The sequence below is a fragment of the Brachycentrus maculatus genome, unplaced genomic scaffold (genome assembly GCF_059751285.1).
Source record: "Brachycentrus maculatus isolate JH-2025_06_01 unplaced genomic scaffold, ASM5975128v1 h1tg000028l, whole genome shotgun sequence".
NCBI classification, from domain to species: Eukaryota; Metazoa; Arthropoda; class Insecta; order Trichoptera; family Brachycentridae; genus Brachycentrus; species Brachycentrus maculatus.
The window spans coordinates 803,797-858,461 of NW_028280782.1; the positions used below are offsets into that span (position 1 = coordinate 803,797).

Genomic DNA, 54,665 nt, shown 5'->3' on the forward strand with positions numbered 1-54,665 from the left:
TCTCTGCCTACCCCTGCGGGGAAGCGGCGTGATGGTTAGTTAGTTAGTTAGTTGGTTTATTTACTTATCGTCAAAGGCTTCAACTTTATAAGTTTCATAGCCTATGCTTACTAGTGTTTGGATTTACTCTTCATGTTTAAAGTTACTATAATTTCATGTAATTCATGAGTGAAAATTCTAGGCAAAAACACTCGCTGCATTGAAATAATAAGTTTTTCTTCGAAATAATTACATGATTTTGCAAAGAAGAATTATTAGGAAATACAAAATATTTTTTATGTATGTATTCCAAAAAATAAAAAAGTATCTAATATAAATTCTTGAAAAAAAATCGAGAGTAAGGACACGTCGAGCCCTGAGCACGGCTGATTTGAACGCTTGAAATCTGGGCTCTAACTAAGCATAGGTTAGGCGATCATCATCATGGTCGTAATGCCTTTAAATCCTTAAACTTCTATATTCTTCTTCATCTATATTGAGATGTCTAAAATATTAATTACGTATCTTAGGCAATGGATATAATTTACACTATATACAATTATGGATAGGCTTATGGTATGTTGGTGTATTTATAACTTACAACACCATAGCATCTCACATTGGATAATATTACGTTTTATAATTAAAATTCCGAAAGTCTAATATCTCGAAAGCAATTACTGACGTTTTCAAACGAATAATGATCTCTTATGATGGCTCTTAAGAGACGCCTCTTATGGAAATTAAGATGTAAAGACTTCCTTGAAATGATACATTTAAAAATATTGAGCTTACAGTAGTAGATAAAAGTGGGAGAAATAGAAAAAATAAAGAATAAGAGTATTATTTTGAGAAATAAAAAGACTTTGTTTTTTTATCCTTGTGAGTGGATCAAAATACAAAGTCTTTTTATTTCTCAAAATATTTTTATATCAATATGATCCACAAAGTTAATGCTTTCAATATTCAAAACAAAGAATAAGAGATTTACATTTTGAGTGCGTCCAAATACTTGATCACAAATCTGGATTGTTTCCAATTATAGGACTTATTTTTCATATTACTTTTAGACATCTCAAAAAAGATGCTTCCCCCATCGCACTGTTCAGCCAACCCCATGGTAGACGACACCCAGGCAGATAATCAAAGAGATGAAACGATAGCTGAGAATCGACATCGTAGGAGTCTATTCCCTCTTAAAAACAGGCCACAACACCTACACCAAGAATAAGAAGAAAATAGATGAAGAAGAATATGATGGTTTGGGCATTTACAGGGGCTTACTACCGGCATAGCCTGGTTAAGTGATCACTTTACACACGTGGAACATTTACCCATGATTGACAATCACACTTCTCTTTTTTTAACTCTTAGATATATTGATCAATCTCATGACACAGTACATATGAGTTCACAACAAACAGGTATAGGCGTAAGCCCTGTTAACAGCTATATTTTCATATACTTCTTCATCTATGTTAAGATGTCAAAAATGTAAAAATGGAGAAAATCCAGATTTGTGAATAAGTATTTGGACGCGCTCAAAATTTTGCAAATAAATAAAATTATAATTATAAAACGTGAATGAAATCGTTGATAGTTCGAATATTTGCAAAAACTTTAAGTACTTGCTTTAAACCATTATTATTTTTTGTATTGTTAGGTCAGGGGTCAAAAAAATTATCGTCTTTATAATCCAATATACAGATTACTGACCCGTAATAACTGGAAAAAAATCTAGATTCGAATGTTTTATGTTTATGTGAATTTTATGTGAAAATTCCTACAAAATACACAATCCACGATAACTATGCTTGTAATTTTATATAATAAATAAAACCCCTTTTCCGCACCCCAATGGTGCATAGGGCACTGCGTCATATAAATGCAGTGTTATCTTGATCGTTTACATATGAAGGAAAGGTGATCAGCCCTCCGCTTCAGGTACCAGTCCAGGGTAATATTGAATAAATATGACAGTGAAAAAATCACTTTTATTTATTTTACCCCCCTTAGAAATCGAACCCGGGACCTCCAGAACGGTAGCCGAGCGTGCTGACTATTACACTACGGAGGCGGACAAAGGCTTGTGATTTTACTCGAATATAATCTGAAAACGTTTACCTTTAAATATACGCAACAAAATAATATCAAAGTCTTAAATATCTGTGAAAACAATTTGTAAACCAGCTAGTTACTTGAAGTGTAAAAATATATTCATTTTACTAATATAACTTACGTTTTTGTAAAAAAAACTAATACTACTCAAAGTGGTTATATACTTATATTATTGATATTTAAAATGAAACTTATATTTACAACATTTTGAGTGTGTCCAAATACTTGTTCACAAAATCTGGATTATCTCCAATTACAGGAGTTATTTTTATATTATTTTTTGACATCTCATCAAAGATGAAGAAGAATATGGAAGTCTGGGCATTTACGGGGCTTACGACCGTCATAGGCTGGTTTAAGTGATCACTTTACACACGTGTAACATTCACCAATTCTACCCATTATTGACAACCACACTACTCAAATTCTTGGAAGTTCTATGTATATGAAAAATCTCCTGTAATTGGAGATAATCCAGATTTTGTGAACAAGTATTTGGACACACTTAAAATGTTGTAAATAAATTATCTGGTCAAATTATAAGCTTAATAATAAAAATGAAAATGGTATTTTCTGGCGTTTCTCGTGTGTGATTATAATCCAGGATTCGAATCTCACATACTAATATAAGAGTTTCTGCTTAGTAAAAAGCTTCTTTACATCTCACCAATAGATGTCTCTAGTGAAGTTCTAGTGATTCATGAACAAGGTTTCTAAATTGGTTCATATATATAGAATTTCCAAGAATTTGAGTAGTGTGGTTGTCAATAATGGGTAGAATTGGTGAATGTTACACGTGTGTAAAGTGATCACTTAAACCAGCCTATGACGGTCGTAAGCCCCGTAAATGCCCAGACTTCCATATTCTTCTTCATCTTTGATGAGATGTCAAAAAATAATATGAAACTTATATTACGAATAGTAGTTATATAGTAATATTACTAACATTTTTGTAAAAATAATAATTTTACTGATAGTGGTTTTATATTTTCATTAAAATTACTTTGTTTTTAATCACTTTTTAAATTGGTATTTTTTTTCAACTGGTTTTTACAAGAATCTTGTTATCATATTAATTTAATATTCAATTAATTTATTAAAAAAAGGGTTACATGCAATTTTGTTTTATTTTACAAAGTGACCACTTAAAAAAAACTAACTAACTAACCATCACGCCGCTTCCCCGCAGGGATAGGTAGAGAGAATAGAGCGCCACACCACTCTGTCCTTGCAAACATTCTTCGCCTCTTCCACGTTCATGCATCTCCTCATACATACCCGCCGATTGTTACGACTCCTAACCTGACCACTTTCAAGTATTTGGCATACCTGATCGTGCCATGTTTTTCTCGGTCTTCCTCTGCTTCTTTTCCCGCTAACATTCGCCTCATAAATTTGTTTTACCGTTCTTTCCTCACTCATTCGTTCTACATGTCCAAACCATCTCAACACACTTTTCTTAATTTTATCGATAATGCTTATCTCAGCTTTGCATTCCTTCCTTATTTCACTATTCGCACATCTATCATACATCGTTTTGTTACACATTCTTCTGAGAGATCGCATTTCAACTGCATTCAGTCTACTTTCATCCTTCTTTTGCCAACTCCATGTTTCACTTCCATACATTAGAGTTGGAACCAGGACTCCGTTGTGCACTGCCAGCGTGACCACTTAAAGCAGCATATAACAGATTATAAACTCTGTAAATACCCAGAACTCCATATTCTATTTCATCTATATTGAGATATCAATATAAAAAACCCTAAGTGGTAAAACCAAGTCAAAATATTATAAATAAAAATTGTATGTAAACAAAGAACACCTTTAAAAACTATGATTATTACATGTTGTTGGTTTTTGATTTATGAATAATAATTATTTAGAGAAAATGAGATGTTATTATGTTTTATATTCTTATTACATACGACTCCAGGATATCTGTACCAATTTGCATAAATAATTCAACCGCCAAGAATCTTTAAATATTTCATATTTACATCGAATAGTGTGCATAAACAATACAGCTGTCCAAACTTAAAACACAGTAAGGTACATTTTTTTTAAAAGGTTTTTTTTGTAATTTTTGGACTAAGTAGACGTACCCCCATAACTTGCTGAAGAAAATTCTTTAAAATACAAGTAAATCCTAAGATAACAATTCTAAAAAACGTAGTAAGTACACTTTGGTAATCAAAAGTCTACATAAATACTAAAGTTTTGAATATTGAAAGCATTCACTTTGTAGATCATATTGATATATTATTTTGAGAAATAAAAAGACTTTGTTTTTTGATCCACTCACATTTTTAGTATCCAACTAGTTTCGGCAATAACCTGTTGCCCTTTTCAGGGTTTTCAGTCATAAATTAAACCCTGAAGAGGGCAACAGGCTGTTGCCGAAACTAGTTGGTTAATAAAAAGGTGAGTGGATCAAAAAACAAAGTCTTTTTATTTTTCAAAATAATATACTTAAATACTATTTAAAAACCAAGTAAGTCACATCGCCAAAATTGAAACGCAGTAAGTGTCTGTCCTTTGCTGTATTTCAAAATTATGTGATCACTTTACACACGTGTAACATTCACCAATTCTACTCATTATTGACAACCACACACTCAAATTCTTGGAAGTTCTATATATATGAACCAATTTAGAAACCTTGTTCTTGAATCACTAGAACTTCACTAGAGACATCTATTGGTGAGATGTAAAGAAGCTTTTTACTAAGCAGAAACTCTATTATTTTTATTAAAGAATAGGTTTATATAAAATATTAAATCAGATGATATACCGCATCTTTTGAGCCAACTTTCATTTAGCTGACTCGAATAGCTTCCTTAGGGCACGCTCTAAAAGTGATGAACACGTTTTTTTGGCTCTCCTGTACAATTTGTCTCGTGTCCCTTACTGTGTTTTGATTTTGGACAGCCGAATATGACCCGGGTTTTTTATGCTCGGGATTTTTTCATGTGATATAGTAATCGAGTAATATAATTTACAAATCGTGTAGTTATATCGAGTCTCTCGAGGGAGACGTGTCATCGCCGGCATTGAATTCACAATAAAATCATTCTAATAGGTCAATTATGTTCCTTAAAAGAACCTAATATATTTCCTGAGAGAATGCACAAATGTCACGAATTTGTTGAGAGCGAATAGTCAGGTGCCATTTCGTCTGCCGTAGGGTACGTACTATGTGAGAAGTTTAATAATTTCAAGCGTTGCTAACTCCATTTAAAAAAATAAAGAAATGAAATCAATTTCTGCCTCCGTAGTGAAATGGTCAGCACGCTCGGCTGGTTCGATTCCCAGGGGGGGTCAAATAAATATAAGTGATTTTTCACTGTAATATTTATTTAATATCACCCTGGACTGGTACCTGAAGTGAAGGGCTGATCACCTTTCCTTCGTGTGTAAACGATCAAGTTAACACTGCGTTTATATGAAGCAGTGCCCTATGCACCATTGAGGTGCGGATAAGGGTTTTACTATATTATTATTATAAATATATAATATTACCGAAGCGCAGGAGTGATCGCCTTTATGTCAGTAACGCTCGAGATAACACTGCGTCAATACGATGTAGTGCCCTGTGTACCATTGGGTGCGGATACGGGTTAGAAAAAAAAATTGGAACTCTTAGATATATGATCAGATATGGGATCTTGCTTACAAGTAAAGGAATATGAACTTCTGGGTATTTATAGGGCTTAAGACCTTTATTTCTCAAAGTTGAGATGCCAAAGTGCCTTTTTTACCAATTATTTTAAAAATTTGATACAAAGTTGCATTCTAATATGTGCGTTTTATATAAATAAAAATGTAAATAAAAGTTCGTTCGAAGTCTTATATCATGTATCTATCTATTTATATAAATAAAAATGTAAATAAAAGTTCGTTCGAAGTCTTATATCATGTATCTATCTATTTATATAAATAAAAATGTAAATAAAAGTTCGTTCGAAGTCTTATATCATGTATCTATCTATTTATATAAATAAAAATGTAAATAAAAGTTCGTTCGAAGTCTTATGATGATACATTTCACGGATTGTTTCGAAATTCAGATACGTTTCATCAAAATACGGGTTTGTTTTTATTCTTCATTTTTTTATTATAAATCAAGGGAAATGGAGTTATCAACCGTTGATCTTAAAGCCCTCAAACACAATATGTCTGCGTGTAATATATTATCTCAGAAGGTCAGTTTCCAGCCCAGACGAGGAATCCATGGTATGTTGGATCGCATGGACCGCCTGTAAGATGCGCAATACGAGTTCTAGCCTTCTGACATCTGCCATTCTATTTCGTCTACAATTTAATTTGACATATAAAAATGTTACATTTACTATCAACACGAAAAGTCGTAAATTTACGTCTTAATACTAGGCTCGTAAAGATATGAGGTGCTAAAATACAGAGATATACATACATATGTATGTACTTATGTACAATCTGCGTCAGATATATCGATGGTCACTTTTAAGGCAAGATAATCAATTCTTCTTTATTAACAACGATGTTTCATATCAAGCTTAGACACATATAATATTGATATATCATCCGTAGGGTGAACAATTCACTGTCTAATAAATAATACTTATTTTATTCAAACCCTTACCCGCATCATTTAAAAACAGTGTTTTCTTAATCGTTAACACATGAAGGACGGGTAATCCAGGGTAATATTGAATAAATATTACTTTATATACTATACTATATTATATAGAGGGTCCCATAATCCAACATATTTCTTTTAAAGGATGCTAGGCCAGCCTATGACAGCCTATGAGTGCCTTAGTTTTCAAGATATTTTCACTTTTATGAATTTTCCGAAAAAAATCTTTTAAATCAGCTTTTTGAGTGCCATTTCTTCAATTTTTTTTTTAGAATTCTAATTTGTGTTTCACAATACTGAATAACCATATTATTTTTAATCCAGATTTTGTGAACAAGTATTTGGACACACTCAAAATGTTCTGAATAACCATTATGTTGATTACAGTTCAAAATATTTCTAATACTGGCTTGCCTTGGCAGAAAAAAAATATTAATGCCCGTTCAATGATTTTAAAATGAATCTTTAGGTAACTAGGTAACTCTTCACCCTGAAAAATAATATATGACGCTAACCTGGCAAGTTATTTTAAATAGTGGTCCTATTTATATGATTTTCAAAACTGTATAACGCTTACTTTGTTTTACTTAAGGAAAAAAGATATTGCTTTTTGAATGCAAAATGAGCAGATATTATAATTATTTCATTTATTAGGAATTACAATTTAAACAATTGCTTTGGTTTAGCAACGTAAATAATAATTATGTTAAATTAAATAATTTTTGTGTTCTAATGTGAAACATAAATTAGAATCCAAAAATATGAAAATTTTAAGAAGTGGTAGTCAAAAAACTGATCTAAGGGGTAGATTTTCGGAAAATTCATAAAAGTGAAAATATCTCGAAATTTATAAATATATATATATATATATATATATGTATATATGTATATTTAAATACATATATATATATATATATATATAATATATATATATAATATATATATATATATATATATATATATATATATATATATATATATATATATATATATATATATATATATATATATATATATATATATATATATATAGTTCTAAAACTATAGTTATTTTTTCAATATCTTGTCACATTATCGTAATTCATTATGATAATAATATTATACAGGTATTGCATTTTCCTTGTGACATTTTCTCGAATTAGTATAAATTGCATGTATATGCTAGGTATAATTTTTTTTTTTATTTTTTTTTTTTATTTTATTTATTTCTTAAGTTAGCTTATATTAAAACTAATATAAACTATTATATACATTTACATCATCTTTATATATTTACATTTCCTTACAGTAACTTAGATATTTATTTTTAAATTCTTTCAGACATTTTTCATTCTTCATACATTCAGGCATCTCATCATACATTTTTAAACCCTTATACATCAAGCAATTTTGCGACTCAGCTCTTTTCAATAATGGTAGTCTTATTTTATCCTTTTGTCTAGTAGCATATTCATGACAATTTTTGTTTAAGACAACTTTATCCTTAAAATATTTTGGTAATTTATCGTGAAAAAATTTATGTATAAATATCAACATATTAAATTTGAGTCTTCTTCTTACAGATAACCATTTTAGTTCATCTCTCATTTATTTAACATTGCTATATTTATTTTTCTTAAGAATTATTTCTCATCGCTTTATTTTATAGGCGCATTTTATATTATTATATTAGCAAGAGTAGTTATATATTATTAGTAATCCTACAAATATTTCCCAAGCCACTCCTATTGATGATATCCTGCTAATGTAGCATTGAATTAATAGTAAATCAAGCGAGCTTTTGAGGATTAACATAATGTAATCAAAATATATAATAAATGCTGTGTTTGTGTTTCTTAATATACTGACAAACAGTGGCAATGATTTATACGTGTCCATGTTTTTTTTCTGACTAATCCTCTTTGAAAAGTAATCTGTAATTTAAAAATTGTAAGTTAAAATTAATACGCAAAATACATGCTTTGGAAATGTGTACTTTATTTGGGAAGGTTACTTGTTTCGTAATATCTACACCTACATCTTCATGTAACCACGATAATTATTTTATTTATTTTTATTATTTATTTTGGTTACAAAAGTTTTATTTTTTATTTTTTAGACATTTCTTCTTTTATAATCTTAAAATAATAAAGCAGTTCTCTCTAATAAAGAGACTAAGCTCTTTTGCTTGGAGAGGGACTCACGCTTATTATTTATATTATTTTTGGACATCTCATCAAAGATTAAGAAGAATATGGAAGTCTGGGCATTTACGGGGCTGACGACTGTCATAAGCTGGTTTAAGTGATCACTTTACACACGTGTAACATTCACCAATTCTACCCATTATTGACAATCACACTACTCAAGTTCTTGGAAGTTCTATATATATGAACCAATTTAGAAACCTTGTTCTTGAATCACTAGAACTTCACTAGAGACATCTATTGGTGAGATGTAAAGAAGCTTTTTACTAAGCAGAAACTCTTATATTAGTATGTGAGATCCGAAACCTGGATTATAATCACACACATGAGAAACGCCAGAAAATACCATTTTCATTTTTATTATTAAGCTTATAATATGACCAGATAATTTATTTACAACATTTTGAGTTGTGTCCAAATACTTGTTCACAAAATCTGGATTATCTTATTATTTATTGTTTATGTTTATTGGTAATATAATAATTAAAAAAAAATTGACATCTCATCCAAGATGAAGAAGAATATGGAAGTCTGGGCATTTACGGGGCTGAAGACCGTCATAGGCTGATTTTTCTTCATCTTAGATGAGATGTCAAAAAATAATATGTAAATTAACTCCTTTAATTGGAGATAATCCAGATTTGTGAACAAGTAATTGGACACACTCAAAATGTTGTAATTAAAAAAAATATATAATTATTTCATTGTTTTTTTTTCTATCTTAGATTAACGCGTATATAATTCATTTGATTTATTTGTTAGCACTTCAATGTCTCGAATTTTTTATATGTACATATATGAAGGTTAAAAGTACTTGGTTCCCAAATATTTAAAGTTGAAATTGTTTGGTATTGTAAAGTCATGTTGGTATCTCGAAAATGAACTTTTCTTTACATTTAAGTATTTTTCACCCTTAAATAGTTGGAGAATTGCTATTTTTTTTTTAATGTGGCACTTATGTTTGAGGATAGCTGGACGAAGAAGGTGCGCGACTGGAGGCCTAGAACAGGGCGCAAAAGCGTGGGTAGGCCGCAGACAAGATGGTCCGATGACATTGAGAAAATGGCGGGCCTGCACTGGAAGAGAGTCGCGTCCAACAGATAACTGTGGAAGTCCAATATTTTTTTTCAAAACATATTACCTACGTTAGTCATATATACAATATTCTCCATGAGTAGTTTCTATTTCTCATTTTGGGACATGGGATTAAGGTTAATAATACTGGCACACAAATAATAAAGTTACAAAAAAGGTTTTTTTAAATAACCTAAACTAATACATGGCAAAATATAAAAACAATACGGAGGCCTTTGTTCAATACTGAACTCAAGAATAAGGTGGCGTTGAAGAGAATGAGAATACTTCGCCAACCTCTGTGGGGAAGCGGAATGATGATTATTTGGGTAATTGAATTGGTTGAAGTAAGTTGATATATCCACCAAAATAACTCTGTAAATCGAATATCCATGACAAATTTTAAATTAAAATGAAATAATTAGCATACTTAAATGATGTAATAAACTTGGACTGACACCAAAATCGCAATTTCGATGCCCACGATCAAATTCTTTATGCAGAAACCACTCATCTTATATATCTACACCAGTGGTTCTTAACTGGTGCTCCACGAGCTTGCGGATCATTGTCAGACGGGAGGAATCTAATATTATTTAACATACTCAACCTATAAAAGAATGTAATAGTCTCGTTATGTGTTTATAACAGCCGGTATAATCAATATTTTTATTCTTAATTTTCTTTTGGAAAAGTCGCCTTCGTAAATACGTTGTTTTCGTTAGTTGGTAATGAATGACGTCACAGAACCGATGGACTTATTTTAATAATGGTGACATTTCTAAAGTATTGGCGGCTCTATTTGTTATGTATTTAGTCCATAATGTATATTTTGGAGAGGCTCAGCGCAACTAAAATTATAAGATTGTTTTAATTAGAAACGTATAATTAGTAATTGTATAAAAAAAGTAACTTTATTAAGTAAAATAAAAATTTATTTTAAAAAATCTGTTTTAATACAAATAAAATACAGTTAGTTAAAAAACTTGTTTACAAATCTGGATTATCTCCAATTAGGAGTTATTTTTTATTTTTTTGTGACATTTTTTTTATTTTTTACATTGTTTTTTGTCACACAAAATAACTCCACATTGGAGAAAATCTAGATTTGTGAACACGTATTTGGACACTCAAAATGTTGTAAAAAAAATTAACAGGTATTAATAAATTAATTATGAGCATAAATAAAAAATGAAAATTATATTTTCTAGCGTTTCTCAAGTATGTGAATATAAACAAGAATTCCGACTTCACATACAAAAGAAAGACTCTGTACGTAATAAAAAATTCCTCATCTCACCATAGTATAGTGAACTCGCGCATATTGTGTTTCGTAACTTGTGTTTGATCATTATATCTAGGAGTTTCAAGAATTTGAATAGTGTGGTTGTCAAGGCTAAACAACCTTGACAACCACACTATTCAAATTCTTGATATCATGGGTAAAATTGGTGAATGTTAAACGTGTGTAAAGTGTCACTCAAACCAGCCTATGACGGTCGAAAGCCCCGTAAATGCCCAGACTTCCATATTCTTCTTCACCTTTGTAAACATGTCAAAAATATTATAAAATGTTTAATAAATTTTATGGTTTTATTACGTGCGGCATCGAAAATGGATTCGTATCTAATTTTAGTTTAACGCTCGCCACAATAAATGTTTGTACGAACACATAAAACATCAATTCACACCCTGAAATGTTATCTTTTATTAAAATTTAAAAAAAATATTCACATTTCCATATATTACCAATAACTTACTGTTAAAAAATACCACTTTACACATTTAAATGTATTTTATATTGTACTCTTCACGGATATATAAATTTAATACATATTTAAATTTTATACCTACCAATATTTGATTATTTACCAATATAACATATAAAAGTATGGTTTTTATAAGCGGAGTGAATCTCAGTATCCCATTACAATAAAAAAATAACAACATAAAAAACACAAGTTGGGGTTTTCTATTTGTCAAGTGATATCCTGTCCCAATACTTTTATTTATTGATTTATTTACTTTATTTTAAAATTATTGTATATAAATTCATTTATTAATTAATAAGTTTTATTTATTAACTAATTAATTTATTCATTGTTTATTTATTTATTAATTTTGTATTTAGCAAATATTACGAAAAATACATTTAACATATTGCAGTTTTATTTAACATATTTCAGTATTAGTTTCGATGCATTCCGCATCATTTTCAAACACCGTATGGGCGATTGTCCACTACCTACTGTCCGGCAGTCTGGTTTTGAAAAATGAAAGCGACTACGACAGTTTAGCGTGATCGAATTTACGCGCAACCTGTTCACGCACCGATCAAGAGCACCGATCCGAAGAAAGATGGACAAAAGCACATGCCAATCCAAGCCAATCGTCATTTGAAAACGCTAACTGAAGTGCCGGACGGTAACATTCCGTATAGTGGACAAACGCCCTATGGAATGGAAAGATTTAGCACATAGCGACTGCCGAATCAATTATTAAAAAAATAAACACAGTTAGAAGACATACTGGCAGTACACACGGAGTCCTGGTTCCAACCCTAATGTATGGAAGTGAAGCATGGAGTTGACTTATGGATTCTAACTTAACATCTAGCTGCTTCCCACGGGGGTAGGCAGAGAGAATATTTACAACAATGTTCCCATCTTCCACAATCATGCATCTCCTCATACATACCTTGACCTCATGCCCAGATCTCGCCCAAGTGTTTGATCATGACAAGTTTTCCATAGTCTTCCTCTGCTTCTATTTTCAGCTATATTCGCCTCGTAAATTTGTTTTACAGCAACACGCGCAGCACTAAACATTGCTAATGGAGGACAGAGTGCTTTTTAACAGCTGCTGTCACTTTTCAATTGCGTTGTTAATGTTTTTTTTTTTATTTTTTTATTTTTTTAAATTAGAACATTTTTTGCAGAGACCCACCAAGCCACCTTGTGTGTCTTGTCGGTGGAGTACTTTTTTAATACATTTTTAATGTTTTTAACGATTTTTACCTAATATACACAAAAAAATGTATTTTTAATATTGTTATTGCTTCACAAGCGTTATCAAATTATAAGTATATATATTAAAAATGTGTCCCTTTTATATTCTTTCTTTTCCTTTCAGTCAGCCACAGCAACGCGTGGCCAGATACAGATAATGAAAAATAAATGTATAGCAGAAAACTAATTTATTGATAGCGTAATTAAGATTTTTTTATGAATGAAGCTATAAAAATTGTTTTAAGTATAGTAATCACCTATTGTAATATAACGACCTTTACACAAATAGTCCGTTTTTATGAAATTAATGGGTTGTTGAATCCTGACAGAGAAAAAACTATTTAACACATTATCTACTTCAATTTTAGGATATATATATATACATATATATATATATATATATATATATATATATATATATATATATATATATATATATATATATATATATATATATATATATATATATATATATATATATATATATATATATATATATATATATATATATATATATATATATATATATATATATATATATATATATATATATATATATATATATATATATATATATATATATATCGTAGTCATACAAGAGAAAGTGACCAAGTGCATTGTTTTACAAAAACGTAATCATTGACTATTTGATATCTTACTAGCTTAATATTGCCCTGAAAAAATCCCAAAAGATTTTAAACTTGTTAGTATAATATATTGACTTGTTAAAAACGACTAACTGCATTGGTGTTTATTTTCTTGCTTTTCTTTCTATATATATATATATATATATATATGTAATAAAATACCTAGGTACCTACCTATACATTTTATTAAGTACTTACAAATAGTACCTACATAAAATAGTTCTACCACCAGATGTCGCATGCGTCGCACAGAATTAAACAAAAGAGATCCGATAGAAAAAATATAATATGATTAACTGTCAGAATCAGATAGATATAAAAATTATTGTAAAGATTAATTAAGAAAAAACTTTTATTGTCGTTTCTTTAATTACAAAGCAACACATTGTTTATTTTATTATTATACACCCACTTTACATATTATTTACACCCAATTTACAAAAGAAAAATATTACCACGTTATAAAACGACAATTTCGTTAATTACCACGTTACATATTACCACGTTATATATATATATATATATATATATATATATATATATATATATATATATATATATATGGCCTTAACCAAATGTATCAGACACCCCCTACAGAATTGTTTTATTTCATATAATATATGGATTTGAGACCGCTCAATTTCACTCGAATCACAATTTTTTGCATTTTAATATAAAATAATGAAATCTTAAATGAACAGTTAAAAAATGATGCACTTTTTCACTGATTAAAATAACTAAAGAACGTTGTTTCACGTACAAAACTAACCCTTGAAATTAGTAAAAAGAGTATTTTTAAATAAACCACGCCCCTAACTGTCGTAGGTCGGGATAGCAGGTAATAAGTAGTACAAGTAAATGTGAAAAAAAAACCCTGAAATACTAAACTATCGTAAAAATTACGACGGCAAAATGACGATTACTGGAAAAAATTATATTGGCGTTATCCTTCGCTCCCTGCTTCACAGCACCTTCCTAATATACCTTTTTTATTATTATTAGGTGATCTCTTGAAATCACAGAATGTTAAAATTAAGAAATAAAATAATAAAAGCTTTTGATTATCTTATTCATTCCCGTTTTATTTCTATTTCAACGTCACATAGGGTAGTTTAGTAATCTTGTGTTAAAATACAAAATTCTTAATTGACGTGGAATAAGTCGACAAAACATAATTTTGAAATAATAATTATTGCTTAATACTATGCGTAAAATATTTACTGTTGCATATGAATTGATGCAATAATTGCAAACAACTCGCTCACAGCAAACAGAGATTCCGTTTGTACTGTATTACCACGCGTATCATTAGAAAATGAGAGAATTACCTTTGCTTCTATGTAATAATAAGTTTGACAGCGCTTTGGCAACAAGAACCGCTTTATCTGGGGTTTTAACATAGTTATGGACATGACAGATAAAGATCAGAGTTCAGCAAACAAACCAGAAAACAAACATACTTACAAACACACATTCCGCCCATACATTATGTTGATAGTCCGCATCTTTGTAGTTCAAGCGATTAAGATATCAACCTCAATTGTTTTTAGCTCTTTTGATGTATTTAATTGATTTTCCATTCCCTATTTAATTGATTTTCTTTATTTGAATTATTCAATTATTATGTATTTAGTGTGCTTAAATAATACTTGATCATATTTTATAATCGATAGAATTGACTGCTGGAAATTTTGGTTTCGCAGAATTCTTTAATCCCATGGACGGAGCCGCCCGTATGATGGAGCTGTTTCGATGGGAGCGCGAGCTGCCGTCAACCAGCATTTCCTACTAGCAGAATACGTTATTTAAAAAAAAACGGGTTTTGTACAAAAAATGTTTTATTTTTTTATGTGAATTTACTTATAGTATCCATAAAAAAATTGTATGTACAGTAACACACGCCATGATTAGTAATATTACGATAACCCCCTACAACCGCTCTTCTTCGACCGCCGGCCGTCTGTGCATTGGTAACATAAACCAAGCTAGGACGCAAAATGCCGAACCCTCTTCTAGTGGAACGGAAGGTCTGCTGAAGACAGTCAACAGTCCGCCTTCTCCTGAGGAGTGCAACGTGGTTTCCTCCCAGCAATGGGCAAATGCTGAGAAGTTCCTGATTGGCCCACACTAGATTATCCCTCCTGTTCCCAACACAGATTCAAATAAAAACATAATGAATTAGCTAGAAGAAGAAAAAATCCACCAAATGTTCTATAAACCGTGTATGTACATAATAAGCAAGTTAAATAATAAATGCAAACCCATCTAAAAAAAGCCCTTTTCATTTTTGGCAGAAGTGTTTTGTAGATCCCTACAAGTGTCCCTTCAAACGTCCCCTACCACCCTCTCCCCAAATATCTCCTTGTCAAAAAAATAGCAAAAATAATCACGATCATTTTCCCATAAAAATACATTTATAAAATAAAATGTTGACGACTGAGGTTAGAGGTCAAAATGAAATATGGAACAAAGGCAAAATAAAAGAATGGGTAATGGGGAATGATCAAGAATTAATTATATGAATATTGTAAAACAGATTGTATTTTTTATTTTTTTTAATCTTTTTTGTACATATGTATATTAGATTTAAATGAATGAAAACTATATGAAAAATGTATGTTAAAAGAACTCCACCGACAAGACACACAAGGTGGCTTTGTGGGTCTCTGCAAAAAAAATATATTTTGAATATGTTTATAATTGTTATTTCAAATAAATGTACACAATTCATGTAAATAAAATAAAAATCTTAAAATATGGTTTATGTTTTGTACTGACATTTCGTATATTTATATATACATATGTTCATATATAAGAGTTAAAGAATCGATATTATCAATTCGAATTTGTCTAGTTTTCACACCATAAAACAGGCAATGAGCCATTATGTCGATAATGATTCACCTCTTCCAAGGTTAGATTGAATTGCAGAGTGCTAAGGTTACCGGATTGGATCTCAGAGAAAGTAATTATTTAATACATGTAATAATTTATTACAAAATCGATCGTCTGACAGCCAAATTATCTTGAACGCCATCGTTTAAATTTCAAAGGAAATAAAAAGTCAACATTACATTTGTATATATATATATATATATATATATATATATATATATATAAATATATATATATATATATATATATATATATAAATATATATATATATATATATATATATATATATATATATATATATATATATATATATATATATATATATATATATATATATATAAATATATACATATATATATATATATATATATATATATATATATATATATATATATATATATATATATATATATATATATATATATATATATATATATATATATATATATATATATATATATATATATATATATATATATATATATATATATATATATATATATATATATATATATATATATATATATATATATATATATATATATATTATATATATACATATATATGAAAGATAAAAATAAAGATAAAGTCTGCGTAATCGGAGGGCAAGTATGGCTGGATCTTTGGAAGTGTAGAAAGCTAGGAGTGTATGTCAGGACAGAATAGTGTGGGGTTCCATCCTCTCTGCCTACCCCTGCTGTAAAACTGTGTGAATGCACGCCATCACTTTGGATTTGAGTCTTCCAGGTGGTCTTCTTCCGTCTGGGTTCACTTGAAGAGCGATTCGGGCCGATCTATTGTCTTCCATTCTATTGACATGGGCATTCCAGAATCGTCTTCGCTGTCTTCCTCATCTGACTATATCCTCCGTACTACACATTTTCCCAATTTCCGTGTTCCTTATTCGGTCTCTTAACGTGTTTCCAGTTAAGCATCTCAATGTGCTCATTTCTGAAGTTCTTAGAAGAGATTTGGTTCTCGCTGTGTCTGCTCTGGTCTCTATCCCATATCGCTCACTCCTTTCAATAACGTCATAAATAAAAAATCGTCAATTTTCAGTTATGCATGTTTTCGGAATGCCCAAAAAATTTACTATATCCCAGCAAAAGCGGCATATTTTTAACATAATATTTACCCGCTACAGGGCAGAAAGTGTTGTTTTTGCATTTTGAAGAAAAGGTATTGTTTAATTATTTTTTTAAATATACTAAATATTTTTCAAATGGAGAAAAAACCTTCAGGTTTTACCTAAAAAGATCTGTTGCACAGTAAAAAGTTCAATAAGTGGCTTGATATTTATTTTTGATACATTATATTAATTTTAAAACTTTAAAAACGTTCTCCTGAAAAATGACGTTTTTTGATTTATGACGTTCTTGAAAGGAGTGAGCGATATGTGGCAATCGGTCTTACACACGCCTTGTATATTTTTACTTTACTCAATGATAACTCAAATATAAAATCATAGAATTAAATTTATCCACCTTAGTAACTTAATTGCTATCTTAGAATCATTATATTGTATGAACTCATGCTTTACTAATTATTTATATAACAACAAAAAAAATATAAGAGAAACATTTGTGTTTTTATTATTTACAAAAATACTTCAATTTCGTACTATTTCTGTGAACCTAGGCGGCTCATTATTAGAAATAGGTATCAAATTGTTGTAAATTGGGCTCGAACCGAGAAACTCAACTAAGTCAAGAGTCCGCGACAATAACCACGGGACCACAACCCGAGACAAATTAATATTAATATTTTTTTAAAGAAACATCCAGCAAAACGGCTTCTCTGCAGGTATGATAGTAAAGATAGGGAAGGTAAATGTGAAAAATACCTCACAAATACCCAGAACAATTGAAAATAAATCTTTCTTGAATTCATATTGCAATTGGCTGGAATCGAACCCGCGACGTCAGTTTCGCAGTCGAGCGTCTACCCAACTACACCACGGCGCCTGTCTATATCAGACACTACATTTTTCACCCTACGGATGATATGTCAGTATTTTAGGTGTCGCAACTAGATTGAAAAATATATCGTTCTTGTTATAACAAAGAAAATCTGGGATTCGCAGACATCCACCTTCTTTCATATAAAACGAATAATAGATGTTTCATATCAAGTGAGACACCTATGAAATAGCGAATGTATTTGACTAGTATTTTCACTCATGAATTACATGAAATTATAGTAACTTTAAACATAAAGAGTAAACCCACTCACGAGTAGGTATTACAGGCTATAAAACTTGGAATAAAGTTGGAACCTAAGTAGGAACATGATAAGCGGTGTTGCATAATCCGTGGCTAGATTTCAGGGTCACTTGGACGTTTGGTAGTTCCAAAAAAGTGATAAATACAAAATTCATTTATAGATTTGGCGTTTAAATTGTAGAACTTTAATTTAATTTATATATTAAATGTTAAAATCTAACACTCATTTTTTGAGTCTACTAAAATGGATTTTATTGTTAAAAAAATTTAAATATAAAATAAAACACATAAACATAAATCCAGACGTATTTTTACGAGTAACACGTAACTTATAATCGGGCACGATTATTTCATTTTATACTTGAGAAAAAAATATTTACTTCCACTGAAAAGTGATGTTTGTAGTGGTTTAGACATTTGGCTACCATGCAGGATGGCGCGGATTTGAATAATATAACTTAATATTAAGTCACTCTCATATGTATTTTATGTTACCCTTGACTGGTATCTGAAGCGCAGGACTGTTTGCAATGCCTCCATAAAATGAACGATCATATTAACATTGTATCAATTTAACGCAGTACCTTGTGCACCATCGTTAGGTTTAATAGAATAGTCAGCAAAGACGAATAAAAAAACTACATATTTTGTTTTATTAGTATCCAAAACGTTGTCACAGTGTACAAAATAAACACTGATTTAAATTCTACGAAATGGCCCTATGCACCATTGTTCGTTAATTAAAATATCATTAAAGAATATTAAAAAATTCATTTCTCAATTCGGCAGTCACTTTGTGGTAATATCTGTCCAATATAAGTTTTACTTGGTAAATACCACCATTTATTAAAATCTCATCAAAATTATGAGAAATGCATCGAAACACGTGTCACAATAGATTTTCAGAAATAGTGGTATTTACCAAGTAAAACTGAAATTTAAAAAAGGGAGATGATAAAAATAACAAATTTAGTTCGGTTGTATCCTAATCTAAAGATATTTTAAACGTTTTTATACTATACGGAATAAACACTGATTTGAACGTCGCAATATATATATATATATATATATATATACATATATATATATATATATATATATATATATATATATATATATATATATATATATATATATATATATATATATATATATATATATATATATATATATATATAGATATATATATAGATATATATATATATATATATATATATATATATATATATATATATATATATATATATATATATATAGATATATATATATAGATATATATATATATATATATATATATATATATATATATATATATAAATATATATATATATATATATATTTATTTATATATACATATATATATATATATATATATATATATATATATATATATATATATATATATATATATATATATATATATATATATATATAAATATATATTTATTTATTTAAAAAGGAAATCCTCACCCCTTTCACATACAATCAATACATTAAAACTGCGTCCAAAAGAAGGTTAAAAAAAATAATGTGTGATGGAAAATTCAAATGGTTTTCGTGTATTCTAAGTGCAAACCAAATTAAGTAATTGCTTTTCAATCCATCAATTCATGAAGAATTTGTTCATAAGATTACTTCATGGAATCAAATGTTGTTTAAAGTCTTAATGCCAACCCGAAATCTAACCGCAGACTGAACGACGAATCTTGGGTTTTCTCGCCATACCCGTTCATCGACAATTTCAGTAATACGATTATACTCCTGCCACGCGATTTGAGAACTCATGATAGCATGCATAGAGCCGAGTTTGGCTCGCCTCATCCGCTGTGGGCAGTTCTTTGATTGGAAAAGATCTCTAAGTTATTATCCGACGATCCTTTCCTATACTAATTCACGCATATAAAAAGATGGTAACGCGAACTAAAAATCATTCCAAAGGCAATTGTCGCCAAGTACAGTTCAACATTGTTCTCTCTTGACAAGGATAAACATTTCGCCATGATTTCGGTAAGAGTTTTGCAATATGCTACTAACCTCTCCACACATTAAAATATATATATATAGAATTTTTTTTTTTTAAATTATTTTCCAAAATTGTACCTCATTCATTTTAAAACATTTAAATATGTACATATTGTATATGATCAGGAGCTAAAATTGTAAAATTTATAAAACAGTTTATTTTGTTTTTTTTTTTTTTATTGTGTTCATTATGTAAAAATTAATAAAAAATAATGTAAAATAACTACACCGATAAGACACATAAAGTTTTATATTCACTATAAATTTAAATTATATAATTTTTACTCCTTTTTTTAAATAAATGATATGCTAATTATGTATATAAAAGAATTATTCTGATAATTTTTTATTGAATGACGCAAAATTATTCTTAAAATTACATGTTTTTTTTAAATTTTCAATTCTTAAATTATGTATTCATTCAGGCAAATAAAATCATCACAAACAACAACAACAAAAAATCACCCTCTATATAAAACATGTGGCGAATTCGTTTAGTACACCAGGAATATTTTTTTATTTAAAATACGCCATATTTTTGTCGACCATATCCGAAATCGAACTTGGGCCTTTTGCACAGTAAGATGCATGTAACCATACGACTACGAAGGCAAACTTTAGATTAAATAAATAAGAAACGATTTATTTATATTAAAATATATTCATTTACTTGGTATAACTAGTTTTCCATGCACCCGTAATCATTATCTAACAACATTTTTTTATTTTAAATTTAAGTTTTTCCTTGGTAAATACCAATTTTTCTTAAAATGTATTTTGATTTGAATTTTTCGGTATCTACCAAATAGAATTTTAATTAAAAATGCATAGATATCACCACAACGTGATTGCCGAATCGATTAATGAAACTTTTTTCAGTTTACGTGTTATATTATATCATGGCACTTTAGTTCTACATTTTACCGAAGAAAAAAAAACGCTTTAAATTCGTCATTAATTATGCTTTGAGTGAAATCTGATAATATTATAATAATTTAAAAAAACTTAAATTTAAAATGTATTAACTCATTACATATTTTGTTATATTTGTGCAGATTTACAAATGCTAGCACTACATCTATTCAAAATTCCTATTCGTGTAAATCCTATACATGCATAAAATATGTATATTAACACTTTTAATTCATCAAAATTAATATCTTGATAGACATTATACTATTCGCATTAAAATCTGATGTAATACCGACAATTCTATCGATGAATGGGTTTTAAAAAAAGACCGACAAACTCGGTCTTTTCAGAACAATACCTAGATATAGTATTGTTGTATCCACGCTTCACATACCACGTATGCGAAACAATGATTCGAAATTACGTTAAATGGACGTATTTACATATTGCTCACTCCTTTCAAGAACGTCATAAATCTAAAATCGTCAATTTTCAATTGTTCCCAATTAATTCAATTTATATCACATCAAAAGAGGCATATTTTTAACTTAATATTTACCCGCTACAGGGCAGAAAATGTTGTTTTTGCATATTGAAGAAAATGTATTGTTTAATTATTTTTTAAATAGACTAAATATTTTTCAAATGGAGAAAAAACCTTCAAGTTTTACCTAAAAAGATCGGTTACACATAAAAAGTTTAATAAGTGGCTTAATATTTATTTTTAATACATTGTATTATATTTTTAAACTTTAAAAACGTTCTTCTGAAAAATCAAGTTTTTGGATTTATGACGTTCTCAAAAGGAGTGAGCGATATGCCCTTTTGTTGTGAATTTAAAATCATTAATTTAATCTTTTCTTTATATATATATAAGTAAGGTCAAAATAAATATTTATTTTGAGACAAGCTGCCTTAAGGGATGTTTTAAAATATCAAAATAAAATCTATCTAAATACATCTCCCATACATTAATTTTTCAATCAGATTTATATTAAAATTTGATAAAAAGCAATACACATTTTTACGAAAACTAGAAAAAATTACGCCAAAAACATTATTATTATTTTTTTACAAAAATATGAATATTGTTATTAATAAATAATAAAACCCTTATCCGCACCCCAATGGTGCATAGGGCACTGCTTCATATAAACGCAGTGTTATCTTGATCGTTTACACATGAAGGAAAGGTGATCAGCCCTCCGCTTCAGGTACCAGTCCAGGGTAATATTGAATAAATATTACAGTGAAAAAATCACTTATATTTATTTGACCCCCCCCCCCCCATGGGAATCGAACCCGGGACCTCCAGAACGGTAGCCGAGCGTGCTGACCATTACACTACGGAGGCGGACGTTATTAATTTTTTAATTAATTTGTTTATGTTATTAATTGAAAAATAAAACTATTTTGCAATTTATAAAATAACTCTTGATCACATACCCATTCTGGTTCCATTTCTTTGACCTCTTACCTCCGTATTATTACATTAAATTAAAATGTAAACTTAACGAAATAATATTTTTTTAATATTGTAGCTATACTGTACTTAATTTCGATTAACCCGTAATATAACATACTCGTATGTAGTTATCTAATGATACTTACGGAAAGTTTGACTTTGAACGGAGATCTACCCTTGTTAGAACTATCCAATTTTATCAGAAAGATCCTATCTTCGCCTCTTCCATATTCCTGCATTTCCTCGTATATATCCTGACCATTTCAAGTATTTGAAATACTTGATCAAGTCAAGTTTTCCTTGGTCCTCCTTTGCTTCTGTCACCAACCGCCTCATAAATTTGTTTTACTACCCTTTCCTTGCTCATTCGATTCGCATGTCCAAACCATCTCAACACACCTTTCTTAATTTTATCGATAATGCTTATTCCATTAAATGTTAAATTTTATTAATTTAAATGTGTACAATTATTCAAGCTCTAATCTCATGGTAATTTTGCAGACTGTAATCTAAATTCCGGGGTTCGATTCTAACTCAACCACAATTTGATATTATTTTTAAAAGACGAGCCGCTTATATCAAATTTAGAAACGTAATCATGGTTTTAATATCTGTCTATGTTATGAGAATATTTTTTTGATATTAATTACTTATTACTGATAATTTTTGTAACCGATAAATTAAACAGAACATTGATTGATGAACATTGATGAATATATATGGCTGACTAAGTATTGCACCCACCACTTAGTCAAGCTGGAATAAACTTAAAAAAAAAAAAAAAAAAAAAAAAAATTGAATCAGACGTCAGCTCAAATACAATGCGATAGTATTGAAATTTGTAGCTTGACTTACCTAACAGAATTTTCGACACATCGCCTATATTAACAAATAAATCAAAATCCCACTGAATCAATAATGAAACAAGAAAATGATCTCATTAATTTTAAAATGAATTTTGCAAAACTGAATTTTTAATTAGGAATTAAATATCACGGACACCAAATTTTGGTGCCTATAGTGAAACATTTTAAGTGTGTCCAAATCCTCGTTTCTCCATGGAAAGACCCAGATTTGTGAACCAGGATTTGAGCACACCGAAATATTGTGAATAAAGACTGGTCAAATTATATAAAATAGAGTAGAATATAAAATAGAACTTCAAAGAATTTGAGTAGTGTAGTTGTCAATAATGGGTAGAATTGGTGAATGTTACACGTGTGTTAAGTGATCACGAAAATCAGCTTATGACGGTCGTCAGCCCCGTAAATGCCCAGACTTCCATATTCTTCTTCATCTTTGATGAGATGTCAAAAAATAATACATGATACATATATTCACTGTTCTCGAAACCTGTCGTGTTTACATTAAATTCATGAACTTGCATTATTGAAGTGAGTTTTTTTATTTAAATCATCGTGTTATTCTATAAAGTTAATGCTTAATCCATATTTGTTCAGCTATCATTAAATCTCTGCAAAAAAAAACTTAAAACTTAGTAAGACTTAAACTTCCATGAATTGTATGTATACCATTGTTTAGAATCGAATAGAATCGCTACGAGTGAGACTCGTCGTTCTCACTTCTTATCTGATTACACACTACGAGTCAGCCTCGTCATTCCGTCTGAACGTCTTAGCCAAATTATCATTCAATATAATCTGTTATACCTTCAACTGTTTGAAGAAATACGCGTGTTTGAATAATCTGATCGGGCCCGCGTTGGTTCTCCAAATGTGAACAAAAAAATACAATTCGAAATTACTTCATAGCAGTGTTTTCCAATCAGTGGTGCGCGTATTTCCAGCGAATTTGCTTCAAGGGGCAAGCGCGACAATTTCGTGACTAAGATAATTCAATCAGTATAAAAGAATTACGCAAACAACAATTCAATCAAAATATATTGTTAATCGGTCATTGTAATCATGACACTGTAATTTAGGGCTTCTGTAGGCAGAGAGAATAGAACGCCACATCAATCTGTCTTTGCAAACAATCTTAGTCTATTCCACGTACATTCATCTCCTCATAGATACACGCCGATCATCTCAAATCCTGATATGACCACTTACAAGTATTTCAAATGCCAAGTTTTCCTTTGTTTGTTTAATTTGGTTTGAAAGAGCCAAAGTCATTCGTAAACGAGTGTAGGCTCACATAAAAAAGGGGCATGAGAATTTGAGGTCTTTCTTAAAGTGGTACCCAAGAGAAATTAATCGAGAACCACTGCTTTACACAAATTCACATGATTATTTTTTGAATATCTTTAATTACACCGTGGGACCGTCCTTTACAATAATGTCGGACACGGTAGTCACGCGAATATTGCAATTCCATTGCAAGTACCTGATGAGGGTGCGAATTATTGTTTTGTTCATGTGTAATGAGCATATCTGATTGATAATATCAAACATGCTTTTTAACACAAAAATTATGTGCAAAGTTTTTTTGCTTGAATGTGGCAACACTCGACTACAGGTGACTAGATTAATTTTTGACTGTTTTGTATTTTTTAAATGTAGGCTCTAGACTACGAGTGACTAGATTCATTTTTTACTATTCTATTTTTCTTTTTGAATACAGGTTCTCGTCACAGACCCTATTATAACTGTTTGTTTTATGTTTTCCTGGTTCCAAGAAGCAATAAAATCCTATGCAAATTCTCACAAGAGATCTCAATTATACACCTAAGTAACTTCATTGCTAACTTAGAATCATTGAATTATGTAAACTCATGCATTTAACGAAATAACGAATGTTTTGCCTATAATTTTCACTCATGAATTACATGAAATTATAGTAACTTTAAACATCAAAAGTAAACCCACTCACAAAGAAGAATAGGCTTTAAAACTTGTATAGTTAAAGCCTAAGTAGGAATATGATAAGCGGTGTTGCATAAGCTGTAGCTAGATTACGTTAGGTAATTTAAACATGCAGAAGAGTTGAATTCGTGTCTGATTGGTTGTGTGGCCATGTTGGAATATGTCAATATTGTTTTATTAACATCGTAGAATGCTACGCACGTCATGGACCGATATGGTCAGCAACGCAAATGTGCTCCAAAGAGCAAGAGTAGGAACAGTTCATGTCTGATATCAGAGTCAGAAAGGTGTCCTATATGTGGCATGTGCTTAGTGGAGAGAAGTACGAGCTATTGCACCTGATAGTGGGTCGACGAGGAGTAGGCAGAAGACAAATCTCCTGGCTCCGAAATATGGCTGGATACGAAATTGGAAGGAGACCAGAACCGTCGAGGTGCTGTTTAGAGCTGCCCAAGACGAATATAATTGCTCCCAAGTGAAAGTCGACAAGGGAAGACCTGATATGACAATCACAGAACAAGGGATCGATTGAATTTTTGGTCTAATCCAGACCAAAACGTTTCACATGAAAAATTCGTTGATTTTTTTTGTTTTTTTTTACTGATTTTTTTTTGTGTTCAACAGATCGCAGTCTTCGTAGCCGCTCTGGCCCTCACTTCCGCCGCCCCACAGTACGGCAAACCCCAACAATACAGCCCCAACCCTAATCAGTTCATCCCCATCGTCAGACAAGCCTCTGATGTGAGCCATGACGGCTCCTACAGCTACAGGTAATTTGAAAGAAAAAATATATTTTATAATTTATATACTTCGACATCTCAACACAGATAAACAACAATATGGGAGTCTGGGTATATTAAAAGAGCTTATAACCTGACATGGCCTGGTTTTAGTGATCAATTTATACATGTGTTACATTCACCATTATAATAATAATTTTGGACAAGTTATATGGCGTCATTTATGTATACTACCTCAAAGGCGCTTATACAGATATGGATTATGATATGAAAATAATAATGATAGTTTTAAAAAAATATTAATGAAAAACGTCGTCAATCAGCTGAATCTGAAGGGAGGTTAGTGGAGCTGCCATATTATTGCGCCTTCTTCTCGGTTTTCTTGGGCTGTAGCATGGCCAAGATGTTGGGCATTCTAGCCATTCTACGCATGATCAACCACGTTACTCCAATTTTTATTGTTATGAGAGTTCGTGGCTGCATCTATAGTTGATTTGAGTAAGCTTATTATTTAGCAAAGGCCCCTATTTTTACCAAGGATTTGTACACACCTAAAACGTTTTGGTTAAATCCATATTTGATGGCATTTAAGTTCCTTATTAATAATTCTCCATTTTTTAATGCATTAAAAGATTTTAATGTCATTATAATATCATTATCCTTAGAATTATGTTTCATTCGTACGTTTTTTGCATACGATAATATAAAATAACGTCAGATAGATTGTAAACTCGCTAAACACTATCCAATTCGTATATCCTCAAAGATTTATTTATTATTAGCTTTAAAATTTGTGAAATATGGTACCCCATTTTTATTAATGCCTGAAAATATTGTTTTTGCATATAATATTACTTCATTATTCAGGAGTGATCATTCTTTAAGAACAGTGTCCGTCGATGGTTGCTTTACATTGGAAGGGACAAGGTAGAAAGTGAATTAATTAAAGTCCAGGTGTAATTATCACATTGAATAACCTTAAACTATAAATTATTTTTGTATCTCCTGTATGTTATGTTTATAATCTATCATTAAAAAAAATTATTAAAAATTTTAAAAAAATATAAATACTTATATATATAAATTTTGTATTACCATGTTAGTATTCGGCTCAACACAGGCCATGCCTAAAGAGCCGTAATACGTATAATAAATGTGTATATGAAATGAATATGTATAATGAATGTATCTATGTATTATGAAAACAAATAAATAAATAAATAAAAATAAATAAATTATCATACCATTATCTTTAGAATTAAATTTCGGCAATTTTTTTGGCATACGATGATATAAAATAATAGGGGATGCATTTTAAACTCTTGTCTAAAATTATTCAATTCGTATACCCTTATTATTTATTAGCTTTAAAATTTCTTTAACGCGATTTCCAATAAATATATTATTTTTGAGCATATATTACGTCATTATCATTAGAATTGAGCTTCAGTGGGTTTTTTGCATGCAAGGATATAAAATAATGTGGGATACATTTTAAATTCGATGTCTAAATTTATTCAATTTGTATACCCTTAGCTCTAAAATTTCTTTAACGTGATTTCCAAGAAAATATTGTTTTTGAGCATATATGTATTAGATCATTATCATTAGAATTGAGTTTCAGTGGTTTTTTGCATGCGATGATATAAAAAAAATGTCTAACATTATTTAATCCGTATATCCTCAAAGATGATGCAGTTTCACTAGAATTTCATTATCAGATTACCAATATCGAATTCGTGATCAGCCACAGACAATATCGCGCAATATGCCACGCCCGCCTCTCTTAATGCCTAAGTCTATAATGGATGGGTGATGCTGGGTGTGGATATTGTTGGTAATTGCAGTTCTCACACAAAACTCGCCTCCGACTCCAACAGATGCTGAGATATTCCAATAAGGTCTCACAATTAGCTAACACCGATTTACAAATCATCAAATTGGACCTTTACCATGCGAACAAATCGCTCACTCCTTTCAAGAACGTCATAAATCAAAAATCGTAAATTTTCAGTTGTGCATGTTCTCGGAATGCCCAGAATATGTACTATATCCCAGCAAAAGAGGCATATTTTTTAACTTAATATTTACCCACTACAGGACAGAAAGTGTTGTTTTTGCATTTCGAAGAAAGAGTACTGTTTAATATTTTTTTTTAAATATGCTGAATATTTTTCAAATGGAGAAAAAACATTCAGGTTTTACCTAAAAAGATCTCTTGCACAGTAAAAAGTTCAAAAAGTGGTTTCATATTTATTTTTAATACATTGTATAATATTTTTAAACATTAAAAACGATCTCCTGAAAAAACAAGTTTTTTGATTTATTACGTTCTTGAAAGGAGTGAGCGAAATGTGCTGCAAAACGATGTATAATATTATAGATGTTCGAATGGTGATATAAGGAAAGAATACAAGGCTATGATAAACATTATCGATAGAATTAAAAGGTGTGTTGAGATGGTTTGGGCATGTGGATCGATTGAGTGAAGAAAGAACAGTTAAAAAAATTATGACGTGAATTTGGTTGGTGAATACTTGGCATAATACTTGATTATGCCAAGTTTTCTTTGGTCTTCCTCTACTTCTATTACCAACCACATTCGCTTCATAATTTTGTTTTACTGTTATTTCTTCACTCATTCGATTCACAGGCCCAAACCATCTCATCACACTTTTCTAAATTTTATCGTTTTTTTAAGCGTTTTAATTATTAAATATATTCAAAACCATATTTCTCAATTATAATAATATGAAATTAAATTTTAGAATTATTCAACGCATAGATAAAGTCAAAAATACTATTTCATTTTAACTTCTATTTCAAGTTCCTTTTATGGTCCCAAAACTCTTCAAATCCTACTTTTTAAAAAAGGTTTGAATTTCGAATCATTTAAACTGAAACCATAAACTATTTCCAGAAAACCAGCATAAAAATAGATACAGTACTTACTTATCGAGTACTCAATTCACATTTTTTTTAAATAATTTTTTCTATTTTCTGTGAAGTTACGAGACTGGCAACGGAATCGTGGCCCAGGAACAAGGATACCTGAAGAACGCTGGAAACCCAGACCAGGAAGCTCAAGTAGCCCAAGGCTCTTACAGTTACACCGGACCCGATGGCATCCCAATCACCGTCACCTACATCGCTGATGAGAATGGTAAAAATCATAGACAAATCACTGTTTTCTACTAGCGTATTTTTAGGAAGCACATAGGTTTATCTTAAACTTCAATAAAAAATGGATAAATGCTAGAATCGCTTTGTTTATCATATTTTAAAACATATTTTTACAAGGAAGTACATTATGCTTAAATATATTCTTGAAACCCTTATCCGCAATATTTTTTTAAATTACCTAATGTTCAAGTGAAGTTTTACGGCCTATTTTTACGTCTAAAGATAGTAGAATTCCATTGAGTTCGTGGGTGAGAATTCTAGGCAAAAAGGTTGAGATAAGCATTATTGATAATATTGAGATTGGAAGCGGCGTGATGGTTAGTTAGATTTTTTATTTATATCTTATGTGATTGTTTTGTCTCCAGGTTTCCGTGCTGAGGGAGCTCATCTGCCCACCCCTCCTCCGATCCCAGAAGCCATCGCCAAGGCTCTGCAGCTCATCCAGTCCCAGCCCCAACAGCCCCAACCGTCATACAACCAGAACCAGTACAACCAGAACCAGTTCAACCAGAACAAATACAACCGTCGCTTCTAAACTAAGAGCCAAAACGACTATTAAAAAGCGATCCCTCAAGATCCGCTCAATCGACAATGGCCAGTCAACTCGGTATTTCTCTCTCGAAGGTGCTGATAAATGAAAGATATTCGGTATTACTTATATCACGTTTCCTTCAAACCCTATCTCCTTCACTTCAACCCATTCCTTTCCCGTCCTTTTTCTTCCTACATCCAAGAAGAGATTATAACATGATCTTATTTATAAGTACGTGTTTGTTAACTTATTGACATGTAAAATATGACATAATATTTATGAAACGTTAGCATTATTTTAATAAGCAATTGCTCGACGAATTGTTGTTTCGTTTCTCGCGAAGAAAGGAAATAATGACAGTTGAAGTTTACGAAAAAAATTTGTACGATGCAATATTTGCACTGTATGCCAAAAACACAATAAATATGATTTAGCAAAAACACTGTTTTTTAATTGCATTTATTCCGATTTTATTGAAAGTTCAACCATAGTGCTATGATACTGTAAATTTTACAATTTGATAATTGATAGATAAACTGGTAGTACACAATGGAGTCCTAGTTGAATGGAAATGAAACATGGCGTTGGCAAAAGATGGATGAAAGTAGACTAAATATGCAATCTAAATGCAATGCTCTTAAACGATGCAACAAAACAAAGGTGTTCGAATGGTGAAATAAAGAATGAATGCAAGGCTGATTATTGATAAAATTAAGAAAGGTGTGTTGAGATGGTTTGGGCAAGTGAATCGAATGAGTGAAGAAAGAATAGTTAAACCAATTTATACGGCGAATGTGGTTGGTAATAGTAGCAGAAGAAAACCGAGGAAAACTTGACATGATCAAGTATGGTATTTTAAACATTTTAATGTATAGACGTCAATGCAGTCTACAATATTGCAAAACTCTATAAAAAAATATTTGGTAATTTAAAATTGTAAAGTACGTAATTTATGTTGAGATTGAAGAACAATCATACTAACAGTATTTTGTTTATTATTTTTAATTCAAGAAAGCAAATTGTACTGGTTTATTTCTCATAATTGTTTTCAAAATTTATTCCATTCGTCTCACACAGACGCATTTTTTTATTGAAGGGGAGCATGGAAGTCATTGGGCATTAATATGGCTTACAATCTGTCATCGACTGGTTTAAGTGATTTTCACGTAAACTTGTGTAACGATCACCACAATATCAATGTTTTTGAACATCCGAACCACTCGATTATTAGAAAATTTACAATTTCCTACATTTAATTAATGTGGTAATTTGAAACGACATCTAGCGAAATTCTTGTGAAGTTAAATGCTAATATTTTGTTAGATTTGTCTGCAACATTATTTGAAAATTAAAAACACATAATAAGCCTGAAATATTATTTCAGTTTATTTTATTGATCTTGAACATGATAAATAAATAAGCGAACTTTTTTCTATTGATTTTTTTTATATTTACGCATCACCTACCGGTCGATAGATGTGTTGAGTTTATTATGCAAAACATAATTTTTATTGTTTACTGTGATCTACATTCCTATCTTCCTAACATTAAATCTATGGAGTTAGCGGCGAGATATCCGGATCAGATTGAGACCCGATTCAATCAGTTTGTTCATTCTCTCGACCCGGGTCACAAATAAAAAATAAAAAAGGTGTCACAAATAAAATAAAAATATCGAACGCTTGTAAAACTTCAAATGTTTCTGTCTTCATCTAAATCCTTTAATATCTATGAATGAATAATGACGATAAAATACACTAATATTGCTTTTTTTTTTACCTAACGTCCAAGTGACTCTGAAATCTAGCTACGGCTTATGCAACACCGTTTGTCATGTCCCTACTCAGGCTTCAACTTTATAAGTTTCATAGCCTTTGCCTACTTGTGAGTGGATTTACTCTTTATGTTTAAAGTTACTATAATTTCATGTAATTCATGAGTGAAAATTCTAGGCAAAAACACTCGCTCTAATATTGCTTTTAATTCTTTTTAGACCCGGTTTGAAGATGCAGTTCACCTCTTCTGATCAAATACCGAACGACTGAGCTATTACCGTTACTCCCACTCCGCTCGCGTCATTGTCGCCGTCACTTTTCTGATATTGTTTTCGTTTTGCATTTCTCTGTTTTCTTTTTCGTGATTGTGCGGATGTATTGAGCAGTATTGTGGATCGGTGTCAACTGAATATTGATTTCAATACCTGTTCGAAATGTGTAATAAACTCGGTGGGACTTAATCCATTGAAAATAAAACAAATACACCAATTATTTTCCATTTGAGTGTATCATAACATTAATACAAAATGGGTTGCTTTGAAAGTAAAACATCTGACGAAAACCAACCGACTACATCTAAAAGCTGTACCGATGTCTTATGGTTCGTTATTTACATGGCCTTTTGGCTTCTGATGGTAAGAATAAAGTATACTTTTATTAATATTTACAAAGATAATGACCACACCCCCTAAATAATTGCATGGCCATATAATATTGTACTTCACATTTGTTGATATTCAAAGCATGCAAACATAAAAATGCCTGTACTTCCATAAATTTAATACCTCTTAAAACGAGCATAATTCTTTCCAGCATCTTACTCATTTTTTTCCATACAAATCAATGTAAAATACGATAATGCGTTCCATGCCGAAAGAATACTCAATTTTTTTTATTTATTTACTAACGTTTATTCAAATAAAATATCTACAATTTTTTAAGGAATGTAACAACTTGAAACTTCTAGATATATTGATTAAACTTGAAACACAATGTTGAATTTCAAACACACTATTCAAGTTCCAAGAATTTGAGTTATATGGTTTAATCATGGGTAGTTTAAGTGGATGTTACATGAGTGTAAAGTGATCATTTAAACCATCCTATGATGGTCGTAAGCCCCGTAAATGTCCAGATTTCCTTATTCTTCTTTATCTATGTTGAGATATTTATTTATTATTTCTTTTTTTTTGCAGTAGGTACTTTATACAATACTGTATTAGAATTTTTAACAATATTTGATTTTTTTGATCAACACCTCACTAAGCATAGCCCGTGACGAGACGTTCATTTACATTATTTAAAAAATATATTACAGAATAAATATATCTCGATAATACAAGTAATACAACAGAAAAAAAAAGTAAATTGATATTGATAGCAAAATTATTAAAATTTATATGAACAAAATACACATTGCAACGATAACTGTCCACTATAAAAAAATGATGAATATTGCATGTTTGTGTACTTTTTTTAATTGGTTATTTGTTTTTGTTTTTAGATCGTCATTGCGGCGTTTGCGCTCGTATATGGAAATCCGCTGAGAATCATCAATGGTTACGATTCCTTTGGAAACACGTGCGGCTTGAAACACAACGAAAAACTCTCCCAGCTGCCGTTATCGGGGATAGACACTTACGACAAGCGCTTCCTGTTGTTTCTCGACATCAAGCACTTGAGGAAGTCCCTCAAGATCTGCGTGAAGCAGTGCCCCAGCCGGAGGCTAGAGACACTGGCAGATATCAAGACTTTCTACAAGGAGACCGGATCGAATTTGTGCAGATATGACTATGACTTCAATTCTCCTCAGCAGGACCAATCGAACGCTGTCAACAACTACTTGGGGCCATGTCCTTCTCTCCCGGTGTATGAGAGCACTCAAGTTCTACATCGGTGCTTCCCGAAACCAGTGAAGGAAATTGCTTTAGAGTATTTCTCTGAATTTTATAAAGTTCTCAACAGTTGGGAAACAGTGGAGCAAATACTCTCCGATCTATACTCATCATGGAAGGAATTACTGATTTTCTCCTTTGTTGCTTTCGGTAAGTAAATACTAAACTAACTACTACCATCACGCCGCTTCCCCGTCGTAGGCGTTTGTGTATCGGTGATTTTATCCCCGATTTTTTTGCACTCGAATGGCGACAATATGTCTACATGATAAATTGCCCGGTACATCGGTTGGCGACTATATGTCGCCACTATGTACCGTTATGTTGTTTAAATAATAAAAGGCCGGGATACGTACTAACGCAGGTACAATTCTGTACCGCCAGTTGCTCAAGTTCCTTGCATTGAGTCACTTAAAGTTAGTGAAAACTTTAGTGGATCAGTTGGTAGGGGACTTTCGGCAGATTCCAAGTAGGCCGTCTACTTCTTCAACTGAGGTCCGCCTGGATGGCAAACTACATGTTTTGCGTATAGGATCAAAAAAAGACTGTGTGGTTTGCTCACGGAGGGACAAAAAATGACAAAGGCATAAGACTTATGAGTTTTGTGACACTTGTCCTGGGAAGACTAAGATGCATTTGGGCAATTTTTTTTGATACATTGAAAGACTATAAAATTTTAAAATACTAACCAATTGTCTTTGTTTTTCTCAAATAAACCATTTTAAACACTTTTCAATTGGTTTTGTTTTCAATTTGCATGATACCCATTTCCAGAGTTTTTAAAAAAAAAAATTAAAATCGACAATTTTTACTAATTTTTATTTTTGCTAAGTACACTCGAGTTACTGGTATGTCATACAAAAAAATGTCTCGAATGCAAAGGGTTAATTATTTCCGTCGCTGCAAACGAATAACTTTATATTATAATACTTTCTTGTATTACATAATTATATAACGGAGGAATACGAAAAATTCTGAGCCCGTATCTTTTATATTTTATATTGATATTCTCATTTTAAAAATCGAGTTGTAGTAAATACAAATCGCCGAGGAGAAGGGGAAAGGTTAAGGTCTAAACTATATGTGCACAATTATCAAATCCCAGCAGTCCGCTGGCGTAAAAAACACCCGTCTGAAATCTGTTAAAAGTCACAATTTTAAAGGACCTCGACTAAAGGAGTGTCCTTCATAACCCGGTTTAATGTTACCCTTTCTCCATTCCAGGCCTCTCCCTGGTGATGGTTTCCATCCTCCACTGGCTGGCCACCTTCGTGTCCTGGATCTTCATGGTGCTGGTCTCCATTTCCTCCGTGCTGGGCACGGCTCTGCTCTGGTACACATACTACGAGATCCGTCACGGCTTACGCCAGATCCCGTCCCACATGATTTTACTTGTAAGTAATTTGCGTAACAGAGACAATTGTGAACTTTTTTTTTTTACAAAAATGTTAGTAATATTAGTATATAACCACTCACTGAGATTTTTGTCTTACCGGTTTCGAGACGTACCCGTCTCTTCGCAAGGACAATCACTACAACAGCATGCAAACAATACTACACGTCACTACCATAGCACTATTCACACACTTATAACTACATAAAATGTTTATCAACCAAAGCTTATGCTGACCAAAGTCGCATGTAATCAACATTTTATGTGACCTGTAATAAATAACAGATTAATTATAATTTTAATTCCTAATTCATTTTAAGCAATAATAAAATATTTCGATTGCAGGAATCCATGAGGAACGAGACAGCTTTTCTGTGGTATTCTATCATAGCAACGATTATCACGGTAAGTAGTCTGAAGATTCGATTGCACATCCCATTAATCTCAGCAGAAGAAGGATGAAAGTAGTGTGAACACCGTTGAAATACGTTCCCTGGTACAAATGTCTGGAAAATCATTGTATGACAGAATTAACCCTTCACTGCATGACTTTTTTTTTGTATGACTGCATTGACAGTTCGTCTTCGAGCGACAAGTGAAGTTATTATTTTGGCGTTTATAGCGCATCTTTTGGCTAAATTATGAACTATATACTTGAGTTATGAATGTATCTAATCAGTAACAACAAAGAATGGTTGCTTATATTTTTAAACGACGTTTTAACACTAACTTTTGGGTGTGTAACAAATTTGATACACTATGCAGTGAAGGGTTAACCGGATCCACGCGGCTCGCATAACCGTATGTGTTTTAACAAGACATGCCCCATACGCGGCTGACATAAGCGTTTGTGTTTTCACTTTGCTCCAAGTTTCGAACCTCAGTTCAACTTGGAGGGATTTTTTCATAGTGTGGAACTTTGGATAAAATAATACGTCAATCCTCGGCCTTATGACATCTGTTGAAATATCTGACTAATAATTTTTAACATCACAAGGATAAATAAAACAACAGATCCCTGATTTTTCTTGCGGTCGGTAATTAGTCCGCGCCATAATCATGCCCTATATCTGTCTCACTCTCGACGCTACGCATCGCCAGTGGGTAAGAGTGACACACGATGCGTGCTTTGATTTATTTATGTTACGATCTAATTTGTTTATATTACGATATATTTCAACAATAATGTGACACACGTGTATTATAGAGTACCAAAAAGGCACAATGAATCCCATTGAACGTTTTGGTTTAGGAAAATAAATCGTTTCATAACTAAATACATGATAAAAGTAATCATTTAAAAAACGGCGAAATACCGCCGCGCACGGGCGTCTCTTAGGAACAAAGTTAACGCGTTTAAAAGGTTAAATATGATATTTGAAAAGATTAAGAAGAGTCCTTTAACACGTAACTTTTATGAAATGCACACCACAAATGATGAATTCAAGTGATGATTGGATTCAGGTGGTGATACTGCTGCTGGTGTGGGTCATGCGGCACCGCATCGCCTTCCTGGCCGAACTCTTCAGGGAGACGGCCTCCTGCCTCGGATCCATCCCCGGCCTCTTCCTGCAGCCTCTCATCACCTTCTACTTCTTGGTCCTCTTCTTCGCCTTTTGGATACTTGTAATTGTAAGTAAATTCACATAAAAAATATCATTGTAAAACAAAAACACTTATAATTAAAATGTAACTTTGTTTTCAATTCACTATAAATATTTTATTATAATGTCTTAATTATAATGTCCGTCTCCGTAGTGTAATGGTCAGCACGCTCGGCTACCGTTCTGGAGGTCCCGGGTTCCATTCCCAGGGGGTTCAAATAAATATAAGTGATTTTTTCACTCTAATATTTATTTAATATTACCCTGGACTGGTACCTGAAGCGGAGGGCTGATCACCTTTCCTTCGTGTGTTAACGATCAAGATAACACTGTGTTTATATAATGCAGTGCCCTATGCACCATTGGGGTGCGGATAAGGGTTTTTGAATTAATTTTAATGTCTACCGGTTTCGAAGAGACATTATAATTACGTTATAATAAAATATTTACAGTGATTTTAAAACAAAGTTACATTTTAATTATAAAATGAAAAAACACTTGTTTTTTACCACTTGTGTTTATTTTATTATGACGACTAGTTTCGGAAGCTATGCTTCCATCTTCAGTTCTAGATATAAACTTATATTTAGACCTCAAGATGGATGCATGGCTTCCGAAACTAGTCGTCATAATAACATAAACTCAAGCGGTGAAAAACGAGATTTTTCTTTTACAATTTCATCATGTCTAACCATATAGTGAATGCAGAAACAATAAATAAAAAATATCATAATTATCTTGGTTCCTCTATTGACTTTGTTGTCAGGCGGTTTTTTCATCAACCCCGGCCCTAATTAGTATACTAATTAGGATCGTATACTAATTTCAAGTAACCATAAACCCAATTCCGATCTGCACAATGTTTTTGGATGGGTTGACTGTGGACAACTTTTTGTTACAAGCCATCAGTTCGTTTTGAGGCTACCGAAAATACTGGAAATGTTGCACAACATTTTGAGTGTGTCCAAATACTTGTTCACAAAATCTGGATTATCTCCAATCACAGGAGTTATTTTCATATTATATTTTGACATCTCATGAAAGATGAAGAATAATGGGTAGAATTGGTGAATGTTACTCGTGTGTAAAGTGATCTCTTAAACCAGCCTATGACGGTCGTCAGCCCTGTTAATGCCCAGACTTACATATTCTTCTTCATCTTTGATGAGATGTCAAAAAATAATATGAAAATAACTCCTGTAATTGGATATAATCCAGATTTTGTGAACAAGTATTTAAACACACTCAAAATGTTGTAAATAAATTATTTGGTCAAATTGTAAGCAAAAATAAAAATGGTATTTTCTGGCGTTTCTCATGTATGTGATTATAATCCAGGATTCGGAGCTCACATACTATCCTGACTTCCATATTCTTTTCATCTTTAATGAAAAGTAAAAAAATATATATATATATATATATGTATATATATATATATATATTATATATATATATATATATATATATATATATATATATATATATATATATATATATATATATATATATATATATATATATATATATATATATATATATATATATTTATGAGATTCCTTTGGAAACACATATTGGAAACGCACCTGTGTTGCATTCAAGGTGTGTCTGGCTACGGCCAACTATCCCGGCGTGCAGAGACCGTATTCGCTCACTGCACCACCCCTGATGTCCTCCCAAGGTTTTACCGCCATAACCACCACCTCCACCACATTCCAGCCGCCCAGACTCAATGGAAGCGTCGCCGATATCAAAAGTAAGCCACTCTTTCGTTTTTTTCTGAAAAAACTATTTTATATGTACTTATGTATGTAAAGTGCCAAAAATGTTTACTTTGCCAGGTAAATGTGGTCAGGGAAGCCACATTTACCTGGCACCCAATCTTTACAATGTTTTTTTTTTGATAAAGAGAAATATAATGCCCTAACAAGGCGAAACAATTGTCACAATATAATTTTTTATGTGTTTTTTGTTAATAAAATACAACTTAGTAGACTCAAAAAATCTGTGTTTGATTTAAAATTAATACATAAATTAAAATGGAGTTCTACAAATTAAACGCCAAGTCAATAAATATTTGTCTTCTTCTTCCTCTTCTTCTTTTTGTAGATCCTAGGGATCTGTTTGTGCCTCCGCATGTTGCTCTTGGGATGTCGACTCCCAGCTGTCTTTCCATCTTTTCGGAGGTCTGCCTGGGGGTCTGCGTCCTTCAGGGTTGCCTTGGAGGGCGATACGTGGAAGTCTGTCTTCTGACATTCTATTTATATGTTCCTTCCAGTATCGCCTTCGTTGTCGTCCCCACCTCATCATATCCTCCGTCTTACACGTGCTGTCGGTATTTCTTACTCGGTCTCGCAATGTGTTTCCGGTTATGGATCGGAGAGAGTCTTCATCTCGGAGGTTCGAAGTCGAGATTTTGTTCTGGAAGTATCTGCTCTTGCCTCAATCCCATAAGTGGCTATTGGTCGAACACATGTTTTGTATATTTTCATTTTACTTTCTATTCTCATGTGTTTGTTCCTCCAGAAATATTTGTGTTTTTATTATTTACAAAAATACTTTACTTTCATACTATTTCAGTGAGCCTAAACGGCTCATTATTAGAAATAGGTATCAAATTGTGGTAGAGTGGGTTCGAACTTTGATTAAAGAGTCCGCAACACTAACCACGGACCACAACCCGACACTGTTACGATATGTTTTGTCACATTATATAAAACTAGAAATAAATAATAATAATCTAAAGAAACAAGTTTTTTCTTGAATGTTTTTCGCAGATACTTTGTGGCACATTTTATGAACATAAAATTAAATAACTTTGTTGTAACCACTTTTTTATTATTAGTACACTTTAACCTATCGGTTTTGATAAGAACCTTGTCATCATTAGGGTTTATTAAATTCTAAAACATTAAAATTAACGTTGAGTATTTTAATGTTTTAGAATTTAATAAACCCTAATGATGACAAGGTTCTTGTGGAAACCGGTAGGTTAAAGTATACTAATAATAAAAAAAGTGGTTACAACAAAGATGTTTAATTTTATAAACTTTAAACAAATTTTTGTCCGCCTCCATAGTGTAATGGTCAGCACGCTCGGCTACCGTTCTGGAGGTCCCGGGTTCGATTCCCAGGGGGTTCACTCTTAATATTTATTCCATATTACCCTGGACTGGTACCTGAACTGGAGGGCTGATCACCTTTCCTTCATGTGTTATAACGATCAAGATAACTCTACGTTTGTATGATGCAGTGCCCTATGCACCATTGGGGTGCGGATAAGGTTTTGATTTGAATGAAAAAGAAACAAGTAAAGAAGTGGCTTCTCGATATGGGACAAAAGAGTTGCATAAAGTTGGTCACCCCACTAAGATAGAGACAGCCAATAGCGGACAGTTATTGTTGCAATGTGTATTTTGTTCATATAAATTTTTATAATTTTGTTTATATCAATTTACTTTGTTTTGTGTTGTATCGCTTGTTTTATTACTTGTATATAAATTTTTAAATTACATTTATAATTTTTTTTCACTCTAAACTTATTAAATATAACCCTGGACTAATCCCTGAAGCGCAGCAGTGACCACCTTGCCTTCACGTAAGTAACGATCAAGATAACACTGCATCAATATGATGCAATGCACTATCGGATGCGGATAAGGGTTAGACGGATGAGGAGATGCGTGAAAATGAATGAAGCGAAGATTGTTTGCGATGTCAGATTGGTGTGGTGTTCTATTCTCTCTGCCTACCACTGCAGAAAGCGGCGTGATGGTTGGTTAGCTGCTTTTTATGCATCATAGTTTTTCATCATCATATTATTTTGAAAAATAAAAAGAATTTGTTTTTTGATCCACTCACATTTTTATTAACAACCAACTAGTTTCGGCAACAACCTGTTGCCCTCTTCGGGGTTTAATTTATGACTAAACAAACCCTGAACCTATAAATAAACCCTGAAGAGGGCAACAGGTTTGCAGGGAATTGCCGAAACTAGTTGGTTGTTAATAAAAATGTGAGTGGATCAAAAAACAAAGTCTTTTTATTTCTCAAAATAATATATCAATATAACCTAAAATCTGGCGGTGTCAAAAGTCTGCGTAATCGGAGGGCATGTATGACTAGATGTATGGATGTGAAGGAGGCGAGGAGTGTATGTCAGGACAGAAGAGTGTGGCGTTCCATCCTCTCTGCCTACCCCTGCGGGAAACGGCGTGATGGTAGTAGTAGTAGTAGTAGTATATATCAATATGATCCACAAAGTTAATGCTTTCAATATTCAAAACATTTCATTATCAACATTATCATTACGTAATATCCAATCATCCTTTGTCTAACTTGGCATTTTATTTTTATTTTTAATAGCGGGTCCGTGAGTAATTTCGCTTGGTGCATTGTTTGGAATTTCAGTGTCATTTAATTGACATATGATCTCACGTAATGTGTGAGCAACGTGTGAATGCGTGGGCGGCAATCCTTCTGACAAATAACTGTCTGATTGTCAAACGCTTTAATTTGTTGACTATTTCATATGTAGGAGTTTGTATCAGTACTTTGAGTATTATTTCCATAATTACTTGTGCAATTTTCAACAGTGTATCATTAGTATGTCGACATATCATTTAGTATTCTTAAAAGATGTTTATTAATATTCTGTATCCGGGATTTGTTTATTTCTTCCTGTGGCCACCAGAGAACAGAATGCCGAAATTTAAATTAGAAATACAAAACAAAACGCTTGTGTAAGAACACTTCAACGCATTAACCCTTCGCTGCATCGTATATCAAATTTGTTACAAAGCCAAAAGTTAGTGTAAAAACATATATCAATATCTCATAACCATTGCATGGTTTTGCAAATTTATACACAAGTATTTTCTTGATTTTTCTTTGTTAAAAGTTTTTCATTCTTTTTGTTTATTTATTTTTCATCTAATGTTTCGCCGCCGTAACCGCCTCCGTAGTGTAATGGTCAGCACGCTTGGCTACCGTTCTGGAGGTCCCGGGTTCGATTCCCATGGAGGGTAAAATAAATATAAGTGATTTTTTCACTATCATATTTATTCAATATTACCCTGGACTGGTACCTGAAGCGGAGGGCTGATCACCTTTCCTTCATGTGTAAACGATCAAGATAACACTGCGTTTATATGACGCAGTGCCCTATGCACCATTGGAGTGCGGGTAAGGGTTTTATTATTATTATTATTAATGTTTAGAGTAAGATACTATATAATTCTTATTATTATTTAAAATGAAAAAAGTCATGCAATAAAAGGTTAATGTAAACACGACTGATTTGAGAACATCTGTAGTTCTCGTAATTAGTCATGTTTACATTGATAAACTCAAAAGTGGTCTAATACAAGTGTTATTTTATTATTATTGGATATTTTAATCGTCGTGCTATTTCACAAAGTTAAATAGTATAAAAGTATATCTAAGCATAAATATAAGTGATATTTTCACACCAATATTTATTCAATATTGTTTGGACTAGTACCTGAAATGGGCAGCTGATCACCTTTTCTTCATGTGTTAATTAATGATCAAGATAAAACTGCGTTTATATGATGCAGTGCCCTATGCACCATTCCGGATAAGAGTTTGAAAAAGTTTGTTTATTTACTTTACTCATACTCTTAATTATAGGTTCCCAAACTCATTTGGCCCGTGGCATCCCTTTCTTTCAGACACAAAATTACACAAGGCCCCCCTGGAAATATAACTAACTAACTAATTAACGGTCACGTCTCTTTTCCACAGGGGTAGGCAGAGAGAATAGAACGCCACACCAATCTGTCTTCGCAAACAAATTCGCTCTTTCAAATTTGTGTATCTCGTCATACAAACCCGCCAATTATTTCGACTCCTGACCTGACCACTTTCATGTATTTGAAATAATTGATCATGTCGAGTTTTCCTCAGTTTTCTTCTGCTTCTATTATCAACCGCATTCACCTCATACATTTGTTTAAGTATCCTTTCTTCACTCATTCGATTCACATGCCCAAACCATCTCAACACACCTTCCTTAATTTTATTGATAATGCTTATCTCAGCCTTGCATTCATTCCTTATATGTATCACCATTCGAACATCTATGATATTGTGGGTATACTGGCAAAAAACGTTAACTCTAAAATCCCTGTTTGAATAATCCCTGTTATTTAAAGCTTTTAGCCTTAATAAAATATTGGCTATCAATCTTAATGTTGAATTTACTTTTAAAACCACATTAATGTGACATTTCAAACTACTTAGTGTATTTTGCCAGTTTATAGAACGTTGAAAACTTTATAATATGCATCATTAAGTCAAAATTACATATTTTCGAGTTAACGTTTTTTGTTGGGTAATATTTCCAATTATCGAAACAGAGTGTTTGATAATGTCTTAATAAGACGAAACGCGTCACATATTATCATATATATCGCTCACTGCTTTCAAGAACGTCATAATTTTAAAAAATCTTGATTTTTCAGGAGAATGTTTTTAAAGTTTAAAAATATAATACAATGTATTAAAAATAAATATGAAGCCACTTATTGAACTTTTTACTGTGCAACAGATCTTTTTAAGTAAAACCTGAAGGTTTTTTCCCCATTTGAAAAATATTTAGTATATTTTTTCAAAATGCAAAAACAACACTTTCTGCCCTGTAGCGAGTTAATATTAAGTTAAAAATATGCCGCTTTTGCTGGGATATAGTACATTTTCTGGGTATTCCGAAAACATGCACAACTGAAATTGTCGATTTTTTATTTATGACGTTCTTGAAAGGAGTGAGCGATGTATGTAAATAAAAGTAGAATTCAATCCAATAACCTTGTTTAATTTTGGATTTATTCCCCAGCAATTTAAAATGTAATCCTACCAACTGTCTGCAGTTGCAATAAATTAACGTTTTTTGCCAGTTTCCCTGCTTCACGTTCATATTTGTTTATCCATTGCAGCTTTTGCCCTGGAGCTGATTGAGTTTGTGGATGACTCTTGGGTGAAGAGGATGTGGTGGGTGTATGTCATTGGCCTGATCTGGACCAGCGAGTTCATCCTGGCTTGCCAACAGATGGTCATTGCGGGCGCTGTGGCCCACTGGTATTTCAGGTACCTAAATAATTGCATTCTTAAACCTTTTCCTGACGGTCCAAAAAAACTACCGCGAGCAACAGTGATATGTACATATATAAAAATTTTAACGATAGAATACCTAAATATTTTAAGAATAAAGTAGTTCCAAATAATAAATAAGATACTTTCATGTATAATATAATACATATATTTGATAATACTTTCATTTATTAAACAATGTCTATATTTAATGATACTTTCAAATATTATACAATGCTTTTATTTAATGATACTTTTATAAATGTATTATACAATACTATACTTTTATATAGTGCTTTTTTCCATGTAACGTGGTGGAACGGCATTCCGGCACCCTTTTTCATGGATTTTTTTTAAATTTAAAAATCAATCAGACGAAACAACATTTGCGCTTACGTAATTACAATCTATATTTATATAATTTGTCAAAATTAAAAAATATGGTATCGTAATGAATTAATTTTTTTAGTAAAAAGCTTGACATGAAGTGAGTTCCGGGACCTTTTTTGTTTAAAAGAAAAAGTCCTGCATATATGTTTTTGATGATAATCGCATATGTTTTACAATACTTTCATATTTATTTAACATTAATAATTCTCATAGCTATGTTCAATACATTTTCTTGCAGACGCGAAGCCGCCAGCAAGTCGCCCGTAATCTACTCCATGAAGAAACTGTTGAAATATCATATTGGCTCCGTAGCTAAAGGCTCCTTCATCATCACCTTATTCAAAATTCCACGTTTAATTTTGACTTACTTGTATGCCCGGTATGTATAGTGTAACTTAATAAGCCACATCATTTACTTACCCATTAAATTTATCTTATGTTTGTAATTTATTTTCTTCTTTAACCATGTCTGCTCCCTATGTGAAGCATATAGAGTCCACAAACTGTCTCCAGGCTCTTCTGTCAGCTGCCAGCTCCCTTGCATCCTCCCATGTCAGGTTAAGTTCAGGCGAGAACTGCCGACAAATTGTCAGCAGTGGTCGCGAACCTGATGCCTTGTAAAAGAAGCAAGCTTGATGGCGGCTCTCGGGATGCATGGGGAGTACAGGGCCAAGCCAACTGAGTCACCTTTTCTTGACGACAGTTATGACCAAGATTTGCTGCGTCCTACGCCTTATCTCTTCATTCCTCACAAAATCAAACCACCGCATGACTAAAATTATTCGCAGACACCTATTCTCAAAGCTAAGTACATGGCTGCTCTGGGCACTTGTAAGGTGCCATGTTTCACAGTCGTATTTCGTAGTCATACAGGAGAAAGTGACCAAGTGTATTTTTACAAAAACGTGATCATTGACTAATTGATATCTTACTAGCTTAATATTGCCCTGAAAAAAATCCCAAAGGATTTTAAACTTGGAAGTATAATATATTGACTTGTTAAAAATTACTAACTGCATTGATGTTTATTTTCTTGCCAAGCAAAATTGATTTGAATGGCCCTCCTGAACATTTTACGTTTTGTCAGTTGGTCACTTTCTCCTGTACGACTATGATATGAGAATAGGAGCGATGCAGGCATTGTATAGGCGGCATTTAGTCCTCACAGAGCATAAATAATTTTATTTTCTACAGTTTGAAATCCAAGTCGGAGAAGGGGTCTGAAGTGGCCAAGTGCGGGCTGAAGTGCGGAATCTGCTGCTTCTACTGCCTGGAGAAGTTCATACGCTACCTCAACCATAACGCCTACACCATCATCGCCATCGAAGGAGTACATTTCTGCAAGGCCGCCGGGATCGTGAGCACCTTTCCTATTCCACGGGAGTGTTAAGCCTCTCCTTTAAGGCGTTTGTACACTACCCGTAATTTTACCGTCCGGCAATCCGGTTTTGAAAAATGAAAGCGACTTCGGCAGTTAATGTGATCGCGCAACGTGTTCACACAACGATCAAGAGCACGGATCCGAAGAAAGATAGACAAAAGCACAAGCCAATCATCGTTTTAAAACGCTAACTGACGTGCCGGACAGTAAAATTCTGTGTAGTGCACGAACGCCCTTACTGCACAGTATTCACTTCCCATCAAAATATATGTTAACACATTGGATTTGATAATTGTGTGCATTTAGTTTAGACCTTTACAAAGAGATTGGTACATAATATTCATATAAAAACACTAAATATATAAAAGCAGTCGCCGTAACGTAGTCAGGTAGACGCTGGACTGCAAAACTGGCGTTGCGGGTTTGATTCCCGCCAATTGCAAAATGAATTCAAGAAATATTCATTTTCAATTGGTCAGGGTGTTTGTAATGTATTTTTTACATATAGCTTCCCTTTCCTAACTATCCTACCTGCAGGTAAGCCTCTAAAATAGAAGCTTTGCGCGTTTTCCTTTTTAAAAAAAACATTTTAACTCATTTTTGTCGGGCGGTTTTTTCATTAACCCCAACTTTAATTATACTCAGACAGTCTGCCGCCCGACCCTCAGTGTACTAATCACAGGAAACCGCAAACCCAACTCTGATCTGTACAATGTTTTTTGGCGTCCTTTGCTCTACCAAAAGTAAGCAAATAGAACGCTTATAAGCGTCTCTCGCTCTCTACCAACAGTATGTTAAAGACGCTTTTAAACTTTTCCCGCAAACAATGTGTTAATACACTAAGGAGGGAAAATGTATTTTTACCCGTTGGGTCGATTGATGCTTAAGGACGGGAAGGGTATTTTTACCTTTTGCACCGGCCTCATTTCAAAGAAGGAACTACATATTTAATGTTTTTATATGAATATTATGTACCAATCTCTTTGTTACAGTCTTAACTTTGTACATTGTTATCAAATCCCGTCGCCAGCGGTCCGCAGGCGTAAAAAACACCTATCTAAAATGTTTTAATTTACGAAATATCTCCCTATATAAACTGGCAGTTTTTTTCTGTATACAGGTCAAATCTCGGTATTATGAACTTCACGGGACCAAAAAAATATTTCGCTATAATGAAAATTCGTTACACTGGATGTATAGGATATGACACATTTTAAATTTATTTTATCGCTATATTATACTCACTCTTATTAGAAAATTAAATTAGTTATTACTGTTACACTACACCCGATCTTCCGGCCAGTGATCAATACAATATAGGTACCTACATACTACAACACAACAGAAATGAAATGATTTTTCAAACTATGAGACTTTATTGGAAAAAAAAAATTTATGAGCAAGGAAAGAAAAGTAAATTGAAAGCAAGTTCAAATCAGTTTTTAATTTTTGATAAAAATAATCGGGAATTTTCTTTTGGACTTCTCAATGTTTTAAAATGAATTGTAACATCATTTTAAAATTTTGAAAAAAAAAAAGTTGGTCATTATGACATCGGCTTCGCTACATTGAATTTTGATTCAGTACATTTTATATGGAAGTTTTCCAGGGACGAATTGCAGATTCGTTATACTGGAAATTTCGTTAATTCGGTATTCGCTACAAAGAGATTTGACCTGTACACTGCATGCACTTTTTGTCCTCTGACCATTTTCTAATGCAATGTTTATTTGAAATCTGCGTTCAGGCTTTCAACACGCTGGTGAGCAACGCCCTGCAGATGGCCACCGTGAACTCTGTGGGAGACTTCATCCTGTTCCTGGGCAAGTGCATCGTGACGGCCATCACGGGAAGCATAGGACTGCTGGTCCTCAAGAGGAATCCGGAATTGCACTTCTATGCCGCTCCTACCCTGCTCATCTGCGTCTTCTCATTCTTCATAGCCCACTGCATACTGTCCCTCTATGAGGTTAGTTTCTCATTATATTTGGGTGTGTACAATAATCTAAAGACATTATTAATTCATATTATTTTTTGACATCTCATCAAAGATGAAGAAGAATATGGAAGTCTGGGCATTTACGGGGCTGACGACCGTCATAGGTTGGTTTAAGTGATCACTTTACACACGTGCAACATTCACCAATTCTACCCATTATTGACAACCACACTACTCAAATTTTTGGAAGTTCTATATATATGAACCAATTTTGAAGCCTTGTTCTTGAATCACTAGAACTTCACTAGAGACATTTATTGGAGAGATGAAAAGAAACTTTTTACTGAGCAGAAACTCTTATATTAGTATGTGAGGTCCGAATCCTGGATTACAATCACACACGTGAGAAACGCCAGAAAATACCATTTTCATTTTTATTATTTTAGCTTATAATTTGACCAGATAATTTATTTACAACATTTTGAGTGTGTCTAAATACAGGAGTTATTTTCATATTATTTTTTGACATCTCATCACAGATGAAAAAGAATATGGAATACATATATATCTTTATTTGGCACCATCATAGATTGCAGAGAGGTTTGATCTCATACTTTGGCAAACCAAAAAAATCTAGTGCCAAAAGGCGACATTACATTTTGAATTTCTTCATTTCAATTGCAGATGGTGGTAGACACGCTGTTCATATGCGTTTGCGAGGATCGGAAGATCAACGGTGCCGAGGGCCGCTGGAACGATACAGCTCTGAAGGGCCTGGCCGAGGGCGGAGCTGCCAAGGAGGACCAGCCGACTCCTCACATGGAGCTGCAGGAACTCAACTCTCAGGACCAGCAGTAGAGTCTCCCGAGAGATTCATCCTACGGTCGTCACTGCGCTCAATTTTTATTCAGCAGTTTGCATTTCGCTCACCTTGTTAGATTAATGTAAAAGTGGGGACTGACCTACACATTTTGTTGTAATGTAACATTCGCGGCGGACATCTGACTTCGGATGGATCACTCGGAACGCTGTACTGACTATACTAATGCTCGCATCGTAACGTGTTACGTTACGACGAAATGACTCCAGTCAGTCCCCACCATAAGATAGGATGGTAAGAGCAACATTTTCACAATATACAGGTAAACCTCGTTTTGCGCCGGTTCGATTTTGATCAAATAATATAACAAAAACTCAAAAAAATGCATGTGCGATAAGGTAAAATAGTAAAAACTATTCAATTAAATTGAATCGTCAGAATGGTCTGGGAATTATCATGGGTAAAAAACTTGTCGTACAAAAAAGGATTTATTTGTGTTCATTTTATACCTATGTTTACGTCGTGTACTCAGAATGGAACCCTGACGTGAAACAAGGTTTACCTGTACATGGTGTGGCTACTAAAAAAACAGGACTGATGCTATATAACTATAAATAAATAGCTTAACCCATATGAAGCTAGGTTGGTGTGAGCGAACAGAAAGATCGTTGTGTGTAGCTTTTGTGTCCTTGCTTTCAATATGTCTTGTCTACGTACTTGTCAATATACCTATACAGAAGTACCTTTTGTAACGAGCACCTCTTATAACAAATAATTCCCATAGCTAGCAAAAAAAAGTGATAAAGTTGCTCCTTTAACGAGTGACATTTCACATAGCGAGTTACAGAGAAAGGCGAAGTCCCTTTTTTACGACATTAACTTGTGAGCCGGGACTTCCGCGCCAGTCAAAACAAAAAATGTTTTGCTTAACGAATAAGATTCTGGAACGAATTATGCTCCTTATGAGAGGTTCCACTGTATTTCCCATCTAGTATGTGTTTTATTCTATATATGTACTAAGTGTGTAAATGTAACTTATCGCTGAGAGTTTGTTTCATTGAATTTACCGTAAGTGTTATGTGTAAGAATGTATTCTCGCTTTTAAATGTTTTGATATAATTGATATTTTATTACTTTTAAATACATATTTAAATAATCTAAATTTTAATGTATTTTTTGAGAGATTTTTTTTGTTTTACGAATTCTGCTAATCTGAGTGTTAATCGGACAGTGAGTAGTTTGTATCGGGGAATCGTTTAAATCAGTGAGTGTTTTGAGAAAAAAGGAAATTTCGGGATATGAAAATTCTCTGTATTTTACATTTTTATCTAGGTACTGAATGAATAATTTCAACACAATTAACTCTTTTATTTTTTTATTTTTTATTTATAACCCTTATCCGCACCTAATGGTGCATAGGGCACTGCATCAAATTGACGCAGTGTTATCTTGATCATTACTTACATGAAGGCAAGGTGAACACTCTTGCGCTTCAGGAACCAGTCCAGGGTAATATTAAATAAATATTACAGTGTTAAATCACTGATATTTATTTTTATCTCCCCCCCTGGGAATCGAACCCGGGACCTCCAGCACGGTAGCTAAACACGCTGACCATTACACCACGGAGGCGGACTTTTATTTTACCTAGGAATAATCAGATTTTTTAACCTAACCCGTGTTCAAAAATTAGTCTTAAAACCGTCAAATCCTCGGTGTTTTGTATGACTTCTTCAGCTCAGTTGATGGCTTTGTTAAAAGCATTCACGGATTCAGAAGGTGAAATTTTTTAAACTGGCATCTGCTCCCTGCCATAATCAGAACTGCAAAATTGTTTGGATTACAGCGCGTTTCGGATTATGGAGCATTCGGATTAGGGAGCATTCGGATTAGGGAGTTGGCACTATATTTTGATTTAGAAATGTTTCGTACTGTATGTTTTTATAACCATTTATTGAATTGATAACTATTTTTATAAATGTTCCACTTCCCACTTCCGATCCAACCCGTGGTTATACTTTGAATATATTTTTTATATGTGCTATTGTCCAATGTCATGTTTTTATTATCATTTTTTCTTCATTAACCGCCATGCCCTTACAATTGTATGTAATATGTACGCTATATTATCGTCTGAACGCAACAAGCCGTATCCTGTACGATCAGGAAAAAAAAAAGTATACTCGCAAGCACTGAAACGTTTTTGATACGTTAAATTTTTCCTACTCGCCCTACGCATACCAACACATCATACAATGTGTTTACCATAATTCGAGGTCAATATCGCTAGCTACCTCATTTGCAGAGTACGTCGAGATTATTTTGATTGATGTATTACATTACAATACAAAATATATTTGGTAAAATTTTCAATAGAATATTATTACAAAAAAAATATCCTGCGACTTATGTAATATTGAAAACCTTTGACCTGCAAAGCATATGAAAAATGTAATAAATGGGTCTATTGTTTAAAAAATTTGCCTTGTACATTGTAAATTAATATTGTTATTGATAAATCTTACGAAAGAAAACCCGACGATTTTATATTGTGACTTCCTTTTTTAATATGTAATATCCTAAAGGTAGGGCGGTTAATTAAATAAAAAAAATTCAACTCTTCCATTTCTTCCACATTGAAAATATTATTGTTATGCTTACAATTTTGTTTATATATAAAATACGATGATATAATTACATATATACAAATGTTTATTTTTATAAGATTGACTTACAGCCAGCTTAATATGTTGTGAATTTCGAATATTATGTTAAATTTTACCGTTTCATGTTGTGAATTTCTAATAATTATGTTACATTCTACTATTTCATATTTTCTAATTATCTTTAATAAATAATATATATTAATTTTCGCAGAATGTACCGGTAGATGTAAGGTTAATAGCTGTAAATCCAATAATACATCAAATTTTCAAGGGAGGAAATAAGTGTGTTTTTTTTTCATTCAATGTAAAAACCTTTTGTTTTCGACCTTACAATGTCCATTAATTTGAAATGGACCGTATTCGCAAAAGTCTTCAGCAATTTTAGCATGCATATGAGAAAAATCTCTGCATTAAAATGATTCATAACTGTTAGTGAAACATTCTAAAAATCATTATGGGTCTCTCTTGAATGTTTGACAGTTTGGATTTGTAATTTTTTTACCTCATACCTACAGATATTGCATGCTGTCTTTTATACAAAACTGTTTTACTTGTCTTGAACTATGGAGTTTGTTAAAAAGACATATATTATAAGATACCTCTTGTGATTTTTCAACACCTGACTCATTATTTGCTAACATTAGTACCTCTAAGATATTATAAGACTGTGTCGTCCATTTAGTTTATTTTTATAAATCTTTATACAAAACAAACGCTTCCTCAATTATCAAATCGGATTGCTAGGTGCCCCAATCCCTTCACATTATCCACCAAAGATAATTCGTAATTGTTAAAATATATTGAAGTTCTCGTTATTTTCTTATGTTATGGTGGTGCTGTTTTTAAATGATATTATGCCTTTATACACAAAGAATTAAATATTTTATCAAATCTTATACATGTACCAGGTATACAAGTATGAAGTGCGGATTTCGGACAACAGATGGCATGCTAATGCAGTGTGGAGAAACAAGTTTGACATATACACCAACACACGCAAGTGTTTTGCACAGGTTGAAAGTGTGTTTGCTTAGTATTGTTTTGCTGTTTGAGGTTATGATGTCACAAATGGAAAAAATATGGGAAAAATATTGGGTTGATGCAAAAGTTTTGACCGTTTTTTTACATATATATTTTTTTTAAATTTTTTCTTGTGTATTATTTATTTAATAAATTATATAATTTCCATCAGTTCTTATAACCTTCTACCATCTTTCTATCAACTTATTAATACCAGTAGTATAAAATTCCGCGAATTTTAATGCGAAAAATGAAGTAAAGAATGTTTTTACCTGCTCAATTGAATAATTTTTTTCATCATTAAAATTTTTTCGCAGTGATGGAATAAATAAAAATCAGAAAGAACAAGATCTGGAAAATACAGTGGATGCTTGATAACATCCCAATTTAACTCATTTAGCTTGTGTTGGGTCATCATAGCCACATATGGTCGCGCGTTGTCGTGATGAAACACTGCCCCTTTTCTGTTTACCAATTCTGGTCTATCCTTTTGAAGAACCATGTTCAATTTGGATAATTGCTGACAATATCGTTCTGCTGTACTTGTCTTATTGTGTTCCAAGAGTTCAAAATACACAATACCCTTATTATTCCACCAAACACAAAGTATAACTTTTTTTTATGGATTTCGGCCTTCGAAGTTGTTAATGGGGCTTGTCCAGGTATAGTCCAATGTCTTTTTCTTGTCACGTTGTTATACACGACCCATTTCTCATCTCCCGTCACCAAACGATGCAAAAAAGGTTCATGTTTTTGTCTCGCACTCAAAGCAACGCGCGTTTGAAACACGATCCAATAAATTGGCAGCCGACAATTGATGAGGTCTCCAAACGTCCTACCGCGAAACTATTTCCATACGCTTCACATGTCTTAATGCGATTGTTTGGTTGACTCCTATCATTGACACAATCTCCCTGATGGTTAGACGTGGATTGGTGTCAATTATGACTTTTAATTCGTCGTCATCAGACTTCAATGGCCGCCCGGTACGTGGTTTATCAATGAGTGAAAAATCTCCAGATCGGAATTTTGCAAACCATCTTCGTACCTGTGGAACTTTGATGACATCTGCTCCATACACTTCACAAATGTTTTTGGTTGCCACACTCGCGGTATTCTCTTTACGGAATTCATAAAGTAAACAATACGTAAATGCACTTTATCGAACGACATTTTGAAAAAATACAAGGGGTTATTACTGAACTCTGGCCAGGCCAAAACTGAATAGAAAGTAGAGGGAAAGCATCTTTTATACAATGGAATCATAAAAAAAGAAGATACTATTCATAATTTATGAAAAAAAAATTTTTACCTGGGATCATAAAAAACGGTCATTACTTTTGCATCAACCCAATATATTACTAGCAATGGAGCATATTTTGTATAAACTACTTTTTCTCATTCTTCCAAATTTAACATTTTTTCATACTTGTACATCTGATTATGTATATACATTCTATTTTTACAGAGTTATTACACACTATTACTGCTTTCAATTTAAAATAAAAGGCAACTATTCAGAACAAATTTAATCCTATACACAATATATTATAAAGTCTATTTACATTTAACATAAATTTTTATCTTTAAGAGTATTTTTAAGGCATGCTTTTTGTGTCAATCTTATTTTTGTAAGTATTAGAGGTGTTTGTTGTTCGCAAAAAGCAACTTGTAAAGTTTATTACCGGATTGGTGTTTTTTTATATTAATTATATTCAAATTTAATTTAAAAAAAAAATCAAATATTACTGAAAATTTTCAGGTCAAAACAAATCGATTTTCAAACACTTCTACGAATATTTATTTTAATAAGTGTACTGTAAAATAATTGAGGCTTTTACTGAAATAAATATATTAAAAAATATTTTTTTTAATTTTTATTTACCTTGCTTGTATGTGCAATGTATTCCTGCTCTGTATGGTCATGCTTATTATAAGTAGGTACTTAAACTAGATAATTATGGTCTATTAAAAAAGGACTCTACAACATTTAAAAAAATCTTTGGGTGTGGTATCGGGAGGAATGAAGTGTTGAAAAGTTATAACCTGCAATTGAAGGTACGAAGCTAGCCAAAGAATAGTCTGCTACAAGATGAACTAGTAAAATATTAATGAGGTCCTCATTAAATGCTGCATCTAACTTGACCTACTACTAGAGATATTCTAGGAGACCTCAACCCTCAGCATTTAGTGATGCAATGAAAAAGGAAAATAGACAATATAAGGCTACAGTCTCGTTTCTTTAT

At 32.2% G+C, this 54,665-nt stretch overlaps 2 protein-coding genes and 1 long non-coding RNA gene across 3 annotated transcripts; all 3 read left to right on the forward strand.

The window, feature by feature from the left end:
* Positions 1–5,108: 5,108 nt before the first annotated feature.
* LOC148312966 (uncharacterized) lies at positions 5,109–15,907 on the forward strand. Its single transcript, XR_015838565.1, has 2 exons — positions 5,109–5,285; positions 15,337–15,907. It is a non-coding gene; the product is annotated as an uncharacterized LOC148312966 (long non-coding RNA).
* A 4,772-nt stretch (positions 15,908–20,679) lies between these two features.
* Positions 20,680–30,869, forward strand: LOC148312967 (endocuticle structural glycoprotein SgAbd-2-like). Its single transcript, XM_088270884.1, has 4 exons — positions 20,680–20,757; positions 26,599–26,744; positions 29,723–29,877; positions 30,263–30,869. Exons 1-4 carry the CDS (start codon positions 20,749–20,751, stop codon positions 30,430–30,432), a joined length of 480 nt encoding a protein of 159 aa, XP_088127010.1. The 5' UTR covers positions 20,680–20,748; the 3' UTR covers positions 30,433–30,869.
* A 1,617-nt stretch (positions 30,870–32,486) lies between these two features.
* On the forward strand, positions 32,487–49,217 carry Ctl1 (choline transporter-like protein 1). The gene is made up of 11 exons (XM_088270912.1): positions 32,487–32,839; positions 33,709–34,249; positions 35,324–35,493; positions 35,838–35,897; positions 36,957–37,124; positions 38,696–38,849; positions 44,050–44,200; positions 44,832–44,972; positions 45,788–45,950; positions 47,722–47,943; positions 48,598–49,217. Exons 1-11 carry the CDS (start codon positions 32,732–32,734, stop codon positions 48,769–48,771), a joined length of 2,052 nt encoding a protein of 683 aa, XP_088127038.1. The 5' UTR covers positions 32,487–32,731; the 3' UTR covers positions 48,772–49,217.
* Positions 49,218–54,665: the final 5,448 nt, after the last annotated feature.

Excerpts from the sequence above, each read along its gene's own strand:
- LOC148312967 (XM_088270884.1), top strand. Across the intron at positions 26,745-29,722 it reads GACGGCTCCTACAGCTACAG|TTACGAGACTGGCAACGGAA; the intron begins GTAATTTGAAAG and ends TTTTCTGTGAAG. Across the intron at positions 29,878-30,262 it reads CTACATCGCTGATGAGAATG|GTTTCCGTGCTGAGGGAGCT; the intron begins GTAAAAATCATA and ends TTTTGTCTCCAG.
- Ctl1 (XM_088270912.1), top strand. The coding sequence starts at position 32,732 with ATGGGTTGCTTTGAAAGTAAAACATCTGACGAAAACCAACCGACTACA. Across the intron at positions 37,125-38,695 it reads CCTTTTGGATACTTGTAATT|GTGTGTCTGGCTACGGCCAA; the intron begins GTAAGTAAATTC and ends GTTGCATTCAAG. Across the intron at positions 38,850-44,049 it reads AAGCGTCGCCGATATCAAAA|CTTTTGCCCTGGAGCTGATT; the intron begins GTAAGCCACTCT and ends TATCCATTGCAG.